This window comes from Adiantum capillus-veneris, chromosome 7 (genome assembly GCF_014529385.1).
Source record: "Adiantum capillus-veneris isolate H3 chromosome 7, ASM1452938v2, whole genome shotgun sequence".
In the NCBI taxonomy this organism is placed as follows: Eukaryota; Viridiplantae; Streptophyta; class Polypodiopsida; order Polypodiales; family Pteridaceae; genus Adiantum; species Adiantum capillus-veneris.
This window is the reverse complement of record NC_140937.1, coordinates 159,867,395-159,939,483: the sequence shown is the minus strand read 5'-3', so window position 1 is coordinate 159,939,483 and position 72,089 is coordinate 159,867,395. Positions and strand designations below refer to the sequence as shown.

The following is a 72,089-nucleotide window of genomic DNA, read 5'->3' as shown; positions in this document are numbered from 1 at the left end:
GCACTTGCCCAAATTTCCTGCCGGCAAAAGCCTTGGAGCATTAATTTTAAAATTAGTAAAATGCAAGTAATATTGCACATGTAACCTTGGGTGTTGCCGTTGCAATCCAAACCCGTCGATTAAAAGCGACATTGTCGAACCCCTTGGGTAAACTGCTCAACGAGCAGCTGGCCCTTTGGCCTATGTTCGCAACCCCCTTGAATTTGCCTTTGGCATTACATTACTGTGGAAGTTAAAATTGTTCACTACCCCTTGGTAGCTTGTGGACTTCTTTTCGTGAAAGTGCAAGTGAGACATGATCTAGGTCTTACCCCAAAATTGTACTCATATAGACACTCTTAGTGCTATAGATAAATTAGGACATCCACTGAAGTTGGGATCGTATTCACAAATAGATCTTTTTCGGACCCAAAAATCCATAATGTTGGGTTTTTGTGAAAAGCCGTGATGTCTGAAATGCTGGCTTCATTTATACACCTTGGTAGAGATAAGCCTTTACGAGTTTAAGACGTCCAAAAACTCAACTTGATGTTCACACTTACAGTGTGGAGTGTTAAAATAATGCCCAAAAAAATGCTAATGGCAAGACTCTTGCTTGTCCATTAGAATCGATGGGTACTCAACTTAATAAAATTGTTCGATCACAGATGGATTACAAATAGATGCCTCTTAGCCATTTCAAAATAGGTGGCAATAGATTATGTGTATCCCTTATTGTTGGCTCTTAGCCCTTCCTATTACCGTATTGACAAACAAAGATGTCAATAATACCATGCCTAGTTTCACCTTTCCCGCATAGAAGTGGAAAAGAGAGAGAGAGAAAGAATGATGGGCCGAGGAAAACTCCTTATTTGAACATGTTGTATGCCCCGTACATGATCCAGTGCAGACCATGTATGTGTCTTAGCTTATCCTATAAGCGTACAACAATGTACTCGTACCACGCCCTCATAGAGAGAGGTACCATAAGTCACATATGAACCCACCTAGAGTATATGTGGTCATGACTATACCAGAGTGACTTAGGTATGGCATTTTGCCTGTGAATATACATAAATAAAAATTGTTTTAAGATGTCAATAACTTACCTCGTCCTTGATAGAGTAGCTAGTGTGATAGTGGAAGCATATACAATGATGGATTATCATACGTCCATTGTACTAGTACGCCATGCATACATATCAAAAAATAAAATAATAAGCCCTTGGCTTCAATGACAGTCTCAACCATGTGAGCCTTGGTATACGTGCCTTGCACGATTACACTAGCATGGATACATAACAGTGTAGCGTTGTAGAATATGTGAGCTTATATCCACGTAGTGCTAAAGATGTGTGCCATTATTTTTTATTGAAAGTCAATCAAGAATAACTTTCAACATAAGAGAAGCCTTGCTTCGCATTAAATCTGGAAAAGCACTTTGCTTTGTACAACGACTTTGTATGGAGTCTCCCCAAGCACTTTCTTTACAGGAGAGCGGAGAGATCTTTTGCAAAGTGAAAATAGATAGAACAAACATAACTTAACATTTACTAACCTTGTCGCCCACTTGTGGTGAGGAGTTTGGTAATTTTCTCGAATCTGACTCGTAGCCATATGTACTGCTCAAGTGAGTTAGCGCATTTATCATATACACCCTCGTGGGATGTGAAAATTTGCAAACATCTAGGAAAGTTTTCCCAAGGTCGTATACTAAGAGCATATTCCAAACTGTGGAAAGCGCGATGCCAAATACCAAAAGGGAAGCCTTGCTTCACATAAGTACTCATGGAGTTCTCGTGCGCATAGCTAACAGATACTCTTGCCGATTTACAATGCCATAGCAAAATAAAGTCAATCGTGTCGAGCATTCACAGATAATTGACCTTGTCAAATTGTACATGTATTGAAAAGCAACAAAATTAAAAATTCTTGCAAAGTATGTACCTTGTACCTATTTGGCTTGATTATTGTTATCCTAAGGATTTGTAGATGGAGCCTTGCTCCCGTGATGTTTTAGAAAACTTGTCCGATCATGATGGGTGGACCATATCCTTGTTGAGTGCATTATGGGTAGACAAGTTTCATAGAAGTCAGGCCATAGCCAATTGCTTGACAGCTTCTTGGAATTGTAGTTGATGGTCAGCCCTACCGAATATCTATGCCGCCTTCATCAAGGCTAGCAGTAGGCCGTGCCGATCTGCATGAGATTCGCAAGCAATACCATGCCCTGACCTTTTCCAGGCATGAGAAGAAGCCTAGATTTTGAACGAGATCATTTTGGATTGATCACGCATTTAAGGTGGTTTGATAAAGAATGTCAAGATACTCGAAAGTCCTTGATAAAGCTTGATGAAACTATGGACAAAGACAACTATCAAAGTCATTTGCATACACACAAGGCATTGATTCAAAAGAAGAGAAGAAGATGAGAAGTAAAGCATCAATCTTTTCAAATCCAAGAAAAGGCACATGCATGTGGAAGATTTTGGAGAAGCTTGAGGGAGAAGTGGGTTGAGAGTTTTGGTAGCTTGAGCCTTGTGGATATGTACACACATTGTAGGAAACTCTATGAGCAACCAAATGCTGGAAAAATGCCATTTTATGGCTCACTCTCATGTATGCACTCTTTTTTTACTATTGAGGATGTATGCGATGGGCTCGAAAAATTGGCCACTTGCAATGCAAGAGATCATCAAGGTATCAAGCCGGAATGATTGAATGGATGGGAGATTTTACACATGAGTTGAGGTGTGATATGTTCAACCTTGCCCTTCAACATGGTATGCCTTATGATTGGAGTACTAATAGGGTCAAGCCTTTGCATAAAGGAGGGGATGTGAAGAATGTAAATAACTACCTGTCTATGATGATTGGGTCTCTTATGGAAAAGTTGTTTAAGTGCATAATGGAGATAAAATTGAGTCATTGGGCTAAAAATAATGACAAGCATGCAAAAGGACAAGTGGGTTTTCATCAATGCCATACCACCATTGATCATCTTGGTCACTCTTCGTGTTCTCATAGAGGAAATTCAGTTGAAAGGCAAGTGATTGTATTGTTGCTTTGTGGACATTAAGAAAGCCTTTGATATGATTCTAGGTAGCAATTTGTGAAGAAGGATGGAAGAAATCCAAGTGCCAAGTGAGTTTATGCTTGCGGTCTCTCAAATTTATGAGAAGGTGATGTGTCAATTGTGCAAGGGAAGAGGAATTTCAAAAAATATGCAAGTGCTATTCAGGTTAAACAAGCGTGTACATTGTTACCAACTCTCTTTGGTCTATGCATCGATCAATTGGAACAAATGGTACTTGACTTATGCAAGAAGAAGGCATTAAAGAGGTCACTCTGAATGAATCCAAAACAAAGGTTATGCTTGTGAAAATCAACCATAAAGCCTGAAGCCATGCATTGTGTACAACAATGAGATACTTGAAGTTGTTGAGAGATTTAAGTACCTTGGCCAATCACAAGTGGAATGAATGTGCTATGCGTCATTTGGAAGCGGGAAAGAGAGAATGCTATGCATTGGGAGAATGTGCAATGCGGGAAACATCAAATTTTGGGTTCTCAAGATGTACCTTTTTGACACATTGGTGACACCGGTTCCTCTTTTTGGAGTTGAATTGTGGGGTGGGAGCATCTCAAAGTCTACTTGGAAATAGTTTGAAAATGTTCAAAAGCGTTTTATTACAAACTTTCTCCATATATGCTCCTACTTCTTGAGTCGGGATCTCTTCTAATTGAGGTTATGGGCATGGAAAGGGTTGTGGAGTACATGATAAAGATGCGTCAAAATCCCTCACATGGACTTCCTACAATTGCATGGGAAGTAAGTAAAAAAGTTGAAAAGATGCATAAAAGAAAGATCTTGAGCACGGGATGGATGCAAGACATAAAGAAGTGACTCGGGAGATGGGATGCATTACACTTGCTACATGATGCCTCAATTGACTCCCAAGTGAATGAAGCTTTTCTACAATGCCAATGTATTATGGTTTGGGAGGAATCTTGTGGGTCATGCTAAGTACATTACACCACCCATATTGCCCCCAACTACAAAACCATGTTCTTAATTGAAAGAGGATACCGTACTCTCTCTTACATGCTTGAGCCTATCCCCTTGTCAGCTTTATGCACTATTGCAACCATTTGGCTTAATATCCACTCCCTTCGATGCATGACAGGGTGTTGGGGGAATTGAAAAGAGTCAAATTAATTGTGCACATTATGCTCACTCCAAGTTCAAGAGTCTAAGTACCACACACTACTAGAGTGCTCAACTTTTGGTCACATCTAAACTTGCTTCCCTCACATTTTTAGCCACTATGACCTAGACCTGTACACTTTCCTCTCACATCCACAGTGTGGGTGAGTCCCCGTTGTGACTCTCATCACCACAAGTTTGGAGCGTCTAGAATCACTCATCAGCCACACACATACTACATCACATGTAGCTTTGGTCTCAAAGGTTATATTTGACCTCCGAGGATGATAATAAAATCTCTCTCTCTCTCTCTCTCTCTCTCTCTCTCTCTCTCTCTCTCTCTCTCTCTCTCTCTCGCAGTAAGTACTACACGTGCATTGTCTTGCCAATTTCATAGAAGCTCAACCATCTTTTGTAGTTGTCTCCTTTGACTCCATTCCACTTCAAACACTCACTCTGGCTGGGCAAGCATTTTTTTTTTTTGCTTAGATCTAGCTAGTCTCTACATTACAAGAAGATAGATTAGAATGAGTTGGTACTATCTTAAACAATTAAAATAATTCATCCGTACATACGTCCAAAGTATGTTTAATCGGGGCATGTAGAGCTCCAATAGCTATGCAATGTACTAAGGAAAGGTCTATCCATCTTCAATGGATATGATCTTCCCATCCACATGATGTTGTAGGGGGGACCTTTTCGTGTAGTTCTATTTCAGTTTTTTGCACATTTTTTGTGATGGATCATGATTTATGTACCTTCCCAGATGGCTGCAGAACTTGGTAGGATTGTACCCTTAGGTGTTGTAACACCTCTCTTTAAGTTTCATTGCATTTCGAATTCGTTTGGATGCCAAAAAGGCGTGGTAACCTAGAGCAGTGAGATCGGACATAGACTGATTTTTTGACTAGGAAGTGGTTGATTTGCTTTTATCGTAGTATGAGTAGCCCTCTTAGTTCACTTTGGTGAGATTGACACTTTAAGTCCGTGCCCCATCCCAAGTCGCTTCCTTGCATATTGACATTATATTAGTACCAAAAAGCTATGCTACAAGATGTCTGTCGTAGCGACCCGCTAACATTGGCGCCACTAATGGGGAGGTCAATCCTTAGGTGGTGAGTGACTCAGTTGTACAAAAAATCCCTTTAAAAGCTTTTGACACCCATTCTATTTACACATAGATAGTAAAGCATCTAGACGTAGGTTTAGTGCTTAGTAGATACTAGAGTCCGAGACTAGCCAGTGCTACTCCTTATGAGCAAAGAAAGCTGTGAGAGAAGTACAAAAGAGTATTTTGTTCTTTGATTTTTTCCATGCTTGGAAAGGATTGTTTCACCACACACTTCGTTGTAGTTTCTATACTGTTAAATTCATTCATGTTTGTGCATCTACTTTAGTTTATAGGAGTAGGTTAAGTAATAATTTCCACCATCAATTTGGGCCAAAAGGATCAGGAAAAAACTGTCCAAAACCTTATTTTGGTGCCGAAGACCATAACTCTGAAAAGTTGTAAAATTGATGGTGAGAGCTTCAAAGCTGAACCAAACCCAACAAAACTTGCAAAAAGGGGATATACAAGCTTGCTAGAGACAGACTGTGCACAATTTTTCCAGTTTTCCTGTCTAACATGGACCGCGATCCATGTATCTATCTGGTAAAATGAGCAGAAACTGTTTCCTTTTCTTAGAACAGACTCTTGGGCATCTGAACCTTGAGTTTGGTCAGAAGTAGGGTGCTAAAATATCATTTAAAGCAAGAGATTGGGTTAAGCAGAGCAAAACCTTGGCAATTGAGAAAATTTGGGGAAACTGAACTTTTATTTGTCCAAATTCAAAAAGGGGTGAGAATTGGGTTCAACTAGAAGCAGGGAACCAGTAGAATAAAAAAATCATGACCAGATACTGCCCAACCGATCCATGTTCCTGGTAGACATTTGTAAGTGAAATTTGACCAGTGCACTCATGATTACTAAGGGAATAACTTTTCCAAAAGGAGCTACAGCAAAAAAGTGCAAAAACCTGGTCAAAATACCAAAAAAAGAACTAGTTCTTTGCAAAAAAAACGCAAAGAAGACACAAAATCTTGCTTTTGACTTTGAAAAAGTTGGTCAAATCCAAAAAGATTTGGGAAAGAGGATCACCTTATCCTCTATCACAAACTCACCAGTGGTCATGCCAAAATCTTGCCAGAATCTTGCCAAACATGAATCACGATCCATGTACCTTTTTGGAATTTTGAGCTGATATTTGATAGGTAGAAAAGTGAACATTTGAAGTACTTTCTCCCAAAGAACTCTTATAAAAAAAGGTCAAAAAGTGAGCCAAAAGGGCGAAAAACAGATAAAGGGAGAAACCATTGGAACAGACCCTAAAACCGACTTTTGGTTGACCTACAAAACTAAAAAATACTCAAAAACCATATAGCCAGCATTAGTAGACCAAGTACTAGCTGTGTCTCAAGTTTTAGTACATTCTGGGACTGAGGTACATGGATCACAATCATGTTCCTCTGACACAATTTAATACAAATTTGCACCATAGCTAGAGGACATTAGAGCGAATCTAGTGGCCTTTTCAAAACTGAATTTGGATACAAAAAACCAGACCAAAAGCCCAAAACTACCAAGAACTCTGGCAAAGTATCAAAATTGACCTAATTTTCAATCCAGAGATCCATTTCCAAAAAAATTGATGCCATAGTACCTACTAATTATGCTGAATTTGATGGCACCAAGAAACTTTCCAACATGGATCGCGATCCATGTTCCTCTGAGTCAGAACAAAAGTAGAATTTGAACACACAGAGAGGTAGTCCACAGGAACCTGAGGGACTTTTCAAAATTATAATTGGACCTGAATTGTTGATGTTGTGAGTAAAGTTGTGTGCTATTGAAAAATCTCGTTAAATTTTGTCGATTGAAAGCTAGAACTAACAAAAACGCTGTAAACTCACAACTATCAAGCGTTTTTTGACAGATTGCAGGTACTAGAGAATACTACTCAACAAGTAAGATCAAAACGGGGAATTCATGCTAGCTAATGAGGTAACCAGGTTTGGAATTTGCAATACCAATTCGTCATGAATTTGCGATCATGAAGATTGTACCAGAATAGGAATCCCAGCATCATAGACCAAGTGAGCAATCACTCAACTGAAGGTAGCATGAATCAAAGACCACTGCAACCTTTAGAACCCATTGTAGAGGAAAGCTTTTCTGACACCTCGTCAGAAAGATCATATAGCCTAATGACTGAGGACTCAAACAAGTTGAACCCTAAGGAAACAGCTTCCATGGGGGCGGGTCCTTCTCAACCTGCATCTGACGTGAAACTGTTATACTTGAAGTTTCAATTTGAAAATGAGCTTAAGGCCAAAATCTATAAGGATGGAATGGACCACTACTAAGTTAAGTTGGAAATTAAGCCAAGCAAGTTCAACAGACCTTGTCGATGTGGATTATGACAGAGATAGACATTTTGAAAGAGAGGGAATGATGTACTTAGTGGTTCACAACCCCTTTATTATGGACAAATGGGGGATGACTGGCACCAAGGACAAGGTAGATGAAGAGCTAGCAGATGAACCACCCAAAATGGACAAGCAAAACGTGATGCTCAGATGCACCAATGAGACAGAGTGGCTTAATACAGACAGCACTTACGTGGGGCTATATAAATTCAATAATGGAGAACAAACACTCTATTATAGATGTGATGAACCCCACATCAAGGAACTGACTGACCGTAAAAAACTATACGTTTTTACTTACACAGAGGGGAGAAGTATTCAGGTGGTCATAATGGACAAGTATGGCCAAAAATACTCTCCTATGGATTGTAAGGAGTAAGAACAATATACATATTTTGGGGGATCACTCCACCAATACTATGTAAATCCAGAAAAGTGAAAACCGCGACTACTCACATGCGAACAAAAACTGGGCATATAAGTCCAGTGAGAACCAGAGTGGAAGATTATTTTGGACATGAACAATTTCAGAACACAAGGCCTATGGGATCAACGGGATCTAGGGCTTCTATGAACACACACAAGGGCACTGCGGCACCTGACGATGTAACTTACACAACTAGAATCCCTCCGACTATTAAACGAGATTGACTTGATGAATGTATAGCGGATAGGATACCAATTATAGTGCCAAGGGGAGATTATTTGGGAGGGATAACCAAAAGATTCTACAAATTTTCCAATGGGAAACTTAAATGCCAAGAGAAGTACAAAGAAAAGTGAACCAAGTGCAAGGAAAGAACTAACTACATACCAATGTTGATAGCAAAAGGGAAAATTGATTACTTGATACTTGTAGAGGCAATGGATCCTGAGAAGAACAATTTAAGCACAAAGAGATATGGAAGCTCCTTACCCAAAGGGAAGAAACATCGAGAAAAAGGAAACTAAACCCAAACCAAGCCCACCAAAAGCAAACGAGTGAAAAATGTCAAAGGTCAAATGCAAAACAAAGTATCAAGTGCTGAAACAAATGTTAAATGAAGTTTGGCCAACAGAAATGAAGAGTGATGAGGACACTTAGACTATCCATACCAATGTTACATCCCAATACAAAAAGTAAAAATTCAAGATAGACGGACAACAACCCATGTGAGAGGTGAAAAAACCAAGGAAATCATACGAGGGGCCATAATAAGCCAAGAGAATTGACCTAGAAAAAGCGAGGAAGGAGCTTAGACCAACATACATCACACCCTAAAACCATCGACGAAGCTATTAAAAGTGCACAAGTTTTGAATTTCATGAGAGAGCAAAAGAGCAGTAACAAATCCTCCTAAGGTTCCCAATCTCAGGATAAGGATTTGAAATGTTTTATGTTGCGCTAGAGGCAAAGGGAAGCTCATAGCTCAAAATTACTCTTTTTTAAGGGCGTGTTTGGTTAAAGAAACCAAAAAGTTCTACAAAGTAGGCTGTTATGTATCACAATCCGCCATATCACTCTCGTTCATAATTGGAGCTTCCTTTTGTTGGTGTCAAAAATATTATGAATCGTGGTATAGATCCATTACACTTCTCCACCAAGAAGGCTTATTTATGGATCCACGTAAACTCATAATTTTCTCTTTCACTCGTTCAAATTGATCAAGCTGTCATTCGTCAAATGTCATGTAGCTGAAAGTATCAACACAATATACTTATTGTGTAGGAGTGATTTCAATGTATAATAGTGCGTGCAAAACCGCATATGAGTAGACACTTTCAATATAAATGACATGTGCATCCTGTACAAATCAAGCACTCTTTGTTGTTTCAAGATGAATTTCACAACTTGTTGTGCTACGTCAATTATTTTGAAAAACCATGTACTTTCTTCACTAGTATACCAATCTTTTAGCACCAAGTTTAAACCGTGCATATTGTAACCATTGGTCTAATTGTGTAGAAAACACTTTTTGATTATGTTACCAACATTTTTACAATCCTTTGCATTGTCCATGACTACTTGAACGATATGTTCAACACCGATTTCTTTAATTACATTAATCAATACCTCAAAAATATATTTGTCAATTTTAATAGCATCAAAACTGTCAATAGATTTTATGGACATCTCTCCCCTTAGACAAACTAACATAACAATGATTGATGAGTGCGTGTGTGTGCGAATGCGTGTGTGCGTGGTGCAGTGCGTGCGGGGAAGAGGGAAGAGCACAAGCCGGTATGGGTGGAGCAGCTTCACAAGACTCAAGATAAGGATCTCCTTATTCTCATAAGTAACTCACGATAAGGATCTCCTTATTCTCATATGTAATAAAGAATAAGGGTATGTACACACGTGGATGAGCGGCCGGACACTGGATGTCCGAGCAGACAAAAGAGGGAGCGCCTTTACCCCAACAATCTCCCACTTAAAGACGATGTGCCGATAAGTGAGGCCTAGTAGCTAAACTAATAGTATGTACAAGAAACTAGGTGAGAGACTCTCTTAACCTACGCCCACTGGCTCACTCTGTTAATCTACACGCAACCGTATCGGCTCTGGTGGTAGGCGAGTGTGTGTACCCACACGCTAGAGCCTGCATGTAGATCCCGCAGACAACTCTGTATGGTTTGCAAAGCTCCACAAAGCGTCATGCTAGTGTCAGCTATCGTATGGCTGACAATCCCTGCTACAAATGCTCCCACTGCAGCAGCAGCTGCTAGGTCGACGGGCCTCGATAGTAACAAGTCAAACATGAGATGCCCGAACGCTGATGAAATCTGCACAAGACTGACTGTACTCACCTCCCCTACGCTATCTGCAATCATTGCATCCTCAGGACTATCCATCGCGTATGGATGTGTCAACACCGACACTGGGGAAGCTACGTCCTCTCACCCATAGGCAAAGCTGTGCATCCTGGCACCAACTCATTAGCCTCTAATATGAGCATGTCAAAAAACTCCATATCTGTCAACTCTATCTGTGTCTCTAGGGAGCAGACCTGCTCTACCTCTGCCTGCACAAAGTTTGACAACACCTACTGTGTCTCACTAGAGCACTGTCGCTCTATCTTTGTCTCTACAGAGTCTACTAGCACGTCCTGCACAGCTAAATGCTCTGTCTCCTGAGCATGATGGAGATCACTAGCGAAAAAGATACGTCTCGTCTCTCGCTCAAAGCATGCTAGCAACAAAATCGAGACTACGCCGTCTCGAACTTCAGACACGTGCATAAGATATACAAGGCCGCTGCGGGCTCCTCTGGCAATCACTAGTAAACCGCAATGCATTTGGAAAGACTGCTCTCTAAGCAGTATTTGAAAACCAAAAGCTGCCAACTGTCTCACTGAAATCAAGCTCTGTCTCAGTTGAGGAACATAGCGTACATGTCGTAGAGTGTATGACGCACCACTGGGCAATGACAAACAAACATCTCCTGCACCCTCTATGTCAAACGCCGAACCATCAGCCAAGTGCACAAAACCAAGTCTCCTACTAGAAAATGTGTAAACCACTCACGACATGGTGTGACGTGAAAAATTGCATCGCTATCTAGTAACCACTGTGGAGAAAGTGTGCTAACCATAGACAAATTTGCAAGAGGTATACTGGAGGCAAGCGTGACATCACCGTCACTGGCATAGATTGCCACTGGAACTGCCTCTCTAACATCTATCAAAGCCGTATCTGCATCTTGCATACATCTCCGCTGCTGTCTCATACGTCTGAAACAACGGCGTCTAATGTACCCTGTGTGATCGCAATGCCAACAACGTATGTATCGGCAAGAACGAGACCGCCGTCTCTCAATGTCACAGATGTCTGCTACCATAAGTGAACGCCAAAATGGCAACAAAGTGGGAGATCACTCGACCACTACACTAATCAAGCATAAACCATCCAGTAGCTCAATAGTGAAAACCTATAACCTGTATGCTATAGTCTCACGCTCGGAATATGTGAGAACATGAAGCAAAATCAAAGGAAACCTGTAACCACTATGAGCATACCATAAATGTACGGCTAAGAACCAAAGTATGGTGAGAAATCTGGGAAAAATATGATAGAATCTTCCCTGTAAACTGAGCAAAACCGCAAATACAATCTTAACCATAAACCATGCCAAACTGGCAACAAAGTGGGAGGTAACTTGACCACTACACAATGCTCAAAAGCATCATCAATCGCATCAAAACTGATGCTAACATATGCCTAAAAGCAACTTCATAATTTGCGAACTCTACAAGCATAAACTGGGACAAACTGCTCAACTGAGCGTAAAGCGCATAACCATATATGCAAGTAGAGAACAAGCTAGCTCAAAACGATGAGAGAAACTGCCTGCAAAATATCTGCAAAAATCTGTGAAACCTGTGACTATCTATCTGTAGCCACACAAGCATACACAATCACAATCCTCACTCCTGCGAGAGTGGATACAAGAACATTAAATAGTGTCCAAACTATCTGTAGCCACACAAGCATACACAATCACAATCCTCACTCCTGCGAGAGTGGATATAAGAACATCAAACAGTGTCCAAAATGACAAAACCTGTCAAAATCTGTCAAAGTGAGAGTAAGCACTTGATCACTGTCAAAGTGGAAATATATCGACCACTATAGAAGATGGCATAACACTGCGAAATTTTATAGCGACAAGACGAGAGAAACAAACAGAATTTTCTTTGCAAAATGAGTCAAAACTCAACGCAAACCGCAAGCCAAAAAATTACAGATAATTGCCAGAGTGGGAGTCAACTCGACCACTAAACCATCAGAGAGCAAACTGTGAATACGTGTAAACCATGGCGAGAAACTGGGACAAATCCGGCAGAGTTTCCCTTGGAAATTGAGTAAAAACTCAAACAATCTTGGCGAATCACATGAAAACTAGACACACAGTGTCTCGGTAAACAGATACACAAATAGTCTACATACGCTGCCAAAAGCCTTGCATACCTGTCCAAAAACACCTGTAAACCTATAAATCTGCTACCTGCGAGCTATATCTAGCTCAAGTTGTAGCATACATAGCTGAAACTGCACCAAACTGTGCAAAAAATGCTCTCTAGTGCTCCACACAAGAAGCTCATAACTTGTAAGCAAAACCACTGAAGAATTTAGCAACTACTACCTCATTGATTGGTAAACACGTTGATCAAAAAAACCTGTCAAGAGCTATGTGCGCTCAAGGGAGAAATCCGCTCTAGAATGGTCCGCCAGAGCCGAATCTGTCGGTATGTGCCGTCGAAGCCGAAACTAGAGATGACCGTCGAAGTCGGAAAGCCAAGGATGGTCGTCGGAGCTGTCTTCCACCCGCCGGACGGAAGTGCCAATGCTATGGCCGCTTGTGCTTGAAGTCGAGAAAACGCTCGATGTCGATTTTCGCCGCCGGGCAAAAGTGCGCTAGTCGAATAGCCGCAAATCGGTGTCGAAATCGATGTGCCAAGCCGAGCAGTCAATGCTCGAGGCCGTAGACAATGCTAGAAGACTGAACTCGGGCCAATTCCGGATAATACCAGGCTTACTCATGCACAGGTAGCCAGTGTGCTCTCACACAGTTCGCTTTCTCTCAATCTCCTTTCACCCTCCAAGCAGTTGTACACCAAATTGTCTTGAAAAACACAGTCTTTGTGTTTTAGATTTTCGACCCACTTGCACTCTGAATCAGAAAACGATTTCTTCTACAAAGTTGTAGATCTTGGAGAGATATACGTTTTGATAAAAAAAAAGTTTTGAAATCGGAGCTTCCTAGCTCAAGTTATGACCAAAATACTGAACAATTATCAAACTGCCAAACCTGAGCGAACTGCTTCTCAGTGTCCCTAGCTCACAGAAAACTTGATCTCTCTCTTTCCTTTTGCCTGGTTTCTGTTACCTTGATCTCTGAGATCTACTTTCCGAATCCGTGTCGAATCGCCTTCAATCTGATGCCGCCAAGCACAAAACTCCATCGCCACCGAGAGATCGCCGCCGCCGCCTAGTCGTAGCTCTGATACCAATTGATGAGTGCGCGTGTGCACAAATACGTGTGTGCGCGGTGCGGCGCATGCGGGGAAGAGGGAAGAGCACAAGCCGGTGTGGGTGGAGCAGCCTCACAAGACTAAAGATGAGGAGCTCCTTATTCTCATATGTAATGAAGAATAAGGGTATGTACACACGTGGACGGGCGGCCGGACACTAGATGTCCAGGCGGGCAAAAGACGGAGCACCTTTACCTCAACATAGATCAATGGTCTTCTCTGAACATTTGACCAACCATTACTAGCAATTGTGCATCCTAGAAGCAATATATTCTCAAAATTATTTTTAAAACACGCTCTTCTAATTCGGCATAACATTTGTCCAAGAGATCATTTTGTATCGTATGATACGAAGGGGTTGAAAATCCTAGAACATACTCACTAATTTTCTTCCATGCATGTTTCCAATGATGGCTATCAACCATAACGAATGCACTCTCAGTGGAAAAAAATTGCTTTGGCAAGTGCATTTTATGCTTCTTTCTTGCGTCTATGTTCGAAAGCTTTGGTGCAATGATCTTTGTTGCATTTGCCCAAGCCCAACCTCATTGTGCTTATATGTAACACTGCTTGGTACTGTATCTCCTTGCACATGTTGTTGTGTAGTGTTTGTTGGTGTCACCACAAGATCATTATGATTGGTAGTTGGCTCTGGCTGCTCTTGGCATGCATCCATAACAGATTCCTTTACCCACTGTTTCTTGCCATCTTTCTTTGTGATCTTTTCTCTCAAATGCTTTGCAACAACAGGTGCCTAAGGATGTTTGCATTTGCAACAACTCTTTTTAAAACTACCCAAAAAATGGTCCCTAATACATGGAGCTCCGCCCTGATTTTGTGGTAAAGAAAATTTACATTGCCACTCCTGATATCGACTCCATACATTATGAGAAAAATCCCACTCTTTGATGGCGCCTTCTTTTCTTTCCCAACTTTCATACCACTTGTGCCGGCATTTTGGTCCTTGCTTGCATTAATAGCTGAAGACTTATATAAGGACTTCATATTCAATTATAAAAACAATTCTCTACTTTTTAATATATATTAAAACTAAAAACTTCATTAGGAAAGCAATAAAATTTACACATGTGCGATTTCCACTTGTGCCGGCATTTTGATCCTTGCTTGCATTAATAGCTGAAGGCATTAGAACTTCATATTAGCTTATAAAAATAATTCTCTAATTTAAAATATATTTAAACTAAAAACTTCATTAAAAAAGCAATAAAATTTACACATTGTGTGATTTGCAATGCACTCTCTGTCTTACATTATGCATAAAACAAAACTATGAATTTCTCAATGAAATTACATACTTGTGGATTACTTTTATGCACTCCGTGATTTGCAGACAATAATACACATTTGAAAACATCACATTGTCTATATGTAGTGGTTAGGCCCATTTTTTTTTCTCACTTATTTTCACATGCAACATAGAATAATCAACTTAAACATTGGAACAATGATAATCATTTTGCAAAACACAAACAAAAGTAACAATATGTATGATTTCAACCTCATGCACCGATAATCTTTCTCAACACCTAATGCACTCTATATCTAACATTGTGCATCAAACAAAAATATGAAATCTTCAATACAATTACACACTTGAGGACTACTATCACCCAATTGAGGATTGTAACCCCCTTACACATTCAATTGAATATATGCAAGCTATTTTCACCCAATCAAGGATTGTAGCTCTTATATTGTGGAGTGACAAACAATATACATCAATTAAAACCTATGATGGTGTGAAACATCTTTTTTCTATTTTCAATGCTAGTTGTTTTCTATGACAAGGTAGCTCTCAATGACAAATGCTCCATTTAAAAAATGTCAATGAAGGGACTAGGGTGGTGCCAAATTGTCATGCAATGTTTAAAATTTGCACAAGATGGTTCCAAATAGTCATGCAATATTTAAAATTTGTACTCAAGATGTGTATAATGTTCATCTCACTTAGGAACCCATATATACATGTTCAAATTTTCAAGGTTGAGAGAAATTAGAAAAGGCATACGTAACGTGCAAGCAAGTATACTTTGTCTACACACAAATACTTGGGCAGCAACACATGATTATACACTAATCTACAATGAGTGATAGAGACCTCACTTTCATTTTGAGCCAATCTCAACATCTCATTGCTATTAGGAAGTGGACATTGAGGAGCCTTATCATAGCACACTCAAGATATATGTCCTTTTTTGAAGTTTGTATCAGCTTTAATGCACTTGTTTTGTGACTTGCAAACAATTTAAGATGGTTGGTCTTTGTTGTCAATCCTTTAAACATGTTCTCGTAGTTTTGTTGAGATGCATTCTTTTTCGTATTGATTATAACAATTCCATTTTTGAATTGGGTGTGTCCATATGTGCCGCTATTAAAGGGCCTCTAATGGTGATCATTTGATAGCTAAACATATGTGGTGTGAGAAAAGAAATTGGCATTGTTTTGCTGATTTGTTTGCTTATCAATTATTATATTTTATTATAGTGTTGACATTGTCAAATTGGGTGTGTCCATTAGTGTTGATATTGGAAGCCTATTATGACTGTTTGATAGGTTACATTGTGTGTAAGGATAGGATTCATTAGCCCACAAGGCCAACAGACCTAATATATTTGCAAAAAACTCTAATTGAAAAGCTCCCTAAAAAAATTCACTCATCAACTACATGCTTTTGGGCCCGTCTTTACTCCTTTGCTCTTGCATGGACATATTTTGTCAGCTTTCTTCTTGGGAAGCTTGGAATCTAGCCCCAAGATTTTGCAACTTTCGTGCATGATATACATTAAATGGTGGTTTTTGTTTTGTGAACATTGACTCTAATATTGGTTTGATACCCAAACTGACTTTCATTTCTTTTTTCATTGAAAAAGAGGAGATCACCCACAACACTGAAACTATAAGTATTAAAGTTGCAAACATGCAAAGATATAACATAGGCATCAAAGCTATCTTTTTATGTCATCCGTACAGTTTGCAACATTACAAAACTCTAGAGATGAGGAAAGATTCATCTACAAACTTTGCAATATAGCTACTCATATTTCTAGATTCCATGTTTTAGTAGAATATGGTGATTTGTGATAGTTTGCCCCTTGTGATGATTAAACTTGCAATCATAATGTTTTCACTGCCTTGAATGGGAACCCTGCTTTTAATTCCTATAACCAGAGTAGAGTAACTATAGACCTTGCCCCTTCAAATTACTACAAAGAATGGCATCGTGTTCACGAGAGCATAGTCAATTACATGCTTTTGAGCCCGTCTTTACTCCTTTGCTCTTGCATGGACATATTTTGCCAGCTTGGAATATAGCCCTCAGATTTTGCAATTTTAGCACGTGATATACATTAAAGGGTGGTTTTTTTTGTAAACATTGACTCTAATGTTAGTTGGATACCCAAATTGACTTTCACTTTCTTTTTCCAATGAAAAAGAGGAGATCAACCACAACATTGAAACAAAAAAAGTATTGATCTTGCAAACTATGCAAAAATCTAACATAGGCATCAAAATTATCTTTTTTTGTCATTTGTACACTTTGCAAGGAGTATCTATATTGCAAAAATTTGGAGACCAGGCACAACTCATATGCAAACTTTTCAATATAGATACTCTCTCATAGATTGCATGTTTTAATAGGCTCTGGTGATTTGTGATATTTTGCCCCTTGTGCGGATTAAACTTGTAATCATAGTCCTTTCACTGCCTTGAATGGGGAACCTTGCTTTTAATTCCTTTTACCTTAGTAGAGTAGCAATTTTGTTTGCTAGTTTAGGGGTCTGAATGTGAAAGAAACAAGAGAGAGATGGTACGTATAAGTGCTTCAAATGTGGAAACTATAGACCTTGCCCCTTCACATTGGATGAACTAAAAGAATGGCATTGTGTTCATATATTTTCCATGAGCACATGGTCAACTACATGCTTTTGAGCCCATCTTTACTCTTTTGCTCTTGTAGGTTAGCCTAGTGTAGCATCAATTGCTCGTGGGGTCTCTAATGCCGGAGAGTTGACATATGCAATGGCAATATGAGAAAGACACATGGGCTATTGAACAACGTGCTATGTTGATGGCTAGGCTAATGAGGGATATTTTTTGGTATAAAAAGGACTTTCCTTCTTATATGTTATTGGTTCACCAATATCACATCTCATAGATATTGTGAAACAAACGCTTGTAGAATCAAGTCGATTGTGCTTTGGAATCAAAGCTCAAAATAACCTATTTTCAAAACCTTGGAAAACCTAAGCATGGAAAAATTTGGAAGTAAATTGACTTTCACAGCTCAATATATCAATTCAATGTAAAAACATTCGAACTTCAGTCAATTTATATAAACTGTGTACTTGTGCATCTTCATATATAGAGTTCAATGGTAAATCATACCTTTTGTAGGTGGGATTATACTAAACCAAGGTTTTTTCTCAAGCATTGTTAGTAGTGTACATCATAAAAGGTGTTGTGCCTTTTAGCAATTGTTACTTTTGGTTACACCATTTTGTGTTCTGAATGAATTGACATTGGAAGGCATTTTCAATGCTAAAAATGTCTTCAAATTTCTTTAAGGATCCCATCATGTACCAATCATATATCTAGCATTGTGCATTTAAATTGAGTAGTTCGTTAATGTCTTCATAAATTTACTACTTTTGTTTCCTTGTAAGGTGTGTCATTGTTGCTTTATCCTAATCAGGTCTCCTTGGTTAGTTATTCCTTGTTTCCTTGCTCTCTCTCACAAATGCTTTCTACTGTCAAACTTTATCGTTTTCTCTGCTGCCGGCAGAAAGGCCCCATGGCAATAGGGGGAAGACATGAACAACATCCAGGACTAACAAACCCATGTTTTAACCAAAGACAAAAAACTGCAAACTGGCCTGTTTCTGTACCGTAAATTTACTCTTGCAAAATGTGAGCCAATAAAAAGTCCAATGTACAGCAGGTACAGGTCTACAATTATGGCAAAGAATGATAATGAGGAAGAGCCACGCGATCACGGGACTTATTGTCATCATTGCCCTAAACAATGGTTAGGTATATATAGCACCACAATGTTGTGGCCGAGATAGTCAGTGGTTCAAGTCTGTTATAGGAAAAATGGAACAATTTTGTGGTATATATAGCCCCTCCCAAATCGTTGCATTAATTCTCAACATCAAGACCTGGCTCTAAATGTTCATATCCAAGCCTTATGCCAGAAGAAAGGGAATGATTACGTAGAACAGGGTTCCTCCATGTCATGCGTGACGAAGCTATCATAGGCATTGCAAAAACTGAGGTGACATGAGCTTTGTTCTCCAGCAATCTGTGGCAAGCACTCTACATGGCCAACCAGGTAATAGAAGAATCAGATGAATAGATTAGTACACATTCAAGCTGGGTAGAACCTAGAGAACAAATTGAAACACTACCCAGATCCTAGTCTAGAAACAGGAAAACTGGAAGCATACCAGAAGCTGCCAAGGACGGATACACAGAAAGATAGAGACATAGCTGGTAAGCTAGATAGTCCATTTCACATACCTTTGTCTTATTGAAAACAGTTGCAGCTATCTCATGCACATGAAAATTCTTCTTCGAGATGCTTGATACTTGAGTCTGTGACTGGGCTCTGCTGGCATGCATGAAAATTTTAATACAATGTCATAAATTTGTCATTGCGGCCTCTGAAACTGCCACAGCAACAATACCGTTCTATCAAATCTGAAGCCTCCTCAGAATCTACCCATAAGCCTCCCTTTGCACCTGAGTTATAAAACAAAAACGAAACTCAATGAATGAAGCTTCAATTCCCGTATCCACACTGCACAGATAACACACTTCACCGATTACCTCACGCAAATCCATCCTGTAAGTGACAAAACAATCTGTTACTTTTTCCAGGCACGTTAAGTTGATCCTTTTCCAAATGGAAGGTTTATCAAGTTTGGAAACGTTTGCTAGTACAAGAAAATCCATACCAGCCATATAATATGCATGTTTCCATAACAACAACTACTAATCATGTAAGTGGTCATAAACTTTCATGTCCACTGTCCCATTGAGTTGAGGGTCTTCACAAACTTGTCAGCTGGACACTAACAAACTGCTCTACGCCAATGCATGACACATTCAGGCGAGCAATCTTCGCTCCAGACTAGCATGACATTCAGCATGGATGTCCAATTAAGTTACAAAAATGTCCACAATAATTTCACCAAGAAAGAAAGACTGTTAGAGTATCTTAAAGCACAATGTGGCCTCACAGACCCACCAATGCATGAATGCCATGCAACTCTCATCCAAGAAAACACAAGGATGAGCCTAAAGCTCAAAGCTGAGCCTATCAGGAAGCATATAGTTCAAAATACAAAATACCACCGGGCTAATAATTTACACAACACAAATTAGGGAGCACTCCCACGTAGAGACTGTAATTTTACATTCAAGATGCAGTTTACCTTCAGAGGCGTCAGGCGAAAGCATCAGAATGCCCAGAAAAAGGGTCAATATACCAAGTGCAAATATCGAGGTCCTAAAGCTATCGAAAACCTAATCAGCAAACAGAAACCACTATTTATTGATGATTTCAAAACCAAGAAACAGAAAAAAAAGCTTCAGCAAAAAAAACTTACTTGGTATTCAGCAAAGTAGACAAACCCAGTGAATATAGAGAAAAAGGTCCAGACTATTTGAAACATGGGAACTATAAGGATAGCATCGAATAAGGCCAATCCATCATTTAATCTCGTCATCTGCAAATGCAAGCTGACTGTATAAGCATGGCGCCTTCACTTAGATCTGATTGAATAGAGCAATTGCAGCAAGCTTACCCAAAAGGAGGCAGTAAAAATAAACATAAGGAGGACTGCATATGTGAACCATCCATCTAGTTCATTATCACCATTCAGAGTCTGCCGCAGTAAGACTGACCTGACAAACATAAAGTGTGAATAAAGGTCACATTACACCAGTTCCCCAGCGAAAACACCGCTCAGCAGGAATTCAAATAGCAATGTGTAGGTGATAATTTCAATGTGCCGTCAAGACCAACTTACAATGATTTTGCAAAGAGCACAGAATGGGAACCAATTATTCCTGACACCATTGCATAGGAGAAAGGCAACAAAGTGTGCCAATGCCTACTCATATTCTCATCTGTACAACTTGCTATTAAAGCACGTCCTTTCCTTCTCAAAGAAGATCATACCATTATTATTATCATGAGGGAAAAAAAAAGTCTTGTCGGACATACTGAAACTGTGAAAATTGGAAAAGTCACTTGAACTCACTTGTAAGCCATATGGTTCACTGATACAAGGATGATAAGACAAACACAATAAACGAGGTAGACATGATTGCCATAATTTGTAAGTAGTTCTTCCTGTGTATAGACTAAGTGAAAATAAGTGATCAGCACCAGGTTTACTTTAGCAAGAGAAGCAAAGGATTATCAAGAGTTCAAGCCAAGATACCCTTCGACTGATGATTCCCAAAGGCAACCAAGAAAATATTTCCCGTTACAATGAAGAGAGTTGCGACAAGGGTTCTGCAGTGATCAAGAAAGGGTTGGAATTATTACTGGAAAGGTTTGCTCAATCATTTTTCACCAGATAAGAAGAATTAAATGCATAGCTACCTGCTGGTCACTTTTTCATGTAAGACAAAATAGGCAAATCCAACATTTGAGATAAATTGTATAGAGCCTAGTGAAGCAAGAAGTGACTGCAGACAAAAGCAATTTATTTAACAAGAATTTCACACCTCAAAATAAATCTCCGAAAATTGTCTACAATTTCCAATACCTGGGCAGCATATCCAAAGGACAGGAAATTAAGAACATTTCCAAGAATGAAAATGAGCATCCCTGCCATCATGCAAAAGGTCTGTAAGAAGTTTTTTAGGTAATTCGCAAAGAAGATTGCAACCTGCCATAAAGGGTTAGGATAAGGTTGAACCTATCCACCATGCTTGAAAGTAAATTATTGGTCTCTGAGAAGCATGTTTGACACCAGAAGCTGCCTCCAGCAGTGTCAACCGCTCTTTCTGCCACCACATGTGAATAAAGTTTAAACAATAGGTAAACAATTTGACAGAATTATGAAAATCTCAGATAGGGCTGAGAGATGGCGTCGCATATTCATGAGTCTGTGGAAGTTGGGACCTTTATTCATGATTGAGCTCGGTCTTCTTTGGCACTACAGGCTACTTAACCTGTTTGGCCCCTCCCGATTCTCTTTGTGTGCCTGTGTGAGAGAGTGTTGGAGCATACATTGATACCTAGTTCTACACCCACTATTGGGCATTAACAACATAAGCAAGGATACCATAGTTTCTTGTCAATACTAGATATGATGGAGCTGATATTTTCTATCTTGTGGATGACCAACCTTTAAAAAAAAAGGGTCACACATCCCCAAGCATACATACAAGCAGCAAACAAGGCAACAAAAGAAAAAACCTGCGTAAGGAACAAAGTTCAAACAGAAAGAAAAAAAACGCAGCAGGTGGCAAGTTCCGCATGCACACACACACCATTTTGTGTTAAATCATTTCTTGTAATTTCTATTTTTCTTTTGCTAGTGCTACATGACATTGTCTTGCACAATGCCATCTTATATTTATGCTACCATTCTGTGCAAACTACAGCCATCACAAAGTGTATGTTATCAATGTTTTGGTTTTTGTGGACTTCATCTCTATTCCTCTGTGGTTCTCTCCAGACAAGGATGTTGTCATACTGCTCTCTGAGAGTGAGGATCATCTTGAGCCAAAACACTCAAACCGTCACTGCAAGCGGCTCAGGCTGCCCCTCACAGACATTAAAAAAAAACCGAGCCCAGCTGGATGCCCAAGGCTGCTGATTGTTAAGAGTTTGACATCACCTGGACTCGTCCACATGGTCTTACACATAAGTGACGTAGATATTTCTCTCATTGGTCATGTGTGGCCGGGAGTGGCTCTTTGCGTCTATGTAGCCTCCTGCATGCTTGGAATATTTTATCCCTAGCCCTCATAGGGTGCCTCCTATGACCAAGTAGCCCTATTCCCTCTTCTCTAAATTTTCTCCCTGCATCTTTCATGCCATGTGTCACGAGGACGCAACTGTTAACTATGTCACGAGGACGTGGCAACAACTAACCTTAGTTGTTGGTTTCTTTCCTAAGATTTTTGTTATATTTTTGAGACCCTCTTTTTGAAGTTGCAAATGGTCGGACATTGTATTGCCAATGTGAACGGTCGTTTCACACGCAGACGGGAAGTTGTTCGGCACTAGAATTCGTATAGTAAGAGGATGTCCAAGCTCAGTCCAAGATCATGTAGGTCTCCCCCGTCGCACTTAGCAAGTTGGTGGATACTAGAAAGTGAACTCAATAAAGGCATAGTGCCAAGGTGGGGTCACCAAGGGAAAGTACCCAACAGTTGGGCCACATTGCATTTTTGGATGCGGTTCCAATGGGGATAGATGGTCAGATGACCAGTGGGAGTCCAATACAAGCATCCCCTAAAATTTAGGGAACTGCTATTTTGGTCCACAAAATCTGTTCGCGTCATTACCTCTGGAATGACAAGGGGAACATTTTAGAACTCTACTGCAAAGTCAACTGGGCAACCAGTCGGGAGATTTTTAACCGGGAAGCCCAAAACGGGAAAATGCTTGTAAATGTGCCAAGTGGCACTGCCTGGTGCACTTTCCTCTTGCAGAAAGCTGGGCGCTCGATTTTTAACTGGGAGAGAGCTCATTTGCAGCCTGCCATAGGTTAAGAGCTATTGACTGCAAGCTTTCCCTCTCATGTACAGTGTGGTGCAAGAAGTCATGTCCTGCACACCTCACACTGGTCTCTCTCTTCCCTACGTGCAGTAATGTGATGCCCCACAATAGGGCTCTTCATTTGACTCATGTACAGCTGTGTGGTTATATCCGTTTTTGCTGAGGCAAGAGCCTCTCTGAGCAAAAACGGGAGTAGCTAACTACTGCTCCAAAGCAGGCACCAGTGAGGGTGATAACCTTACCATACAAGTGCGTTTTCAGTGCTGGTTATGCGCTGAAATTGGACTGTTTTTCAGCCATACGGATGCCAGAACCATTGGGAACAGTGCCCCACTGTTAAGAGGACAGTTCGGGGACTGTTTAGGGCTGAAAACAGAAAAAACACCAGTAAATACAGTGTGCTGTTTTTGGGCAGAAATCAGAGGGTTTATGTCAATGGAAGTGAGTTTCAGCAGGGGAATTGGTTTCGGGCAAGTTTTGGGGCTGTTATGCTACCGAAATTTTGCCAGAATAGGTGGTGATATCTAGCTGGATACAGGCAAAGAATTTCCAAGACTCTTCTTTGTAATTACTCTCTTAAAGAATAAAGAAATACTGAAAGGGGCGCCAATTTCGGGGCCTACAGGTTGTCGATGTCTGCTCGGAGCACTCTAGCTTCCGAGCCGTGTGTGTGCTTAAGTGCTAATTCCCGTCGCACGTTACCATTGCAAGTTCTCTCTGTGTGTGTCTAAAGTAAAGAATTTCGGGTGAAAGCCAAAGTCTACCGCCCCACGGGCCGGTTTCATGGTTCCGTTGCCGGGATAGAATCACTTTTTCCTCAAGAAATGAGCCTCGGTTGTTTTGGGTAAAGACACAGAGTACAAAAATGCGGGATTATACCATGGCTGACAAAGGGAAGGGCATTATGGAAGAGGGTTCCTCTTCGAAGGGACAGATAGGACATTCCTATGGTGTTCGAGATTGGTAAGAGTTCATGACCACGTCTGTCTGTATCTCCTGTTGATGTGAATGTCCCTCCAATACAGGGCTTTATGACTGGGCAACTCGAGGATGATGCGTTCAGGACTTAGTTAGTTGCCGTGGTGAATATGTTTTCGCAACTGGAGCAAAACCCAAGGTTTATGGAGTTCTTACAAGTGCCACCAGTGCCACAACAAAATAGGCAACCTACACCGCGAACAGAGCTTGTTGAGGCTCAACCCAAGTACTTCATGCGTCTCAGCAGGATAGGGAACACTCGCATATTGCGGAGTCGGGGGCTCCAAAATAAGTTCCTCCCGTCCTTGAACAGGTGGTTAGGACGCCTATTCCACAGGCTATGCCAGTTCAGCCCGCCACCTTTCAGAGCCCGCATGTTGTCTTGAATGGACAGAGAACTGGATACCAGGCAATGCGTCCAATTTTTCCACCACCCACAGTACATCCTTGGTATTTCGGGGGTGGATCTGTGTTCCAGAGTATGGCTGGTTATGCGCCTGGAAGTCAGTCGTACATGCCAGGAACAATGTTTGGGGGTATGCAAGGCATGATGCCAAACCCCATGTATGGTAGCATCTGCATGCAGCAGGGTTTTCAGAGCAACCAGGGCCAGTTTGGGGTGCCACAGGGTCATTTTGGCATGGCTGGTTTTTATGGACAGCAGCCATATATGGCACCTTTGGTGCAAAATGTTAATGGCCAAGACACGCCGATGATTTCTACTACAGTGCCCATGTTGCAGACAATTCCTTGTGACAATTTGTGGGCACTGGAAAAGCCGAAAGCTTACAAAGAAGGTGGTGCAGCTGTAAAGTTTAGCACTTTCAGCAGCTTCGAGGATAAGGCAAAGGCTCTTACTTTCCTCTAGCAGTTTGATACAACTTATGCAGGAGGGAATTTTACAGAGGCCTCTAAGGTCAGGAAAGCTGCCATTTTCTTGAAAGACAATGCGCTTATATGGTGCACGACAATGTAAATGCAAGGATAGACACCCGCCAACTTGGGTCTACTTCAAGAAAATGTTTGCATCTGCTTGGCTATCAATGAATTTGAAGCCGACGTCATGACAGATTGGCACCACCTTACTTCGGCTACATGCAAGAGCTTGCTGGAGTACAATTGGAGGTTTTGTAAAGCGTTATTCTCAGTGACCTCCTACAGATTTGTGCCATTGACAGAGCAGATAGAGAAGTACTGTTGTGGGCTGCCTAAAGGGCTTCGAGACTACTGTACCAAGAACAGAGTAGCTACCCTCACCCAGCTCATGGAAGTTGCTAGCACTGGTCTTACCTTGTTGATAGGAGATGTTACCATGTGTCACAAGACGGGCACCACGTGCCAATAGAAAAGAAAAAACTAAACTGAGAGAGAGAGAGAGACGACACGCGACACGAAGTGGCGGAATTCTACCCCAAAGAGTATTGGCCCCAAACCTTGGCGCCCCTTTCGGTATTTCTTTATATTGCATCAACGTAGTACAAGCCGGTACTCCAGACGCTGCACCTTCTCTAGGAAGCATGCCAGAGAATGAGCCCTTAGCACATATTTAAAGGCCCTAGGCCCCAAAAGCAGTTTACAGTGAAAAGCCTTCAAACTCAAAAGCATCTGGTCCAAAAGCAATGCCAAAAAGCTGCCAGCATGATTTACGGAAATCCGTACAGCGCCACGTCATCAGCCAGTGCAAAACGCGAAAATCTGTACAGCTTGCCACGTCATCATGTCAACGCAATTTTTGGGTTTTGACCGTACAACTGCCACATCATCAATATTGGCACAGGTCTTTCTCTGTGTGAATGGTTCTGCTTTATTTTAATCCTTTATGTCTCTTGGGGCCCCATCGGACGGGCTCCCCATAAGTTGGTAGGACTTCTTCTTCTGTTACTTGTTCTTCTTAGGGTTTAGGCCCCTCGGCCGGCATCTGCAAGTTGACTCTCTTCTTCAAGGCTTTGACACGTCATTAGTTTGTGACATCTCCCCTTCTTGAAAGAGAGTAATCGTCCGCGATTACAGATCTACAAAACAACTCAAGTTAGCTCAAAAATTTCCGACGGTCATTCCGAGGGATAATAAGTTTGCTCTTTTTGTTAAGGAGTTAGCTTCTCCTTTCGGCTCTTTTGATCAAGGAGTTAGCTTCTCCTTTCGTCTAGATCCGAACTCTTGATATTCCAGCGTAAAAAAATTAGCCATCACACCTAGATCGTATTGATCCTCCACGGGTGTCATGATGCACTAAGATTACATACCCAGGCAATCTCATCCAATTAGGAATATTCAGTGGTTGGCACATCACAATGCAACACAAATGCTCACATATGCATGTTACAAGACATAGAAACATAAAGTTGCCGATGAACACTCCTCCCGCATAAGCTAACAAGGTCCGGGCCGGGAGATATTCAACGACTCCCTCATCACTCTCCCGCATGCCCTAAAAAGGTCCGGGCTGGGAGATATAGAGGCCCTTTATAACCAAACGCCCCCCAGACCGCAGCCTGCGTCGTTTGGAGGTGCTAAGAGTAACCACTGCTCCCGCATAACCATCCACGTCCGGGCCGGGAGTCACAACAACAATTATTTTACAAGCATACAACCAAATGCTTCCCAGACATCGGCCTACGTCATTCGGAGATTCTCTAGCATACAACAGAACGCTCCCCAAGCATCGGCCTGCGTCATTCCAAGGTTCAAACAATACCAAAACAGTATTTCTCGCGTCTCCACCTGGGAGTAAAATCACCAATCATTGCAACAAGGATAGAAGCCAGAGTCAAACAATTCAAATCGGTACCAAGACAGGTTTAAATCAGATAGCATCCATTTCAAACAAATTCCAAACAGGATCACCAAACAAGTTCTGAAACAGATTCTCAAACAAAATTCAAACTTAAAAAGCGATCTTGACATCAACCAAGCTCGAAAAGTCGACTGACTTTCCATCCTAAGACCTGCACCAAAAATTAGGGTTAGGTTCCTTCCATGAGGTTGTAGCCGAGCAAAGCATGGTCCATCAGCTCTTGGACAGAGAGTGTTTTCTTTGATAGCAATCGCACTGGATCTCCAAGGTCATCTGCTCGTGAAAAGACATCTGCTGAGAGATGTCAAGAAATTTCAAGTTATAATCTGCTAGGGTTTCCATGGCAAGCATTTCAGGATTCCCCACTCTGCCAGAAGTTGCACTCCGAAGGAAGATGTCAGAAACCATACAACTTCGAGCAAAAATTTCCTTGAAAGCTTGCCAAGTACTTGGAGTATGCTGCTTGGTAGCTATCAACATCTGCATGGCACTGCCTCTGAGAAAAACAACAGCTCGAAACAAATCTTGTCTTGTAAGTGATCTTTATGGCTTATGCCCTGTAAGACATGAGCAGTGAAGACGGATCGTACGCTGCCACGTCATCGGTATTGGCGCAAGTCTTTCTCTCTGTGTGTGTGGGCCCTGCTTTATTTTAATCCTTTGTCTCTTGGGGCCCCATCGGACGGGGTCCCCATAAGTTGGTAGGACTTCTTCTTCTGTTACTTGTTCTTCTTAGGGTTTAGGCCCCTCGGCCGGCATCTGCAAGTTGGCTCTCTTCTTCAGGGCTTTGACACATCAGCAGTTTGTGACACCATATACATGTGGTAGTGATGTGTGTGAACACACTTAGGACCGCCGGGGCATTTCTTCCCTCTGTAGGAGGTTTTTCCCTCGTGCATTGTATATACGCCCATTCATTCTAGGGCTATCTATCTTTCCATTGCCCACTAAGTAATACACTCTATTGTGTGCCTTAAGCTTCCTTCGTCTTCTTCAAGCTGTGTGTGTTTTCCTGCAACCCTAATCCAACGATTGGTATCAAAGCAGGTTGCGTCCTCCCGGGCTTAGTCGCTAGCAGCTCCAACACACGCCTGCTCACTTTCCCCGATTTTAGTGAGCTTTGGCGAGCGTTCGTAGGTCGACAAAAACTTCGGGAAAGCTCGAAAAGCTTAGTCTGCTTAGATTTCTGTTTCGGGCTCATTTCGGCCTCCGTTTCCACTACAAACAGTACTGCACAGGCTATTTTGTCATTTTATGCAGAATTTCTATCAGTGCCATTTTTTGCATAACAAGTCCCTTACAGTCTTCTACAGTTTGTGCTATATAGCACGTATTGTTCCCGCTTTGTTTCTCCTCTTTTCGGGCAGTTTTCACATCAGGTGCAGCATTTACTATGGCTGACAACAATACAGATGTGTTCAAGATGTTTGTTGCTGAGGACAGATTAGATGGGGACAATTACCCCATGTGGGCTTACATGATGCAACATGTTCTTGTGTCAAAGGGCATCTATCACTACACACTCGTTTGGATCAGATGCAGACGCAAAACAATTCCCGAAATCTTCCTACAACTTCTAGGACTATGCATACTGATTCAACACCTTCTTCCGAAGCTTCAATGGATGAACCAAACGAACCAGATCCAACTCATGCGGTAGACAATCGTGAACTTCAATTACTTCATAAAATTTTTAATGCTGCACAAAAGAAGAAGCTTGATGTTAAATTGTCGGAACCGTACACTGGTCGCCGCGACAAGCGTGTTCTGGACCAATGGCTATTCAAAATGGAGGTCTACTTGTCCAATACAGATTTAGTCGAGAGTAAAAAAGTTGCACTTGCTAGTTCTCTGCTCAAGGGGACAACATTTCTTTGGTGGCAACGACGGGTTGCTGATGGTAAACACACACACCTTGGGATAAATTCCGGCGTGCTATTCGCAAGGTGTTCGAACTTGCCAATGCAGATTTTCATGCCCTGTCCGCTCTTCGCCGCCTGAGCCAGACAGGTTCCTTGGTGGCGTACATCACAGAGTTCCAAAGGCTAACTCTGGATATAGAGACCCTTAGTCCCTCTGATAAACTTTCACAGCTTTATTGACGGACTCGAACCCAACCTGAAGGACGATGTGCACAAATACAACCCTACCACCTTGGATGTTGCAATTGCCTATGTGGAGCGTCTTGGCGATAATCAGCACCCTACACGGAATTTTCTCCCTAGTGACAGATCTTCAAATAGCGCTCGCTTTTCCCAGCGCGATTGCAGAGAAAGCTATAGCCAAAGTCAGCAACATCAGTCTCAGTTCAGACAGCAAGCCACAACACCTTATTCAACTTCAAGGTTCTATTCTCAAGATCGACAATCTCAAAGCAGATCTTCTTCAAATGTTCCTCCACTTGATCGTGGTAAAGGACGTGATTTTTCTCAAGATTGGCATTCCAATAGTCAGCAAGGCTCTTCGTCAAATGCATCTTCGACTCCAAAGATTCAAAGAAGGAAGGATTATGTACAATTTGCGGTGATGACCATAGATGGTATCAATGTCCAAAGAGACCAAATCCATCTAGTTTGAAAAATAATTCCAACGCGGAAACATCATCGAATGCTGAACAACTAGATTCTGCTAAGGATAAAGGAAAATTTGTGGTCAATACAATTCGTGTCTTAGAGGATACGACTATTCTTATGAAGCATGCTCACTGCAATTCTTCAGTTTTAGAGCCTCTTTCAAAGCAAGTTTTGAGCCTTCTTGGAACTATCAATGGTCGCTCCATCAATATTTTGGTAGACAGTGGATGCTCGAATGATCTTGTCAGCACTCAGATAGTTCGACAGCTTGGCTTACCAACTCAGAAGACATCTCACTTATATGATGTGGAATTAGCATATGGATCAATTTTGACTTGTGATCAGATAGTTCGACAGTTGCAGTTCGATATTCAAAATTATGCAGATCAACTGGATTTCGAGGTCATGCCTTTATCTTATTACGACACGATTCTTGGTCAACATTGGTTATTCCAATATGATCGAGCAATTAGCTTTCGAGGACATACTATCTACTTGTTCAAAGATGGACGAGAACTGATGTTACACGGGTTTTATCATGCGGAACGAGTGATGCAAGCCTCACGTGTACTAGTCAAACGACATGATACAGTGGATTATGAAGAGAATATTACTTTCAATGCAGATGCAGATATTATTATTGATGAATTTTTGAATTCAGTAACTTCTCCTGAATCAATTGCTGAAGACAAAGATGATTTCAAGCAAGAAGTTTTTCCAAGTGATACTTCGTTACCAGACAAAGATAAGGACATAGTTGCAGCTTCTAAGTCTGAAGACGACTATGCTTTCTTTGATTCTTTGTTGGATGATGATATGCCAATTGCACGTCATGAAGTGACAGTTTCTGAAGATGATTCTAAAGAATTTTGGGATTCATTATTGGACGATGATTACACTCTCAATTCAAAATCCTCTCCAATGATTACTAAAGTTGAAGTTACCCCATCTCAAGAGTACATTAAGAAGATTTCCTCTTCCCCAAATATTTCGTACTTACTAGAAGATTTTGATCCAGAAATCTTACATCGCATGAAGAATTTTGAAGATCAACCTCTTGTTGTAGTTAACCTGATTATGCCAGATTCCTCTAAAAAGTCTTTGAATAATGCAATGACATGGGATTTAGCAGTCAAAGCAAAAAGGTTTAGCAAGAAGCAAAGGTTAAAGACAAAGGTTTTGCTCTCATTTTAAATGGGAGGGTATGTCACGATTGTGACTATGTTAACAGCATTACATCTACTCCTAGTTGCAAATACGTGAAGTGCCATGCCAAGGAGGACCCCTACGCTTGGATGGTCACACCCCTTCGCCCAAGAGATGTGCCTCTTTGCCAAAAGCCACACTCCTTCGACGATTGGTCACACCCCTTCGCTCTACGGGTGCAACTCTTCGCCCAATGGTTACAGCTCTTCGCCGAAAGGATGTGTCTTTACGTCTAAAGTCATGTCTTTTCACTAGGAGACATGTCTTTCATTTGTCTCTTCGTCTCCTATATAAGGAGCCCTTGTATCACACATTCAATCAATCAACAGAGTCTTTTAAGTCTTGTTTCTGAGTACAGTTCAAGTTTCTTAACTCTTAATCATGAGTTTAAGTACTTAATTAAGGATTAGTTGTCACTAGCATGTGACTACTATCTATCCTTTTTGTTGATTTCTTCTTATTATTTATTTATTTTCACTTTTTGGAAAAACCCCTCTAGAAATCTAATTGCCCTGCATTGCATAGCTAGTGTGGAACTGTTCAGAGGGAGTCCAGGCCCTAGGGCAAGAGAGCACTAAGGTTGGACAAAGACTATGGTTAGCCAAAGTGGGGTCATTGACTAGCCAAAGTGGAATCCTTTGCTACAGAGGCTACATTTCAGTTCTTGGTGTGGCTGCAGTGTACAAAGAGGGTCAGATGACCTAGAAAGATACAATGGCAACATCTCCTAAAATTTAGGGAACTGCTATTTTGGGACCTGAAAATGTGTTCGCGTCATTATCTCCGGAATGACAAGGGGAACATTTTATTACTCTGCCTGAAGTCAACTAGGCAACCGGTCGGGACATTTTTAGGCGGCAACCCTGAAACAGAAAATAGTCTGTAAATGTACCAAGTGGCACATTTCTGTGCACTTTCCTCATGCAGGAAGAAGTGGCGCTGATTTTAGGAGAAGGGAGGCTCATTTTCAGTTTTTGTCACAGGTTGAGAGCCATGGAGTGCTTCCTTTCCCTCTTATGTATAGTGCGGTGCCAGGAGCGATGCCCTACACGCCACGCACTGCTCTCTCTCTCTCTCCCCTATGGCAGTATGTTATGCCCCTCTAGTGGGTTTTTCAATTGACCACTGTACAGTTGTGTGGGTTCATGCGCGATTGCCGAGGCAAGAGCCTCTTGCACAGGTACTGGATTAGCTAGCGGCTAATCCCCCGCAGGTACAGGTGATTCGGAGAGGTTTCACGTGCGAAATCTCATCGGATTCGAAGGGCAAGTAGCCCTACAGGTGCGGGAGCTCGAGGACTTGCTACAGATGCGATTGGCACGCAAAACGGAGCCCGAAACAGTGAATTACAGCCTCCTGTGTATCTTTGCAGGTTTAGGGTTTTGGCCCTAAACGGACCCTAATACCCCCAGGAGATTCGGGGACGCGAGGGGACCGCTGTATAGGTGATCTGGCGCATTTTCGGGGCAGAAACCAGAGAATTCAGCGTGCTGCAGATTCTCGCCAGGTTTTGCAAAGTGTCCGTATGCATCGGGAAAGTCATCCAATGCGTGGGGATACTGATTGTGAAGGGTCCTAGTGCAGTTATGCTGCCGAAATCGGGCCAGAACAGTTGAAATTCAGCCAACATTGTGCGGGGCAGCTTGTAGGGAACCACAGCTTTTATTCCCTCTTTTAAAGAAAAAAGAAATACCGAAAGGGGCACCTATTTAGGGGCCAATCTAGTGTCGGTCTTCTCATACAGGTGCAGTCTAGCAACCTGTATCCCTTTCCCCTTTGTTGTGTCTTGAAAGTACACGTAAAGTGGGCGACAAATTAAATGGGTGAAAGCAAATAAGGTTTAAGTCTAAGGTCTACCGCCCTTTTTGGATTAAACAGGCCGGTTTCATTAGTACCTAGAATCCTTACATTTGACCACTTCAAACCATGCATAGGCTATCAGTGATTTTGGCCATTGCAAGGCTGATTTGCAGTTTTGGCCCATATCCATGGACACGACTGAATATCTGCATGTGTTGAATGCCTTGATATGCATGCTGATTTTGTAGAAATCACTTGAGAAGCTGTAGGAGATTCTATTGCTTGTGAAGTTACACGCGCTTGACCTGTGCAAAAGCCCAAGATAAGGGAAGCTAGCAAATCATGCAGGGTAGCGACCCACAGCCTAGCAAAGGATACAGAGTAAGGAGCAACACTACTCACGCCTAGCAATTGGCAGAGCATGCATGGCAGGTGGAAAGGCCCATTGTCATGTGCACATCTAACCCTATGTGCATGTGGACAAGCTGTCCTACTTCTAGGGTTTAGGTAGCCTAGGAAGTGTTTTGGCACCTTTGTGAGCCTGTACGCAGGACGTGCATGTCCAGGCACTTAATGTAGCTGCATACCCTCTGATTGCACAACCCATGGTCATTAGCATCAGTATCCAGTACCCAGCATGAGCATTTTCCACCGCATAAACCTAGTTTTGCAACTGCATGCGAAACACCTCTTATGGGTCATTTTATTATTATTTCTAGAATCGCGGGGCTGAATATGAGGCTGCTCGACCCAGTTGTATGCACCTATAAAAGGAGACCCAGGGCGCCCAGTATTAGCAGAAGACGCAGTAGACAATCCTCTCCTCAGCAGACCAGCAAGGCCAGCGTTTTTGCACCAGCAAGGACCAGCGTTTTGCAAACCCAAAAGACCAGCGTTTTCAGCCAAGAAGACCTGCGTTTTCAGACCAGCCCTTAGCCTCGCCACACCTCACCCATCCGGTAGCAAATCCTTGCCGTTTTCCACCTATTGCAGCAGATCAGCCAGCGCTTAGTTTTAAGCCTCAAGAACAGCCAGCGTTTTGCAATTCTCAGCCCTTGCATGCATCACCATTGTAGATCAGCCCCGTGGTGTCAACGCAATGCAGATCCACAACAGTAGACCCTAGCGTTTTTAGATTTCATGAAGCCCATTAACAGCCTCGTTGTCATTGTCATCGTCGTTGTCGTCGACACAGACCTCATCAAGCATCATGGCATCTAGACCCATTGTACCAGACTTGTACGATCTAAAGCAAATACCTCTCTAGCAATAGAGAGGGGGGGCCCTTGGAGGGGGTTTTGGGACCCCATTTGATGTCGTCTCTTCTCTCTCTCTCTCTCTCTCTCTCTCTCTCTCTCTCTCTCTCTCTCTCTCTAGCACTCTCATGCACTCTCACCCACAATTTCTATTCCCTTTTGTTTTGGTCATTGCACGTTCTCTCGTTAAGTCGAGGAAGGTTCACCCTTTCTCTAAGTAAAAGGAACCTTGAGCACTCACTGTTCACTCATCCTGAGCCAAACACCATCATTCACTTCCGCTGCACATTACATCGGTATCAAAGCTCTCTGGCAGTGTTCGGTATCATCATTACATTGGTATCAAAGCTCTCTGGTAGTGTTTGGTATCATCACTCAAAAAAGAAGCACAAAGAAGCACAATAATTTTTTTTGCTTTTTGTGGTCGCACGTAACCCAAGACCACTTGGGCGTGTCGATCCCTAATTTGTGTTTTTGAAGAGTGGCAAGTAACCCAACAAAGAAGGGCTTGTCCAGCCTCCCCTCGTTCCTCTTTTCCACTCATTGAGAGCAGACGTGAAGTGGGAAAAAGCAACCTTGGTGTGAGCGCAAGCCCACCAAGGGGTGCACCCGCAGGAAGGAGTTGAGCTTGGGTAAGAGAAAAGCCTTCTTATACGCGAATTGCAAGCCCAAAACCCCGAGTACTCAAGAACCCCGAGTACCCAAGTACTCAAGAACCCACGAACCCAAGTACCCAAGAACTCAGTGCATGGTTATCACCCGAAGTGAAATGGATACTTTGCGTGAAGGTAATGAGAGTCGAGTTGGAGAAGACGAAGTATCTTCACCATGAGGATTGTTCCCCGATCCTTCCCCATCCCCATGTACACCACGGATTGCACCAAACCCTATGGAGGCTTTGGTCAAGTCAATGATGGAGATGATGCTACAACAAGAGGCGCAACACGCCACTATGGACCGCAACTGTGAAGAAAGAAGGGCAGCTATGAGCGAGCACATGAGGCTCAACGCATAGCGTCCGAAGAGAAGAGAGCAGCTATGGAGTTAGAGCGGCGCAGAGAGACCAACGCATGCAAGAGTTGATCCTACAGGTACTCTCCTTGAAGACCGAGCCACTCAAGGAGGTTGGCGGATCATCACGTAGCACCATCCAGTCACTGAGAAGTTGACGTTTAGTAAGTATGATGGTAAGATGGATGCTTTTGTGATTCATTCGTGGTTGCATCAATTTCATGCTTACTTTGCGACAAACAAGAAAACAAGTAACAATAAAGTTTTGACAGCTTCCATGTATCTAACAGGTGATACCATTATTCGATATCAAGCTTGGCAGGAGTCACAGTTGGCTGAGCATCTTGAGCATGCCAAGGAAGCGTTCCCCTCTCTTTCAGTTGGGGCAACTTTCAAGACAAGCTCAAGGCTCGCTTCATGCCACCGCAGTACCTAGATTGGTTAAAAAAACATTGGCGTGGTCTAAAGAAAAATGGCACTCCTGTTATGTCTTTTTCTAACCGTGCTTTGCAGATTGGCGTCCACTTACGCAAATCCCGGATGCCGAACGAAAAGAGGCTTTCCTTTTCATGTTAGATGAGGCATCAAGTTTGATGTGCAAGTCTTCAACCCTACGGAGTACAATGATGCCGTTAGAATTGCTCTGGCACAAGAAATGAAGCACACAAAGGTAAACCGAAGAAAAGCAAGTCGAGTACCTCTCAGAATCAACCGAAGGGTAAGACCACTGGTAAGCATGACGATAATTCTTCTTCTCAACCTTCTTCTACACCTAGAGCACAGAATTCTCACAATGATCGTAAAGAAAAGGCTAAAACTCAAGAAACCCCTAAGTTGACACTTTATGAAAAATCTACTCAAGGAATCTTAGAAGGTAGGTTAACTTTTGAAGAACGAGCCGTGTATGCACGAGAAAGAAGATGTTTTGAATGTCACACTAAAGTTCACATAAAACGAGTTTTTCCTAAGAAAGCACCTAAAGAACCCATAAAAGAACCCACAAAATCCACGTCATCTGTTAATGCACTCAGTGAGAACACTAATGTGTCCCAAGTTTCTCATGATCATGTAGATGAGTCTCTTATGCAGTGTTATGGTCATGTGAATAGTAAACGCATTGTGATCTTGTTTAATTCGGGCAGTATGCATGATGTGATTAGTGACTCTCTCATGAAGAGTGCACGTTTAGAAGCTCTCCCCATAGATCCCATTATGATCTTTGGATTTGCTCCTAGCATGCACTCTTCTTTCACGCATGAATGTCCTGATGTGATAGTGTTAGTTCAAAATGTCGGTTTTCGTCGTAGATTTGTGGTTTCTCCTCTCAAAGGATGTGATAGGCATCAAGCAATTTAAAGGTTATAATTCACGTATTGATTGGAAAGAAAACACTCTCTCTCTGTCACAGTTGAAGGAGCACCTCCCGTGGTTCTTCGCTGTGACAAGAACATTCCGTCTTTGCCACTAGTCTCTCACTCTCAGGTTTCGATAGAGGATAAAACACGCATTATCATAGTCTCTCTCAGTACACAGTCCCACAGTCTAGAAAAGCATAGTCATTGCATGAAAAGGAATTTCTTTCTATCATTCCTTCTTCGAAGCACGACAAGCATTTTTTGCATGATAGAGATGTGATTGTTCATCAGGATCATCAAGCCTTCATGTTGCTCCGGTCTGTACCGAGTACACCTTGGGGTGACCGTCAAGCTAGATGGTTCCAGTCTTGTGAGCAATTTGGTGGTTTAGATGATTATGTTTCTAGTACAGCTAACCTCATTGCAGATACGATCAGCCACACACGAAGGATCTTGGCTCTCGAGTCAAAATCCAACGAACCCATTCAGGAACTATTTTTTCTTCGCATGATTAGTCAGTACACATTGTTCGAGTCTCTCGTTCATGACAGTCTCTTGTATTTTCGTCACTTTTTTTATGTGTTACCTTCTCATAGGAACTCCATATTGCACGATGCACTTTCACTCACGGATGAGCACGTATGTATGCAGATCACTCTAGAAAAGATAAAAGAGTTTGCATTCAAGGATTTCACAATGTTTCGCGATTGTTCGTTTTGTCAGTCGGTTTTGCATGTTCATTCCTTGGCAAGACACAGTCACAGAAAAAGCACAGCACGATTGTCCATCAAGCGTTGGCATTTCCGTTGTGATTTGCCACAATTGATAGCTTTAGGTCGAAAAGTAACGATTAGATCACACTTTTGGCTCGTAGTTGGTGAACGGTTTGGCACTCCGTCACTTTGTTCATTTGCATTTCATGCACAATCATTTAGGAAGAATAGTCTTTTTTCAGTCACTTGACAAGGAGCGGATAAGTTTATGGTTTTGTGTTTGAAGTGGTTTTAGGGATATTCCTCAACAGAGATTTCTGAAGAAGATGAACCCGAGATCGTAGACGAATTATTGGAGCTGCAGCAGATTATTCAGTGTCGCTTTCGACATAGCCCAAAGAAGCAAGCATTGCAGACTTTCCTGAAGTTCAAGTATCGCGGGACCCACGCAGCAGAGTGGGCAGCGATGAGTTCTTCGCAGGATCCCAAAGGTTGTTGGCGGACTCTATGGAAGCCATACAGCTTGGTACCAGTACCTCACCTTGAAATGGGGGGATGTCACGTGCACATCTAACCCTATGTGCATGTGGACAAGTTGTCCTACTTCTAGGGTTTAGGTAGCCTAGCAAGTGTTCTCGCACCTTTGTGAGCATGTACGCAGGACGTGCATGTCCAGGCACTTAAGAGTAGCTGCATACCCTTTGATTGCACAACTCATGATCATCAGCCTCAGTATCCAGTACCGAGCATGAGTATTTTCCACCTCATGAACCCACTTTTGCAACTGCATGTGAAACACCTCTTATTGGTCATTTTATTATTAGATGACTTATTATTATTTCCAGAATCATGGGGCTGAATATGAGGCTGCTCGACCCAGTTGTATGCTGTCATGTGCACATCTAACCGTATGTGTACGTGGACAAGCTACTTCATGACATGGGTTCAGTTCAGCTAGATTAGAAAGTGTTCTGGCACTTTTGTGGATCTGTTCGCAGACCGTGCATGTCCAGACACTTAGAGTAGATGCATATCATCTGGTTGCACACAGCATGATCATCAGATTTCAATCAGAACCCATCAGGAGCATTTTTACAGTGCATAGACCTATTTCCCTATTTTTGACATTTTTCACTTATTATTATTAAGTGACTTTTGTTAGGAACTAGGTAGGGCAATTTTGATAGCCAAGTATATAAGTAAAGCTAGCGCTAGCACTTTCTGGCAGAAGAGACAGCAGGGAATTCACATCCAACAATGCACCTTCTCAGCAAGACCCCCCCGGGCAGGAGACTTAGCGTTTTCAGCCAAGAACAGCCAGCGTTTTCTTCAGTTTGCAGATCAGCCTAGCGTTTTGCAACTTGCAGCAGCCTAGCGACAGTAGAACAGCAGATCAGCCCTAGCGTTAGCAGGACAGCCTAGATCAGCCCTAGTGTTTTTGGTTTGCACATCAGCCTCGGCAATTTGTAGATTCATCGCGACAAGGTCACCAATAGTATCAACGTTTCCAGTTTTCAGCAATCAGGTTCCGCAGTAGAACCCCCGAACCTCGCAGATCTCCCCTCCCCGCAGCAGATCCTCGCCGCACGGTCAGATCCACCGAAGTTTGCAGTTTCAGCCCGGAAAATGCAGATTTCAGCATCTGCGTTTTCAGCGCATCGTCGTAGCGTCGTCGCCATCGACATCGTCGCCAACATAGAGTCAGAATTCAGCAGATACAAGATTTGCAAATTTCAGCCCTTAGCGTTTTTAGATTCAGAACGTCTCATCGTCGTCGACATCGTCGGCAAGTCCAAGCATTGTAGAGATTTGTGCAATCAATACCGCTCTCGAAAGAGAGAGTGGGGCCTTCGGAGGAGGGTTTTGACAACATTCTGGTGTCGTATTCTTCTCTCTCTATCTCTCAGTCTCAGTACCTTCATTCACAGTGTTCACACTTTATTTATGTCCATTGCACTCTCTCACTAAAGGAACAGAAGGCTCTCCCTTCCGTAAGTAAAAGGAACCCTTGAGCACAGTTTGGAGCACTCATCTTGAGCAAAGTTCAACATTCACTTCCGTTGCACCTTACATTGGTATCAGAGCTTTGGCAATGTTCTGTATCACTCAAGGAAGAACCACAATAATTTTTTTTGCTTGTTGCGGTCGCACGTAAACCAAGTCCTCTTGGGCGTGTCGATTCCTAATCGTGTTTTTGAAGAGTGACAGGAAACCCAAGAAAGAAGGGCTTGTCCAACCTCCCCTTGTTCTCTTTGCACTCATTGAGAGCGGACCGTGCACTTAGTGGCCAGCCAATCGACGTGAGGTGGGAAAAAGCAACCTTGGTGTGAGCGCAAGGCCGCCAAGGGGTGCGCCCGCGGAAAAGAGAAGAGCTCGAGCGAAGAGAAGATCCTTCTTTAACACAGATTGCAAGCTAAAGAAGAACCTCAAGAACTGAAGACCCTCAAGAACCTCAAGAACCAAGACCCACAAGAATCCAAGTTCCTCTCGTGAACTTAAGAACCCACGACTTCAGTGGATGGTCATCACCCGAAGCGGAATGGATACTTCGCATGGAGGTGGTGAGCCTGGGAGTGACGAAGAAGAGTTTTCCCCACGAGGAGGTTTTTTTGACCCTCCCCCTTCCCCATCTACGACAAGGATTGCACTAACTCCTATGGAGGCTTTCGACAAAATGATGATGGACAGGAAGTTAGAACGCGAAGCAAGAAAGGCAGCAATTGATCATAAGTACCACGAAAGAATGGCAGCCATAGCACGTGAACGCGAAGAGTTGTTGAGACTCTTTTCTAATGTGCAGGGGCAGATTGAACAGAATCCAGAGAAGGAGACTCTCTCAGTCTTGTCTTCTCCAAAGCACGACACACAGGAATTACATGATTTGCATGATAATGATAAGCATGATGATTTGCAGGATAAAGATGTGATTGTTCACCAAAATGATGGTTTAGTTGATACTTGGTCTAGTGAAGCTAACCTCATTGCAGATTCGATCAATCACGAAGAACCGATCTTGGCTCTCAAGTCGAGGTCCAAAGAACCCCACATGAAGTAGTATGTGTTCGACTGATTAGTCACCACGCATTGTTCGAGTGTTTCATTCGTGATGCTTTCTTGTATTTTAGTCACCGTCCTTATGTGATCCCTTTTCATAGGCATGCCATATTGTACGATGAACATGATTCACTCATGAATGAGCACAGATGTATGGGGATTACTCATGAAAAGTAGAAATGTTTGCATTCAAGGAATTCACATTCCATGTCTCTTCCTTGGCATGACACAGTATCCGAAAGAGCACAAGAAGGATTGAACATCAAGCATCGGTATTTCCATTGTGATTTGCCACAGTTGATTGATTTAGATCAGAAAGACAAGTTTCAACCTCATTGTTTGCGTGTGTTTGATGAACGGTTTGGCACTCCGTCTATACGTTCATCTACATTGCATGCACAGTTTTATAGGAAGACTAGGATTTTTCCAGTCACTTTACATGGAATGGGTATGTTCATGTGTTTGTGTTGAAAGTGGTTTCAAGAATTTTCATCCTCAGAGATTCTTGAAGAAGGTAGACGCATGATATAGACGAAGTTGAAGCATTGAAGGAGCCACAAATGACTTTGTGTCGCTTTCGGCGCGACCCAAAGAAGCAAGCGTTGCAGACCTTTATGAAGTTCAAGTATCACACGACCCACACATCAGAGTGGGCCGGTGAAGCGTCCTTCCCAAGATTCATCCAGACGCTGTTGGCGATCTCCCTCGACGCCATACAGTTCGGTACTAGTACCTCACTTTGAAAAGGAGGGAATGTCACGTGTACATCTAACCCTATGTGTACGTGGACAAGCTACTTCACGACATGGGTTTAGTTCAGCTAGATTAGGAAGTGTTCTGACACTTTTGTGAGTCTGTTCGAAAACCGTGCATGTTCAGACACTTAGAGTAGATGCATATCCTCTAGTTGCACACAACATGATCATCAGATTTCCATCAGAACCCATCAGGAGAGTGCATAGACCTATTTTCCCTATTTTTGACATTTTTTACTTATTAGTTGGAAACTAGGTAGGGCAATTTTGATAGGCCAAGTATATAAATAAAGCTAGCGCTAGCACTTTCTGGCAGAAGAGGCAGCAGGGACCTGACATCCAACAGTGCACCTTCTCAGCAAGACCCCCCCTGGCAAGAGACTTAGCGTTTTCAGCCAAGAAACAACCAACATTTTCTTCAGTTTGCAAATCAGCCTAGCGTTTTGCAACTTGCAGCAGCCTGGCGACAATAGAACAACACATGAGCCCTAGCGTTAGCAGAACAACCCAAATCAGCCCTAGCGTTTTTGGTTTGCAGATCAACAATTTGCAAATTCATCGCTTTGAAAGAAGAGTAATCGTTCGCAATTATATATGCAAAACAACTCAAGTTAGATAAAAAAACATCTGAGGGTCAATCCTGAGGGTCTTTCAATTTTTTTATTCCATATTAGAGCTCTTAATATTTTGGCGTAGCAAAATTAGCCATCACACCCTGATCCCGCTAATCTCTAGAGGGGTGTCTCGATGCACTAAAGTTACATACCTCGGCCAATTAGGAATATTCAGTGGTTGACACATCACAATGCAACACAGATGCTTACATATGCATGTTACAAGACAAAGAAACAAACAGCATCGTTGAGTACTCCTCCCAGACAAATGGTCCCTCCTTGAAAGAAGAGTAATCGTCCGTAATTATATCTGCAAAACAACTCAAGTTAGATAAAAAACATCCAAGGGTCAATCCCGAGGGTCTTTTCTTATTCCATATCAGAGCTCTTGATATTCTGGCGTAGCAAAATTAGCCATCACACCTAGATCGCACTAATCTTTAGAGGGGTGCCTCGATGCACTAAAGTTACATACCTAGGCAACCTCACCCAATTAGGAATATTCAGTGGTTGACACATCACAATGCAACACAAATGCTTACATATGCATGTTACAAGACATAAAAACAAACAGCATCGTTGAGCACTCCTCCCAGACAAATGGTCTTAGGCATGAAGGTACTCAACGACTAACTCCCCTCGCAAATAACCTAAAATCCGGGACATGAGCTTAGAGGACTGATATAACCAGATGCTCCCTAAACCACCGGTCTGCCTCGTTCATAGGTTCCACATAAAACATGAACACTCCTCTCAGGAAAGCCCGAGCCGAAGATACTCAGAAGACAACATAAAAAACCAAGCATTCTCAAATCGGCACCAAAACAAGTTCAAAACAATTCATTTCTATTTTAAACAATTTTTCAAACAGTATTGTCAAACAAAGTTCAAAGAGTATCTTAATACAATTCAATCTTAAAATCATTGGGGGTTGGTTTTTGTCAGTCGAATTTTAAGGACGATTGGCTTGTCGTTCTGCTACAAAGTGATGGTGCGGTTCCGAATCTAGATGGTGGCATCGTTCTTGTCGTTCCAAGGCATACCCAAAAAGAGCAACACAATTGCTGCCCAACTTCATGATATGAAAATCTGCTTTGCCATGGTACCCTTGGATGGTGACCGGAAGAGCACCAATGAGAGGTACAACTTTTTGAGTTTGCTCGGTGGCTAGCTTGGCTTCAAGTTCTCCAGCAAGTTGATCATACTCAAAATCCATCTATTTCAGGAACTCGGGATTGATGAAATTCTTAATGGTCCTAGGTCTAAGAAGATAAGTGCCCTGAAGCCATTTATCTTTCCATAGGCTTTGCATACTTCGTTAGAACCTTCCAGAGCGATACTGTAAATGTCAGGGACAAGTCCCACCGCAGTTCTGGCTCTCTTTGCAAGCGATTGTTCTAGAGTCGTATCCGCTCTAGTAGGACAATTGTTGTGTCCCGTCTGGAAGCATTCAAAGCATCGGTCTTCTTGTAGTAGGGAGTCTCATTGACATTGAGTCAGACGAGGTCTGGCTACTTGAGTCGAGTTGTCACGACTCACGAAAATCCCGCGGGCGCACGGCACGAAGCTACGAAAATCATCAGCCACGGGCTCGAAAGACGATGTATTTCCAACGAGGAGTGGTGCGTTGTGGTCGAGGATTCTGAGTGTTGGTCGGTTGAAGATTCCAATTTTCCTTTCATAAGTTTGCAACCAACCGCAACATCCATGAGTTCTTGTATAGTAGATACTTGTTTAGATAGATAATATTCTTGTAATGGTAAGGTGGATCTAGAGAGCCCAAGTAATTGTACAGGGATTCTAAATCAATTCGATCATTTGTCGGGTTCTTCTTTTGTTGGTCCGCCAAGTACACCAATTGTCGAACAACATACTGTGCATGTGTCTCATCTGGTTGCTTTTGTGTGGAGGGATTGGGAGGGTTCCCTTCTTGAGCCGTGTGGTCAACTTGTTCTCCGTCCATGTTGATTGGATTGTGCTTTTGATTGCACAGGGCAATGAAGCAAAGCTCGCTCTGATACCAATGTAAGCACTTACAGTGAGTGATCGAATGGAAACATAGAGATAACTGCAATCTACACACTCCGAAACACTTTTAGTACTTCTAAAAGAGTAAGAGGAGAGTGGTGGAGTTCCACTCCTAGACGCACCGGCCCAAAGACTCACGCCACTTTCGATATTTCTTTATTATTATTACTTGCAAAGTACAACTCCCAAGGGTCCGACTCGCTTCCAGACTCTGAGTCCAGATGCTCCCGAGGAGTGGCCCTTGGGTCACTTATAAAGAATACAAGGGATGCCAAAAGTAGAGCCCCAAAAATTGTAGTTCTAAAAGCACTTGATCTTTGAAAGCATTTGCACCAAAAATTGGCACCCAAAATGTGGAATTCCGTACAATAGTGCCACGTGTCAGTTCAGCCAAATTAGCGAAAATTCCGTACTGCAATCAACATAAATTGTGGGGGTCCGTACAGTTATGCCACGTGGCAGCCTTTGTGCAATTTTAATCTTTAGGTCCTTAAAATTTTCTTAGGCCCCCTCAGCGGAGCTTTATAAGTTGGTAAACTGCAGTTTCCTCTTCTTTTGCTGTCTTTTTAAATAACTTAAGCCCCCAACAGGAACCATAAGTTGGTACTTCTCCTTTCTCTAGGTTTTAGGCCCCTCAGCCGAAATATCGAGCCCCAAAAGCTGTAGTTCTAAAAGCACTTGATCTTGAAAGCATTTGCACCAAAAATTGGCACCCAAAACGTGGAATTCCGTACAACAGTGTCATGTGTCAGTTCAGCCCAATTAGCAAAAAATCAGTACTGCAATCAGCATAAAATCGTGGGGGTCCGTACAGTTATGCCACGTGGTAGCCTTTGTGCAATTTCAATCTTTAGGTCCTTAAAATTTGCTTAGGGGGCGCCCCCTCAACGGAACTTTATAAGTTGGTAAATTGTAGTTTCCTCATCTTTTGCTGCCTTTTTAAATAACTTGGGCCCTCGGCAAGAACCGTAAGTTGGTACTTCTCCTTTTTCTAGGTTTCAGGTCCCTCAGGCGGAATTTGCAAAATATAGTCAAGTTAGTTCCATACCCAAAGGTCATTCAAATATCCTTAGTGTCACAAGACGGGCACCACGTGCCAATAGAAAAGAACAGACTGAACAGACTTTTAGCACTTCAATAAATACAGAACTGAGAGAGAGACGACACGCGACACGGAGTGGCAGAATTCCACCCCAGAGAGTATTGGCCCCAAACCTTGGCGCCCCTTTCGGTATTTCTTTATATTGCATCAACACAGTACAAGCCGGTACTTCAGACTTTGCACCTTCTCCAGGAAGCATGCCAGAGAATGAGCCCTAACCTCATATTTAAAGGCCCTAGGCCCCAAAAGCAGTTTACAGTAAAAAGCCTTCAAACTCAAAAGCATCTCGTGCAAAAGCAATGCCAAAAATCTGCCAGCGTAAATCACGGAATTTTCGGACAACAGTCAGCGCAAAACACGGAAATCCGTACAGCCTGCCATGTCATCATGCCATCGCAATTTTCAAAAATCTGCCACGTCATCAGTTTTTCTTGTGTGTGTGGGTCCTGCTTTATTTTAATCCTTTATGTCACTTGGGGCCCCATCGGACGCAGTCCCCATAAGTTGGAAGGACTTCTTTTTCTTCTGTTACTTGCTCTTCTTAGGGTTTAGGCCCCCTCGGCCAGCATCTACAAGTTGGCTCCATTCTTTAGGCTTTGACACGTCAGCAGTTTGTGACATCTCCCCTTCTTGAAAGAGAGTAATCGTCCGCGATTACAGCATATCTGCAAAACAACTCAAGTTAGCTCAAAAATTTCCGAGGGACAATCAGTTTGCTCTTTTTTTTTGTTAAGGAGTTAGCTTCTCCTCTCGTCCAGATCGGAACTCTTGATATTCCGGCGTAGTAAAATTAGCCATCACACCCAGACCGTACTGATCTTCCACGGGTGTCTTGACGCACTAAAATTACATACCCAGGCAATCTCATCCAATTAGGAATATTCAGTAATTGGCACATCACAATGCAACACAAATGCTTACATATGCATGTTACAAGACATAGAAACATAAAGCCGCCGATGAACACTCCCCCCGCAAATAACTATACAGGTCCGGGCCATGAGCTGTTCAACGACTCCCTCATCACTCCTCCCGCAAATAGCCTAAAAAGGTCCGGGCCATGAGATATAGAGGCCTTCTACAACCAAACACCCCCCAGACCGCAGCCTGCATTGTTTGGAGGTGCTGAGAGTAACCACTGCTCAGACTTCTTAATACTCCTCCCGCAAATAACCATGCAGGTCCGGGCCATGAGTAACAACAACAATACTTCCCCCGCAAATAACCACAAGGGTCCGGGCCATGAGTATGAACAAGCATTCTCAAACATCTTTTCTCATTCTCCACCCGGGAGTATAATCACCAATCGTTGAAATCAGTATTAAAAACAGAGTCAAACATTTCAAATCGGCACCAAGACAGGTTCAAAACAGATTCCATTTATTTAAAACAAAGCTTCAAACAATACTTTCTCAAACAAAGTTCAAAAGTATCTAACTATAGAACAACTAGAGAGTTCATTCAGGGTTTTGTTCGAACAACCTAACTTTGAGGATGACTGGCTTGCCCTTCTGCATCACGGTGATGGTTCGGTTCCGAACTTGAAGAGTCGCATCATTCTTGTCATGCCAAGGCATGCCTAATAGAACGTCACAATTGCCCAACTTCATAATGTGGAAATCGGCTTTTCCATGATAATCTTGGATAGTCATTGGAAGAGCATCAATGAGTGGTACCACTTTCTGAGTTTGCCCTGTGGCTAGCTCAGCTTCAATTTCTCCACCCTCTGCATCATAATCAAAGTCCATCTGCTTGAAGAATTGTGGATGGATGAAGTTCTCTCTAGCTCCTGGTCAGAGAAAATTAGGGCTTTCAAACCGTTAACTTTGCCATATGCTCGACACAATTCATTTGTACTTTCAAGGCGTATGCCATAGATGTTAGGTACTAATCCAATGGCCGGTTTAGCTCGTTTGGTTGGAGATGGTCCTTGGTTTCTGTCGATCATCGACGCGGGAGTCGGTTCCGCAGGTCTGTCAGTGCGTTGGGGACAACCAAAATAGTTATGTCCTCTTTGAAAGCATCCAAAACATCGGCCTTCTTGTAGTAAGGTGTCTCGTTGTTGAGGTGTCAAACGAGGCCTTTGTGGTGACTTACACGAGACTCTTGAGAATTTGTTCGTTGTTGCCGAGAGTTGTGGTTAGTGGCCGGAAATTCTTCTGTGGTAAACTCTAGCTTTCCCTTCATCAGTTTGTAGCCGACTGTGGCATGGTCCATAAGTTCTTGCATGGTGGAGACTTGCTTGGATAGACAATATTCCTGCAATGGTGATGGTAGTCCAATGGTGTATCGCTCGCATTGGGCCTCCAAGGGAACAAATCTAAAGAAAGACAGCGGAAGGTACACGTCGAGAAACCTTTGGTTATATACGTCCATGGTTTCGGTGGCAAGCATTTTCAAGTTGCCTCACTTTGCCAAAATCCGTACTTCAAACATAGAAGTCATGTAACTCCGTGCAAAAACTGTCTTGAAAGCTTGCCAGGTCCTTGGAGCATGCGGTTGTGTCGCGATCGAACTCCACCATTGCATAGCATTATCTTTAAGAAATCCCGCTGCTCGAGAAATCTTCGATTCTTCTGTATAGTTTCCCAAAGCTTAGATGTTGTCGAATTGCTGTAGAAACTGCAATGCTTTCTTGCGATCTTTCACCCCGGAAAAAGTGAAAAATTTGACTGTCGTGCCGCCATCTTTGAAATCTTTGGGTTGGTTAGGCGTATATCCCAGGTATGGAAAATAAGGGTATCCATATGGGCTCCAACCATTGTAGCCTGGTGGCGGTGGCAGTGGCGGTGGTGGAGGTGGAGGTGGGGGCAATGGCAGTGTCAAAGGCGGTTGCACTGGATCGGGTTTAGATGGCTGCACCATATTCTTGAAAACTCCCTCGATCGGAAAAGACGGCTGAGAAGGTTGCCCATTGGAAGCTCTCGTACTTTCTGATGCCGGAGGAGGAGGTACCACCTGGGGCATCAGAGGGGGTAACATGCAGTTCAAAAATTGTTGAAAACTTTGCAGCATCGGAAGATTCTGCTGAGGATGCCGCGAAAGAATGTCGTGGAGTTCCTTGAGCAGAAACTGCAAATATTCTGCTGAATCCATGAATTCCAAGTCTTGGGTTCTTTATGGCTTATGCCTTGTAAGACACAGCGATGAAGACGGGAGCGCGCCCGATGCGCGATGAAGTAAGGGTGGGAGTGGCTACTAAGTCCGGGTTGGAGGGCGAAGATACCTCGAATCAAATTCCAATAGCTCTATCTACTCTTTTGTAGGACCGGTATGCTTTCAGAAAAGCACACGCCTAATGCTCTGATACCACTATCACAAGACGGGCACCACGTGCCAATAGAAAAGAACAGACTGAACAGACTTTTAGCACTTCAATAAATACAGAACTGAGAGAGAGAGACGACATGCGACACGGAGTGGCAGAATTCCACCCTAGAGAGCATTGGCCCCAAACCTTGGCGCCCCTTTCGGTATTTCTTTATATTGCATCAACACAATACAAGCCGGTACTTCAGACTCTGCACCTTCTCCAGGAAGCATGCCAGAAACTGAGCCCTAACCTCATATTTAAAGGCCCTAGGCCCCAAAAGCAGTTGACGGTGAAAAGCCTTCAAACTCAAAAGCATCTGGTGCAAAAGCAATGCCAAAAAGCTGCTAGTGTAAATCGTGGAATTTTCGGACAGCAATCAGCGCAAAACGCGGAAATCCGTAGAGCCTGCCACGTCATCATGCGAGCGCAATTTTCGGAAATCTGTCACGTCATCAATTTTTCTTGTGTGTGTGTGGGTCCTGCTTTATTTTAATCCTTTATGTCACTTGGGGCCCCATCGGACGGGGTCCCGATAAGTTGGTAGGACTTCTTTTTCTTCTGCTACTTGTTCTTCTTAGGGTTTAGGCCCCCTCGACCAACATCTGCAAGTTGGCTCCATTCTTTAGGCTTTGACACGCCAGCAGTTTGTGACACTTAGTGCCACACAGAGGGTCATAGATACATATGCCACCTAAAGTGAACTGTTTACGATATAGAGGATTCTGGCTTTGATCATGGACCATCTTTCTAGGGAGAGTGAGTCTGTGACTGACCAAACAAACGAATGGATCAGATGTGTCTACGACGTTGACGCAAAAACCCTAACCCTAAAACCAGTCACATCCTCCTCCTCTAATCACTTTGCATCAAGAGCCTTTTATGCATGTTAAACTACGGTTTTATGCATGTTAAACTTGACCTTTTGACACACCAAACAAGTGCGTACAAAACTCGTCCACGTCCTTCTCGAGCCAAGGCCAGTAGAAATACTTTTCCACCCTTTTCAAGGTATTCTCGATGCCTCAATGCCCATTAAAAGGAGGATTATGATACTCCCTCAACACCTTTTTCCTCAAATCCCATGTCACACACATGGTTTTTCGCATTCCTTGATAGTATAACCTCCAATTGTCTCCCCACTCTGTATTCGGTCAAAAGTATATGCAAAAATGCGATCTCTAGCATACTAATCAAGCATATCTTCAAAGTTCTCGTGATGTATCTTCTAAGACAACGCATTTTCCATCAAATTATTCTTTCTCATAACATGAACAATCTGTAAATGGAAATGAGACAAAATGTTCGCCCATCCCATTTGCTTATCAAAAAGCTGCTTCTAGAACAAGAAGTATCTCACACTCTGATGATTTGTAAAGACTATGAAATATGCTCCAAGCAAGTAATGTCTCCACTAAGTCAGAGCACGTATCACTGCTAACAGACCCTCTCAGGTCTAGGGAACATTCTACTTGCGTAAGCTATGACATGGTCCTCCTACATTAAGATCGCACCTCCCACTGCCACCTGGATATAACGATTGGAGCCCATATGCCTACCCCTTTTATCCACATCCCAAATTTGCACCACATCAACCATAAGATTTCATGGTGCATCTACAGTCAAACTTTTCAAGCATGAAAGATAGAAAAAAACGCTATACAATTTCTACAATAGTTTGACAACATCTATGCACTGAAGAATCAAAGATCTCTCGAACTGCCGCTTTTCTCAAAGATACTACTATGCAGCACTGGTGGAGTTCTATAGCTACCAAGCCGCTTGGTCCAAGGACTTGGCACGCTTTCAAGAATATTTTGCCTAGAGCCACATGGCATGACTCTCTAAAGTGCAGCTTCTTATTAAACCCTTCATGAAACTTATATTTGAAAAAAGACATGATTAGTATAGGATTTGCTAATGACAAAGGCTATAAATTTTAAAAGCAGAATAAATGGCCTTGAAATTTTAAAATTGACAAGATAGAATTTGTGTAAGCTATAAGTTCAATCAGAAACTATAAAATTTTGTCATCTAATGGAAAATTCTTACGTTACAGTACATTCCCAATACTTAAGCCAAAATCACTTAGCTATTGTCCAATCTGGTTTTCTTAAAGCCAATGTGAGCCTTCACCTTGTTGACAAGATAGAATTTGTGTAAGCTATAAGTTCAATCATAAACTATAAAATTTTGTCATCTAATGGAAAATTCTTACGTTACAGTACATTCCCAATACTTAAGCAAAAATCACTTAGCTACTGTCCAATCTGGTTTTCTTAAAGCCAATGTGAGCCTTCACCTCGTTTACGTAAGCAAAGCATCCTCCTCTCTCTCCCCTCTCTCTCTCTCTCTCTCTCTCTCTCTCAATAGTGCATGCTCCAGGCACAGTTTTCAAACTTCATGTAAGTCTACGGATCTACATTGTGCAACGATGCGGATCTACAACGAGCTTCCAGATGGAAAGAAAGATACAATGCAGGTGCTTCGCCATTAAGAAACGCTCACTCACGAGTAGATGGGCAGGGGCTTACTTGGTTGTGCGCGAGCTTGAGAAGATTGGTCCCAAAATTGATGCCAATGCTGCCAACCATGTTGATGGCCGCCCCCCTCACCCATTCCTTCATGCTGTGTATGTCTAGCTGTCAGCAGGGAGAGAGGGAGGGAGAGAACGTGTCTCCTTAGAATGCAAATCGGCGAAAAGCTGCTTTCAAGAAAGTGTCCTCCATCACATGTTCAATCTCATGGCGACAACTGTCGGTGACAGCGTCACAGCAGAGGAAAGAGGACTTGGCCGGCCAAGATTTGTTCTGGTTGTGAAAATTCCTTACGCGGCCATAGTTTGGAATTACGAGAGATTCTCTCTCTATCTCTCTTCTTCAAAGTGAAGGATTCAAATTTCAACTTGAGAACTCGAGTACGTCATTCAAACGTTTTTTCCATTAGCAGAGACGGAGCGGCCTCTCTCTCTCCCCCTCTCTCCCTCTTTATCGCGTGCAACTGGGCTTTTATTCGTTTTGGACTTTAGAATCAGGTCGCAGTTTGCGACACGTGTAAAGGGGAGCCCTTCCGCCATATTATGTTAGTAGATATTTCCTCCGATACTCGAGTTGGGCTTGAGGTAGAAAAGGCCCCGGTAATGGCACCATAGAAGGCGGGAACTGCCCTTAGCTGGACTAGCAGACAAAAGAAACTTCCAGAAGCGATAACCAACAAGTTACCACAGTAACTCGCAATGTATAGTCCGTCAGACACCAGTCTGACAGCCTATAATAGGACCTATTATTTATTTTGTATAACTTCTGACTGTCTAGAATCCTTAGTTGTCTACATCTTGAACCATCTGTGCTCTTGTAATCATTTGTTGCGCTCTCTCTTCTTCTATAATTCCAAAGTCAGCTACTGGTATATTGGATGCTCTCCACTTGTACTTTGAATATCTGAAATACAACTCTAGTTCCAGTCTCAGTTACATTGTCTTGTCTTTCTAGTTTCAGTTTTATCATTCAGCGATCTCTGAATGTTCTGAATCTGACATCTTTAGTTCGAAGTACCAACCTAGAATAGCTATTTGAACGCATCCAACTCATTCTATTTTGGAGATCACGATGGTTTGAGCTAAGTTGCTCTAAGACATGCGAACTGTCTCCCAGCTGGTATTAGAGCTATTGTATGTCCACAATGCCACCCAGAACGAGCACTAGAGGTCATCGACCAGAAACTTGCTTTATGGAAAACCAAACAGGGTTGGCGAACTATCTCCCAGCTGGTATTAGAGCTATTGTATGTCCACAATGCCACCCGTAATGAGCACTAAAGGTCGTCGACCAGCAACTCGCTTTGTGAAAAACCAAGAGAGGGTCAGTCCAATTCCAGAAGAGGCTGAAGTAGGCTCTGAAACTGCTCTGCAACCTGGGAATGAAACTGAGGTCACTCTAGGAGGGGGTATCGCTGACAAATCAAGGGATTCGTAGCATTCCAGGTGTCGGAGAGCTAAAAGGGCTGCAAGAAGGAATAGGTCTCAAGGATCCAAAAGTTAAAAGCAAAATGATGAGAGTGATAAGAGTCGAAAAACTCATCACTCATCACACAAGGAAACTAAGAAAACAATAGAAGAGACAGAGACCGAAAACTGTGAGGCTAACATTGATCACTACGACAAGAACAAGTCACGTGATAAGTAGCTAGTACATAGAACCAGAATCAGCCACACTAAGAAACATTCCACTGATCTTCCATTCCAATATTCAAAGGGGGGAAGAAGGATGACCCCGATGTTCACATACAAGCATTTGAGTAGTATGCTGGGTTGAAGGATATTGATGAGGATGAATGGGGGGAGTATTTTCCTCAAACATTGAAGGATGCAGCTAGAAAATGGTACTACCATTACCCAGCCTGCCAACTCAGATCGTATCACAAGCTCATTAAAGCCTTCAAGCTGGAATACTGAGACAATAGTGGGGATGAAGATATTCTCTGTGAGCTTGATAAGATCAAGGAAGGCAAGTTGTCGGTTAGAAGTTATGTGGAAAAGATCAAAGAACTAACCAGACAACTGCAAGAACCTCCCTCAGAGAAAAGGATGAGAGCTTGGTTCTTGAATGGCTTTAAGAGTAAACAACCGAGGGAGCAAGAGAAACGAGCACCGACAAAGAAATTCAATGATATGGTACAGAGAGCACTGAAGTTGGAGCAGCAAGCAAAAAAGAAGAAGGGGCACAAGAGAAGACAGTCCAGTGAGGATGAATCCTCTACTAAAGGAAGTTCTGAATCCAGTTCCAGTTCCATTTCTAGTTCTTCTGAAAGTGAACCAGAGGACAAAAGCAAAGCTAAAAAAGGGTCTTGGAACAGAAAAATTGAAGAAATGTCTAAGCCGCAATCCCTGAGATAGCCAAGACCAGAACCTTAGTACAGAAAGCAAAAATATGGTGCTCCAAATGCAGATCAAAGAACCACATGTAGAATGAGTTTTCCCAATGCACATATTGCAAGGCCTTTGGTCATGTATATAACAATTGTGGGATTAGGATTCATCACTTTAATAAGGGAAATTACATGTCAATGATTGTCCTTACCAATCCAAAACCGCCCAAAGTTAATGGAGCCAGTGGGGCTAGAGAGAATGAAGCCAATACAAGCACTAGAGGGGACAAGGGACACTACTAGAATGGAGTTGGTGAATAGAGGCAGAGGATATTTCTCTGAAAGGAACATGAACTACTATGGTTGTGGCAAGTATGGCCACTTTGCATCTCAGTGTCCAGATACACTGAAGCCAGAGGTAGCCGATCAAAAACCGCCAGAGCCAGTACCAGTAAGAGTGGTCACAAGAAGTAAGGGAGTAGTGATTGAAAAAATCCCTACTAAAGAAGATAGTCAAACTGTTCAGGCCAAGAAGTGGGGACAATAGAGGAAGGTGTGGAAGGCTAAGGGTAAAGAAAATATTGTAGATGAATGGCAAGAACAAAGGGAGCTTGCAACAAAAAATACTAAAAATTTATCACGGAATCTGCCAGCAACCAGAACGTTCAGAAGCTCGGACCATTCACAAAATAACCACCTCAGTGTTCAGAACCAAAACCGGAGAAGACAGTAAATGGACTAGATGAGTCTATGATTGCTACAGTGCAGAGCCAAATAGAAGAAACAAGGCAAGTTAGAGCAGACTTGGTCGAGGCTGGAAATAATGGCCTAGGAAAGAATCAGGTGGATTCATCACGGAGCAAGCCAACGACTGTAGACAAAGCAATGGAATGGAACCGTGAAGATTCTCAGGAGGAGAATCTTCTGGTTTGGACAACGAGAGCAATGAGTAAGACGAGATATATGTTAACGTCTGTGATTGAATTCAAAAATTAACAGTGGAATTAGACGACATTCGATGCACATTTCTTGAGGCGGCTAAATTTATTAGACAAAAGAGAAAAGCTAAAGCAGAGGCGAAAACATTAGACTTGGTAGCCATTAGAGATGATGAGGTTCTAGCAATCCAAATAGACTACAAGCTCAGAAAACAATGGGAAGCATTATCTGGTGTTATTTTGGATGGAGGAGCGGGAGTGAATATTCTTGTTGAGCATCTTCGACAAAAGCTAGGAATAATTGAGATGAAGCTAGATCCGTTCAGAATAAGGATGCCATATCATAGAGTGGTTCAAGCCACTGATCTCATTAAAAAAATGCAGATAAGGGTGGGGAAAGAGAAATTCAAAACCAGTTTCTTGGTGTTAGATGTTCAAGGGACCTATTGAATGTTGTTGGGAAGACCATGGCTCATGACTGTTGGGCTATACACAACTATGCAAACCAGACATTGACTATTCAAGGATTCAGTAGGAGAATCCACATTAAGACAGATAACACCAGATCATGGAGGAAGGTGCTGAGACCATAAGATCTGTGCAAGAAGTATGGTATGAGGAAGATTGAGAGAATGCTAGCCTTCATGAATATCTTTCCCTTAACAGAGATTGACTTCAGCGTAGTGTTGATGGATAAACAACAAGCTAAACGACGGAAACAACAATATCGAGATCAATTTACTGAATTAAAGACTGGGGAGAGATCACTCCAGATCGATGGCCGGGTACCAGATCAATCGGCACCAAGAAAGCTTAACTCTAGGGCAGAACCTAGGTCAAAGAATGATTTAGATGCTAATGAAGAAATTCTAGTAGCACTGCAACCAGATCCTCAGAATGATCTGCTGAAAGTGAGTAACCCATTTCATGATTATGCTACTGGTATTCAGACAGATAAGGAAGCAGAATCATTGGCCAAGAGAAAGAGAGGTGGGCCAAATTGGTTGCTTCCACACGACCAGGAATTAGAAGAATGGAATCTCGTCTTAGAGAAGAATCCCAGAACGATCAAAATCAACAAACATCTGAAGCCGAAGATCAAGGAAAAAGCCAAGGCACTGTTCCAGAAATACAAAAGATGTATTAGCTTGGGAACATACACATCTAAAGGGAGTAGATCCAAAAGTGTGTTAGCACCGCATACCATTGAAACCTAACACCAGACTAGTAAGACTGCAGAGATACATAATGAATCCTAATTATGCAAAGAAAGTCAAGGAGGAAATTGATAATTTTCTCAAGGCTAGATTCATTACCAAGGTGGAAAGCAATCGATTATTTCCTATAGTGTTTGTCCCAAAGAAGAACGGCAAGCTCAGAGTATGTGTCGATTATAGGAACCTAGACACCCAGACCATTAAAGATCCCTTCCCATTGCCATTCATAGATATGATGTCAGATGAGATTGTAGGCCACGAGATGTATAGCTTCATGGATGGCTACAGTGGCTACAATCAACTAAAGATTGCACCAAAATACAGAGAAAAAACAACATTCATCACTGAGTGGAGAGCATTTATGTATTTGTTAATGCCATTTGGACTTTGCAATGCTCCAACAACCTTTCAGTGATGTATGATGAAAATCTTCAGTGAGTTTTTGCACAAAATTTTGGCCATTTTTGTGGATGAATTTACGGTCTTTTCCACTGAAGAAATGCACATATTGTTTCTAGAAATGGTCTTCAAGAGGTGCAGGGAGAAGAGAATCTGCTTAAATCCATTTAAATTTATTTTTATGGTTTGGAAAGGTCAGCTACTGGGACACATTGTTTCAAGGAATGGCATTGACATGGCTGAAGATAAGATTAAGAGTATTCAACAAGCCAGAGCAGCATCCATGGTTTTAGAATTGAGTTCATTCTTGGGGTATATTAATTTGCATTGAAGATTTGTTCATATGTGTGCAGTTAAAACCTTACCCCTATATGAGCTCACAAAGAAAGGGAATAAATACATATGGACCGAAGAATGTGAGAAAAGTTTTCAATGCTTGAAAGATGTGATTAGCAGGAAGCCAGTCCTTCGCCAGCCCAACTGCGATATTATATTCCATGTACATGTTGACGCTTCAGGAATGGCGTGGGGGCCATACTGACTCAGCCTGATGGGAAGACAGACTACCTAGTCTACTTCGTCAATTGCAGATTCAGTTCATCAAAACAAGGATATTCAACAACAGAGAGGGAGGCACTGGGGATGGTGTTTAGTGCAACCAAGTTCAGACATTATCTACATGGAAAGTTATTCCACTTTTATGTTGATCACTAGGCTTTTTTGTTTCTGATCAATAAAGTGATCATATAAGGAAGATTAATTAGGTGGATGATGTTCCTAATGGAGTTCAAATTTAAAATCTTCCACAAGCTAGGCAAGACACATTGCAGGGCTGATTTTCTTTCCAGAAGCACTGAAGGCTATTGACAAACATCCCTGCGGGATGAATCAGTAGATGTTGAATTGTTTCAAAGCACAATTGAGGAAGAGCCAGACCCGGAATGGAAAGAATTGTATGATTTTCTTCAGCTAGGCAAATTCCCAGAAGATTGTCCTCAGAACAAGACAAAGTCTGAAGTTCACCATTATTGCTGGAGCGCTTTATAGATTGAGAATTGATGGTGTACTTCGGTGCTGTGTGCCATTAAAAGGACATATGCAGGTTATCACTGAAGCACATAATGGTGATGCTGGTTGTCATTTTTCACTCGATATTACGTACAAGGAAATCCTTCAAGCTGGATTTTGGTGACAGTCAATGATAGCCGATGTCAGGGCATTTTGTAAGACCTGTGATATATGTCAAAAGATGGGTAGACCTACAACAGTTGACATGACACCACTAACTCTAGTTCTACCAATGGGAGTTTTTATGAAATGGGGACTTGACTTCATGGGGCCATTCAAGAAGGTCACTCCTAGGAAGAACAAGTACATAATTATGTCTACATGCTATTTCAACAAATGGGTGGAGGCTAAAGCTCTACCAGATAATATTGCTAGGTCAACTGCTTCATTTATCTATGAATAATCATGTGTAGATATGGCTGTCCTATTGAAATAGTGTTAAACCAAGGCACTCATTTCATTAATGATACAATGGAAATTCTTATCAAAATGTTTTTAGTCAAACAGAGAAAGTCAACACCATATTATCCTAGATGCAATGGACATGCTAAAAGCAATGATAAAACCATCAAAACCATTCTTACAAAGATTGTTTAGAAGGAGCCACACCACTGGGATACTAGAATTTAGACAACATTATGGGCCTACCGAATTGCTTATAAAGTCACAACGAGAATGACTCCATTTAAATTGGTTTATGGAACAGAAGCAATAGTGCCCATGGAATCTTTCATTCCAAGTTTAAGACTGGCAGTTGAATATGGGATGGATTTTAATAAGAACCTGAAGCAACGATTGGATGATATACTACATCTGGATGAGATACGATAGAGGGCTATATTAGAACAAGAAGTGGTGCAATAGAGGAGGAATAATTGGCATGGCAGTAGGATTAAGGTCAAAGGGTTCCAGAGAGGTGACCTAGTTATGCTCTACCAGTCCAAACTAGGACCAAAGAAACCAAACCTAAAAATAGTGTGGTCAAGGCCCTATGAGGTTGATTGGGTATTCTTGAATGGAACAATGAGACTCGGAGATTTGTCAAGTCTATTTTTGCTTGGAGTATACAATGGGGCTAAGATTAAGCTATATTATTCCAGAACAGAAGGGGTTCCGTTGAGCTAGAACCATAACCAAAAGGGAAACTAGAAGGGGAACTACTGGACTCGTTCTATGTCATTATTGATTCACAAAGGAAGGAAAGTCCAGCAAAACCCTCTGATGACAAAGGCAATGGCAAATAGTTAGTTGGGGAGAAACACCTTGCTCCTAACACAGATACTAATTCTGCTGCTAAGAAGCCCAAAACACTGGACTTGATCAAAGGATTTAAAGCCAAAATTCAAAAACCAGCAAGTACGAAGATTACCATAGTAGAGTACGCAAGAAACGCAGACATCGACATATCAAACTAACAACACAACTGAGCAACGAACTGAAGCCATCAAAACTACAGAAGCTACCTAGGTTTTGGGCAGTAACTCTGTCCTAGAAGCCAGTAATCTTACAATGGTCAAATTGGATCAACTGTAGAGGTTGCAGAGAACACCTCTTAAGGGAAGGTTGGTAATAAAGAAACCAGATAGAGCTACCTTACCATAGCCATTCCCGATAACAGCTTATGAAACACATAACATTGATCCATACATAATCACCCAAGGATGTGCAGTAGTCATTCAGTCTGGCTGGAACACAATAGTCAATGCCATTGGTCAAATTATGGAGGCTCAAACCTCCACCTCCAATGCCAGTACAACACTTCAGTAAGAACTTCAACAGGCCCAAGAGGAGCTAAAGAAGCTAAGGGAGGAAAAGACCAATTGGGAAACCAGATGCAGATACAAGAACATTAGCACAAGAGGGAGAAGGAGAGACTAGAAAAGAAAATTCATAAACTTCTCTAGGAAAATTGGATCATACAAGAATCAAAAGAAGACGCTCTGAGGGATGCTGATCGCTATGAGACACTGCTGGAGGCTAAGATATCAGATTACAGGGATTTATTGAAAGCACATCAAGCGACAAAGGATGATATATCCTAGAAATACATATACCACAACTTAGTACATATTGTGGATAAGAATGAGGACCTTACCCTTAATGTATTTGATCTTGGAAACCTTCATTAAGATAGTATAGGTTGAACTCAGAGAAAAAGCAGGACAATACAACACAACGTTGGTCAATGAAGCTATCATTGAGTATATTGATAGCCATAAATATAAGGATGATGATTATGAGGAAGAGGAGGAGGAGGATAAAGATCAGGACCAGGATCAACAACACCAGAGAAAACCTGATAATGATGATGATGATGATGAGGATGGAGCAAGTGTTCATACCACTAGGTCAGCAACTGGGGGGACAACAACTGGGAGTACGCCTCCAGATCAAACTTCAAGTAACCCAACAGAGCATCATGAACACTAGCAGGAGAAAACTCAGATCCACCTCAACAGACTAGAGGACCAGGTGGGTTCAAGTCGGAATAAAGGGAAAGTTGTGTTACTCATCACTGGCTCTGAATCTGACCACGCTCATTCTACTGAGTTGTTAGCAATGAACAAGAGTCTGCCGGAGAGCCAAAAGTCATCAGATCGAGCAGTTTTTGGATGACGATTCAGTCTACTCAAATCTAGAGCGATTTCAGATGCTCTATGTGGAAGCAAGACAGATGGTTTTGCAGACTGGAAGTCTGCCAGTTACCACGACTCGACAGTTTGTCAGTTACTTGCATATCTTGCATGTGTTCAAGTACTGGAAAGAATTCCAGAATGGGACCTTACCACCAATAATGACAGAACAGTGCATCCAAAGGCTACAAACTTAACCACAGCAGACCTCAGGTCACTTGTGCTTCAAGTGGAAATGCTGCTAGGCAACAAGTCTACATATCAGTGTATGATGCAGATCAAGTGACAATTGAAGGAGGTGCTTATAAAGATGCAAAGTGCTAGAGGAGTTCTGAGATCTCAGGGTCAAGGACTTGATACAATAAAATGCAGCCAATAATAGAGGACCCAAGACCAGAATAACTCTCACAGAACAGGAGGCACATCGGAAGAGTTTGTTTCACTTGGTCAAACTTACAAGGAAAATGATGCAGCAGGAGAATCAGACGATGTTGAACTTTCTAGAATTTTTTCCAGGCTCTATGCCATCCCACTCAAAGAAGCTGAGTTACCTCGCTTCTTTCTAGCTCTTTATCCACCTCACACAAAGCCAACAGACCAAAACAAATATGTGGAGATAGCAAATTGGCTCCGAACATTGTATGAGGAGGCGACTATGGAATGATGGCATGGAATCAAGTAGTGTAAGATGCACTACAGAAGATTGTGGCCAATGAGCTACTGGATGACCTTTGCAAATTTCAGTTGTTAATGGACCATTGGAAAATTCAGATCAAACAACTCATTCATATCACAAATCAGATGTTAAAACTGACAATTGAGGCCTGGAAAATTCCAGAGAAGGAACTGGCTAGTAAGACAAGCTCTGAACCTCAATTCAGAGAAATGGCTGAGATCTTGTTTGAGGCCCGCATCAAGTGCAACCAGCCATTGCCTCAAGGATGGATGCATACTGCCTCCTATTGTCACAAACTGACCAGAACTCGACTAACGAGAGGTAAACGCACCCTGTTTGATGCTGACACTAAGACTTGGGATGCACTGACAACCTTTGAAGTTGAAACGACAACAATCAAGAAGCACCAGCTGGAGCAAGGGGCATTGTTCAAACTGATTCATAAGGGGAATGTTGGACCCACTACTTCTGAAGCATCCTAGGCACCATCTAAGAGGAAGAAGACACCTGACAAGAAGAAGGTTCGCTACACTGGGTGAGTTAATTGGCATCATGGTGTTGGCCTTTTGCAAGATGAAGTCAATCCAAGGACTTCGATAACAAGCACCTTTAGAGTCGTATGCTTACAAAGAAGAGCTGGTTGTCCAAATACAAAAAGAAGCAACAAGAAACTGGGAAACCTTATTGGCACTGTTAATGATGATGCAAGTATGGAGGGTACGAGGGATGCAATCCAATTGAAGAAGGGACAATTTATGCAGGGTGTGAAGAGGCTTACTTGAAAAGTTGATAAAAGGGCGTGGTTGAGAGCATGGACTCCCAGTAAAGTTGTCCATGCTTGAGGAATGAAACCTTTTTGTTGTGGTGTTTTTAATTCTTGTTGAGCGAGTCTCGCCTCTTGTCAAGTTTTTGGCTGGATGAGCACAGGGGAAGGTTTAATTTTATACTTCTATAGCAGGTAATCTCATATAAGTATCTTAAATTGTACTTTGAATATTTCACATATATGAATGAGCCCATAGGAGATGGTATTTGAGAGAGAGAGAGAGAGAGAGAGAGAGAGAGAGAGAGAGAGAGAGAGAGAGAGAGAGAGAGAGAGAGAGAGAGAGAGAGAGAGAGAGAGAGAGAGAGAGAGGAACACACACACACACACACACACACACACACACACACACACACATATATATATATATATATATATATATATATATATATATATATATATATATATATATATATATATATATATATATGTGTGTGTGTGTGTGTGTGTGTGTGTGTGTATAAATAAATAAATAAATAAATTAAAAATATATATCTATCTATATATATATATGTCTTTATATATAAATAAATAAATAAATAAATAAATATATATATATAGAGAGAGAGATAGAGAAAAAAAGCTTGCTCTACAAAGCTCACTTCAAAAGCTGATTTTGGAGCGAAGCGTGCTTTTTTTTTTTGAATTTCTCAGTTGAGCAAAAATATAGAAAAACCTCCCTCGAAACCTCAACTCATATAGGGACAAAGTTTCCTCCCTCCTAGCATTTGGCTTTGCAGTAAAGCAGACGACCAACAAAACCCGAGCACGAGCAACAAAAAATATATATTTGTTGTTCGCAAAAGGGAAGAGCTTTCTCCATATGCAAAGAGAAGGCCTTTCTCTAGATTACTTCACCTTGAAGCATGTGTCCTAACCAAAGACTTTGACATGGTTGAGAGAAATCACAAAGCACTGCTATTCAAGAAGGGTGTAGTGCTTGGTTGATAGATATGCAAGAAGTGGGGGGGGGGGGGGCTTACAACGAGGGTAGAGGTAAGTAAGCGAGCAGGGCCGAAGGAAGAGAGGACGAGGCAACGATGAAAAGGAAAAGTAATCAAAGAGGCAAGGCATCCAATAGATTCCAACTACTACAAAATTAATGCGAAGAATCTTATAATGATCTTTCAACTAACGCATTTTTCAAAAAGCTTGCTAGTAAATAGTAGTAGTACTCATTATAGAAAATGAAAGAGAAGGAAATAAAAAGCCTCATGACCATGGAACGTCGAATGAATTTTTGTTTTGCAAAGAGTGAGATTCTTGCCTCCTTGGGCAACAATAAAAGAAAATTTATTTGAAGATAAATAGGAATGTCATTAGCACTTTCTTATGCTATCGTAGATACACCTTTCTTATGAGATAGGCATTAAGATAGACATAGAGATAGAGACAAGAAGAAGAGGAAGAAAATTTCTACTATTCTCCTACTAAACTTCAAGTCACTATTGGTCTATTCAAAGATATTTGATGCACATACACTCATGCTTTCCACACCCTACCCTTGAATGGAAGAGGTGTCCTAGATAGCCATTGCCATCTCACATCGCATCTACTTGCAATGCACTTGAATGTTGATGCTGCAAGCCCTATAGCGCCTACAACCAACTGACCATTTTCTTGCTTCAAATACATTGCCATGCCACTCTTAGGGTCACCAAGCAATGCACCTAGTCCTCTTTGTTTGCATTCAGCTAGGTCTCATTTCCATGGCTTGACAAACATGCAAATGAGGCCCCAATCTTGAACCATCTTAAGTTGACGCATGAAAGGTCTTCCTAAAATGATATCAAAATTGTTCCCTTTTCCAAAATCTACTATTGCAAATGTATGTTCATATTCAATTCCACAAGAAGTAACAATAATTTGCTCTAGGATACCCAGAGGTTTTTCTATGTATCCATCTGCAAGTTGCAGCTTCATTCTAGTTTTCCTAAGCGCTGGTCTACCCCATTTTTCCCAAATGTCTTTTGTGGCTATGGCTACTTCAGCCCCACTGTCAAGTATAACCAATGTTTTAACTCCTTTGTATTCCACAGGTAAGGTGGTGTTTCCTTCTTCTCCTTCACAATATTCCCCCACCTTGTTTATTGGCACGGGTTTAGCGTTTGCACTTTCTTGTTGAGTTCTGTTTGATTGTTCATTTGAGGGTAGATCTTGAAGAGGTATCTTTAATCCCATCTTCCCCAAATTGTTGCCTACTTCATCCCATACATGTGGTCTAATCTTAAGCAGTTCGGATAGAGTAATGGTGCATTGTATTGGAGCTGACATCAACTCTTTCATACTCTTTGTATCCATCATCTTGGATATGGTTTTCCTCCGAGATGGCACCACTCTAGTCTCTGAGTCTACCTCATGTTCTCCTATGTATGAGGGTAAGGTCTTCAAGGACTCTGGTTTGCTTTCAATTAAAACTTCCGTCCCTGCATCTCCATTTAGAGATTGAATGTCTCCCTGATAGACTTCATGCCCTGTATTGACCTCAGTTATGGGTGCAAATTGGAAAGTTGCACTTCCATCTTTTGCACTTCTAATTGCTTTCCACGATTCATTTGGCCATGGTTCATCTATCTCTGGGATAGGTGCCATAAATTGTGATCTTGACCTTGCATCATTAGTGGTGTTGGCCACTACTTGATCATCTAGTTGAATTTCTAGGTTGTTGGTTTCTTGTGTTGCAGTCTTTGCTTGCACATCCTTTTGTGATTCCAGCTCAATGTTTCTTTGAGTTAATGTTTCAACAACCTTTGCCTTAGGCATTTCAAATCCAACACTTTTTGGTTTTGTTTCTGGAGGTGGAATTGGTGCTTCAGGCTCCATCACTGCCTATGCACTTTTTACCAATTCCTTACACATTCTCAACCTCTCAGTCTCTACCTCAGCATGAGGATATTTCATCCCTCGTTGCTCTAGAGTTTGGTTGGGTTTCAATCTAGCCTCATATGCTTCCAGTGCAACATATAATGGATCTAGGACTTTGTCTACCAACACAGATCCTCCGGAAGACGCCTTCCTTGGTTTCTTATCGCTCACCATCGTTTTGTTTTCTCGTTATTGTTTTAACTGCTCCTTTGTCTCTTGTAATTCTGTTTGTAGTGCAGTTTGATTTGTAATTGTTTTTGCTTTAATTCTGTCTCTTTTGGATTTCCAGGATTTTCTCCCAGTCCTCACTGACACACTAGTTGTTTCCCCTTGTTTGGGTTGTTGATCTTTCTCCTCATTAGCTTGGTCCTCAGCATTTTCTTTTGCTCGGGCTCTAGTCACTACCTTCACAGAAATTTTGGGTTCTGCCTCAGATCCACTTGGACAAGGTAACACTCCCACAACATTCATTGTTGTTTTCCCTTGCTTGTTTGGGTGTTTTGGACAATTTGGAACAACATGTGTAATGGCACACTCCAAACAATATCCAATTATCTCTACACGAGAACACTTCTTGGCCCAATGATTACCTCGATACTTGTAGCATGGTCCATCTTGTTGGGTCACTGGTGGCACAATTGATGGTTGTTCTTGCTTAGCCAGAATGGTCTCTGGTCTACGCTCTTGATTGGCTATGAACATCAGAGTGTCCTCATTCAATGAATAGAGTTTTCTCATAGGTTCTTGCCCTAGCCTAGGTTGTGATACCTCAGCTCTTTGTAAAGCCCTTGATACAACCCTATTTTGAAATAATGGATGATTTGGTAATGGCATTTGTTTTTCTATTTGATGTCCAAATAGTATCCCCCTCGTGTAGGTTTGATTATAGTAGCACTCACTCATCTCATGATTGGTCCATTTTTGCTCAATGGCACACCATTTTATTCATTGTGCTCTACTTGCGCTGCTAGCTCATCTAGGTTGTTCATTAATTGAGACATAACCACTTGCCGTGTGTTGGTTTCACCAGATGCTAAAGGAGCATTATCCATAGTGATCTTTGTATCACCAATTTCCTCGCCATAGGCTTTGCAATTGTCAACTAGGTATAACGCTTCTCTCGTGACTTGTTCAAAGGAAGTACATCCGTTTAAGTGCAAATCTTTCTTGAGAGTTTCATTTTTCAAACCCTCTATGAAGAGAATTGATAATATTTCATCCTGTGGTAACTCGCGTTCCGGACATCTCTCTATATATTGTTTGAAGCGTAGCGATGCTTCCTTCACTCTCTCATCTTCTTTTTGCTTGAATGCATAGATTTGGGACACTATGTTATGCTTGATTCCCCTTTTGGAGAACTCCACAACAAATTCTTGCAACATTGTTCAACGTTTGAGAAGGCATTTTTGTCCAACGGTTGGAACCAATTCAATGCTATCCTTTCCAAGGTTAAGCCAAATCCCTCATACTGTGTATGAAAATAAAATACTTATTCGGCTCTTAACACTTGTTTGAACAAGGATGCATGTACGTATGGATCCCTTAATCCATCGTACTTCTTCTTAACACATTTGGCCAATTGATATGGTCTCATTGGTTCTGGTTCAACCATGTATCTTAGCGTGTTGGGGTCTCTCACAAAGACATCCCTCGTTCCTTCTTCTCGTCTTGGAGCAAATCCTGGTGGAATCCCCTTTAAGACATGTTTTGGAAATGTTGGTGGATTTGTAAGTTTAACTGGTGGTCTCTTGGTTCCACTCAATGAGGTATGATCTACATTCCCGTGAAGAGTTATTTTGGATGTTTGAGGTCCATTTGATTCCATAGTTTCAATGTTAGCTTCTTGCAAATCAGTCTCAAAAAACCCTGGTACGCTTACACTCGGTTGAAAGTAGTAAGCAGAGATTGGAGTACCCATGTATGTATATATTTCTAGCTCAACTGGGCTGATAAGTTTGTACTCTCGTCCATACTTATCTACCATTAGAACTTGCACTTCCTGGTCATCTGTGTATGTGGAGGCATAGAGGTTCTTGTAGTCTGTCAACTCTTCAATGGTGTAATTTAAATATCTATAGAAGTTGTTTTGATCCCCAATAGGTAACCTATAAAGGCCATCATAAGTGTAATCCGTTAGAACTCTCGTGGCTTCATTGGTTTTGATGAACCTCACGTTGGGTTTGTTGAATAGAGGATGCTTCTCCTCTAAGTCTCCAGCAATTTCCACTTTTGCTCTTTCAAACTCCCGCATTTTAGTTGATTGGTTTGGCTTCCAGTGAGCTACATGATCACTTGACAAATATCCATGAGCCATGCCTTGGGGTTTGGCTTGATATGATTGATAAGCCTCATGGTCTTGTCTCAACCCTCTTGTTATAGGTGTTGCAGTATTTCTGGCTGTTTGTGTAGGTGGCATAGCTCTGAGTTGAGTGGGAAACCCTAATGATGGATGAGTTGTCATGTTTAAGCCTCACTCAATACTCTCAAGATGGTCCTTGATAAGAACACCTTGGCTTAGTGCACACAATCCCTTTTTGCCCTTGGTCAAGTCTCTCAAAAGTCAGGAATTTATGACTTTTTGGTCTTTGGAAACTGGTCTTGGGGTATCCTAAAAGTTTGGATTTAGGAAACCTAGAAAAATTCAGCTCTAAAACCAAAAATTCAGCTCCAATTTTGGTCTAGGTGTGTGCTATTGCCCGCAAGCTTTCTTCCTAGCTATACCTGACTCAATTTGGAGTTGTCTATCAAAAGTTAGAGCACTTTTGGTGAATTGCTCCTGAAACAGCACTCAAAATAGTTTCAGGACCAGAACACAAAGAGATTTTGTGCTTGTATCTTGGATTCCAGAGGGTATTTTTCACTCAAACTTGAGATTTGGGATGTACTCAAGTATGTCTACAAACTTATGAAGTCAAATACCCTCACTATGTAGAGGTACACCGATCGCGATCGTTGACCCCATGTCACAGATTTGGAAGATTTTTGCACAGTAGCTAGCCCTTGATGTCTTGATACCAAGTGTCTTTGTATTTTTGAATTTGGAGATGTTTTGACCAATGAAAACCCAAATCCCAGGTGGTTTTGCTATTATTGGCCTGATTGTGTAACTGGGACTTTTGACCACTTTCTTTTGCTTTTTTGACCTTGCTCCTTTTGGAAAATATGTTGCACTAGATGTTAGCTACCTACTCATAAATTTTCAATCCAAAATGTCACTGGGGTACACCGATCGCGATCGTAGTTCCAGCTCCTTTTTGCATGAAATTTTAGGACTTGATAGACATGGGTATGATTAGTCTATTCCCAAACCCACTTTGCATTTGGATCACAAAAACTTGAATTTTCTCAAAATTTTGGTCTGAAGGATCAGTGATCAGTGTTTGCCCTATTTGACAACTGTCTTTTGGTTTTTTGACCCTGGTTCTTTTGAGAAAGTTGTTTGTCTAGTTATCAGCTACCTACTCACCAAGTCTCAACTCAAAATGTCACTATGGTACACCGATCGCGATCGTAGTACCAGCTCCTTTTCAGATGAAACTTGTGGATATGGTAGACAATGATGTGTACAGTGTACTCCCCAAATCTTTTTGAATTTGGACAAGAAAAAGTCAAGTTTTCACTAGATCTTGGTCTACTGCAGTGGTTTTCCGACTCTCTGTTGTTTTTTGCTATTTTGGTCACTTTTTTGAATTTTGAAAACTCTTGGTGTCTTATATAACCTAGGTGTATGTGTGGGTAAAGCCTGGTCAAAATCTGGGACTGAGGTACATCGATCGCGATCGTAGTTTGGAGCCCAAATTGGATGAAACTTCACCAGCTTGTTCACTAGGCTATTTTAAGACTACCTGCCAGACACTTTTGTATTTGGACTCAAAAAAGTCAAGAATTTATAGTTTCTTAGTCTGAAGTGTCTGATTTCTCTGAATCTGTCAATTTGACTTGATTTTGGTGTTTGTTTTGGGATTTGAAAGCTATCTGGGTTGTCCTGTCTACAGGCTATCCCTCTGTATGGTTTCTTCCCAGTTTTGATGTGTTTTGGTCTACTGAAAGTCAATTTCTATTCCAACTTAGCAGTTTTTGACTTGGATATGTATTCAGATGGTTTGACAGGTATTTTGAGGTTTCTGGATCTAGGTCCTTTAGACTTTTATGTTTGTATACACCCGAGGATCCCACAGATGAAATCTGGTCAAAATTTGGCACTTAGGTACACCGATCGCGATCGTAGTTCTGAGCCCAAATCAGACCAAATTTGGTATGCTTGTAGACACTGATGTTTTAAGGCTATCCCCCAAGTCTTTTTGCATTTGGATCACCAAAAGTCAAGATTTTACAGTTTCTGGGTCTCTCAGGCTAGTTTTACCCAAGTGTCCTGATTTCCTTGATTTTTGATGTTTTTGGGTGTGGTTGCTTTAGACAAACTTGTTTAGAATCCTATTAGGAAGGCACACAACAAATCTTGTCCAATTCTGGCACAGAGGTACACCGATCGCGATCGTAGTACCAGAGCCAAATCTGATGAAATTTTACAGGCTCTCTCTGACAAGTATTTCCCAGTGTTTGGTGCTACCATTTTGTGATTTGAATCAATTTCAGCTCTGTTTGGTCAGATTTTCTATTTCAGAGTCTTATGGCCCTTTTGCCAAACTTATGGTTTTTTTGGTTTTTTGGCTCTGACTTTTGCCCCAAATCTGGCTGAAATGTGATTTACTTATCCTACTCCTAAGTACATAAATGAAAGAACATAAGAAAATGAATCAAACAAAACAAACAGGATAAAAAACGAATGATGGATCAGTACTCAATCAATACAAAGAAATTTGAAGAGAAAAACACTTAAAGCACCCTCACTCACAACTCCCTATATCTCTCAAGAGTAGATCTAGCCAATCCACCGACCCTAGACTCCACTAAGCACTAAACCACTGTCTAGATGCTTCATTGAAATGTAAATGGAATGGAAATTATCTTTTGGAACAATAAGAAAACTCTGAATATGCACTCGGTCACTCATCACCTAAGATTCATTCCCCGGAAACGACGCCAATGTTTGCGGGTCGCCGCGATGGATGTCCATAGCATAGCTCTCAAGCATCAACATAAAATTATCGATACAGGGGAAGCGACTCGGATGAGGCATGGAAACTCACTAGGATGTCAACCCTAATGAAGTGAACTCGAAGAGATGCAACTACTAACTCTACAACCAAATCAATCGCACTAAAGCCAAGTAATCTGCGTATGTCCTTCTACACAGCTCTACAGTCATCACGCCCGTTCACCATGCAAATCATATCAGAATCCGCACGAAACTTGAAGGGAAGCTACAGGGGACTATCAGGAACATATCCTATCACTGTCACAGCATTCTGGGGAGGTACATGGATCGCGATCGTTCGTCCCAAAGTACGCAAAAACAGTAAACGGATGACCCCAAAGGGTCGTTTTTAGGTCCCTAAAGCCTCTCCTAGGGTCAAAACAACATAAAATACGCATATAAACACTCAAAACAGAGATTTAAGGCCTAAATGGATGCGTTTGAAACCTTCACCGAATCTTGAATGCTTACACTTGAATGAAAGAGCAGAGTAAGAGAAACACAATGCAAGAAACAAAACTGAATTTGGATTACCGTAGCCACAGAAGCGATGATTACAAGTTGGAACAATGAGGTAGCTCCCTGTGCGTAATGCAATAGTCCCTTATCTTCAAAAAATAATCTCTTTCCCATTAACCTTAGTGTATTATATACCTAGGGCTTCCTAAAGTGGCTGGCGGCCAACTTCTCATGGACCTTTACATACATCATTGGAAAAATTACATCTTTGACTTAGACTTGACATAGACGATTGACATTAGGCTTTTACAGGGTTTGATGTATTAAACATCGGAAAAATAATGTGACCACATCAAAACTTTGGCCGGCTGACCCAACGGGCGCCTTAGCTAGGTGGGCACTTGTATGTTGTTATCACCTCCAAACATCTACTTATTCTCACTCTTGTGGCAAGGTGAGACTTGGTGATGCTTATGAACTAGACATTGAGGGTTTCGGAAACTTCAAATTTCATCTAAGGAATGGCACGCACTTGACTTTATGTAATGTCAAACATGTGCCCAAGTTGACTAAAAGCTTGATTTTTGTTGGTTAGCTTGATTATTTGGCTACAACACCACATTTGGCAATGGTTCGTGGATAGTACGCGAAGGTAATATTGTTGTACTCAGAGGTCAGAAGCAATGGTACCTTGTATTCCATGCATCTGTCAGATGTTGGTCATGATTACATATCTATAGCCGAGCTGCCGTCTACTGAGTTGTGGCATTGCCGGCTAGGTCATATTAGCCAAAAGGAATGAGAACTCTGACTCTTTTTGGCTACTTACCTGTCTTGTCTTATGTTGACTTTCCTGTACCTATGGCAAACAGACTAGGTCCGTGCACTTACCATTGGGTCAAAAGCGAGTTGAACCTCTAGATTTAGTGCATAGTGATGTTTGTGGTCCTATGTCAACCAAATCTCTAGGGGGGGCTAGCTATTTTGTGACATTCATAAATGACTCTACTCGAAAGGTGTGGGCATATCCTTTGAAACATAAGGATCAAGTTCTTTGTGTGTTCCAGAAATTTTTAGCACTTGTTGAGAACCAGTCTGGCAAGAAACTCAAGAGGTTGTGGACTGACAACGATGGAGAGTATGTCTCCAAGGAGTTTGACAATTTCCGTGCTAAAAGGGGGATTAAAAGGCAGTTTACTGCACCATACACACCATCTCAAAATGGAGTTGCTGAGCGCATGAATCATACGATTCAAGAAAGAGTCACATCCATGCTTTCTAGAGCAATCTCACACAAGGATTTTGGGCAGAAGCCGTCTTGACTGCAGTGCACATTATAAATCGTTTGCCTAGTATGCCATTGAGCTATGAGATTCCAGAAGAGGTATGGTCTAAAAGTAAGTCCCACTATGACCATCTACGTGTTTTTGGTTGTGAAGCTTATGCTCATGTGCCTAAACAACTTTGACAGAAGTTAGAGCCAAAGTCACACAAATGTATTTTCATTGGATATGGTGCAGATGGGATATCGTCTCTGGCACCCGGAATCTCGTTGAGTCATCCATAGTTCAGATGCGATCTTCAATGAGTCGAAGATGCATAAACAACCTATCAAGGAAATAGAAATTTGGAGATTCATTTTTGAGGATGTTGCCTCAGAGACAGTGAAATCAACTCAACGGGCTAGTGATGTACCTTCCACTAGCAATGCTCTAGAGGGAGCGGATAGCAATGGTCAAGGAGTGAGACGGTCTACTAGAGTCTCTTGTCCACCTACGCGTTTCGAACCAGGTCTTGATTACATCATGTTGACCGATTGCGGTGAGCCAAGCTGCTACCAAGAAGCCATGATGACGGATGATGTGGTGAAGTGGGAGCAGGTTATGGAATCTGAGTATAACTCAATTCTGGCTAATGACACTTGGGACTTGGTAGAATTGCCCAATGATGCGAAAGCTTTACCTTGCAAATGGGTTTACAAGAAGAAATTTACCTCAGATGACAACGCTTAGAACCGTACTTGGTCTCGATTGAGGACATGGAACTTGTCCAAATGGATGTGAAGACAACATTTCTTCACAGGGATGTCGATGAGGATGTTTACATGTAGCAGCTTGAAGGGTTTGTTCAAGAGAACGCATCTCGTGAGGAGCTAGTATGTAAGCTCAAAAAGGCACTTTATGGCTTAAAGCAGAGTTCAAGGAAGTGGTATCATAAATTTGATGCATGTATGAGGTCTCAAGGATATAAAAGGAGCGAAGAGGATCACTGCTTGTACACAAGAAAGCTAGATGATGGCTTGATGATCATTCTAGTTTTGTATGTTGATGACATGCTTATAGCTGGGAAATCCATTGTGGAAATTGCCAACTTTAAAGAAAACACTTAGCAATAATTTTGCAATGAAAGATTTGGGGGATGCTACACACCTTCTTGGCATGCAAATCAAAAGAGATCGCAAACGTCGTATTCTTAAGTTATCTCAGGAAACATACATTGAGAAAGTTTTGCAGCGTTTCAATATGGAGGGGGGGAAAGCATTGAGTACCCCAATGCAAAAATTCTTGAAACTCAGCAAGGAAGATGCACCCAAATCTGATGGTGAGCGAGCTGAAATGGCTAAGGTACCATATTCTTCGACAGTGGTCAGTCTCATGTATGCTATGGTGGCCACAAGACCAGACATTGCTTTTGTAGTGGGAGTGGTGAGCCGATATATGGCAAATCCTGGCAGCAAGCATTGGGAAGCAGTGAAGCACATTCTTAGGTACCTCAAAGGTACGGTCGGCAGGTGTTTACGCTTCGGGAATAGTGATGCATCCATCGTGGGTTATGTGGATGCAGACTATGCGAGTTGTGTTGACAATAGGAAATCGACATTTGGCTATGTCTTCATATTTGCTGGAGAAGTAGTATCTTGGAGATCATGTCTTCAAGATTGTACGTCGTCTTCCACTACGGAAGCAGTGTACGTTGCATTGTCGGATGCAAGTAAAGAGGCTGTATGGTTATCTCGCTTGATCAGATATCTTGGCATTGATGAGACTCTAGTGATATATTGTGA

The 72,089-nt window shown here is 41.9% G+C and overlaps 1 protein-coding gene across 3 annotated transcripts; it reads right to left on the bottom strand.

Moving 5' to 3' along the window:
- Positions 1 to 18,528: 18,528 nt before the first annotated feature.
- Positions 18,529 to 50,796, bottom strand: LOC147454935 (magnesium transporter, putative (DUF803)). Of its 3 annotated transcripts, none has more exons than XM_086516769.1 (14): positions 50,518 to 50,796; positions 21,827 to 21,908; positions 21,621 to 21,708; positions 21,468 to 21,548; positions 21,302 to 21,387; positions 21,138 to 21,211; positions 20,955 to 21,057; positions 20,721 to 20,852; positions 20,496 to 20,595; positions 20,298 to 20,417; positions 20,124 to 20,214; positions 19,374 to 19,428; positions 19,207 to 19,294; positions 18,529 to 19,002 (listed from the first exon to the last, which is right to left on the bottom strand). In XM_086516769.1, exons 4-14 carry the CDS (start codon positions 21,537 to 21,539, stop codon positions 18,826 to 18,828), a joined length of 1,098 nt encoding a protein of 365 aa, XP_086372895.1. In that variant the 5' UTR covers positions 21,540 to 21,548; positions 21,621 to 21,708; positions 21,827 to 21,908; positions 50,518 to 50,796; the 3' UTR covers positions 18,529 to 18,825. The 3 variants fall into 3 exon arrangements, with proteins under 3 accessions (XP_086372895.1, XP_086372896.1, XP_086372894.1); XM_086516770.1 differs by having other exon boundaries at positions 21,468 to 21,529; XM_086516768.1 differs by lacking the exon at positions 21,827 to 21,908 and having other exon boundaries at positions 21,468 to 21,529.
- Between the last annotated feature and the right edge of the window lie 21,293 nt (positions 50,797 to 72,089).

Excerpts from the sequence above, each read along its gene's own strand:
- LOC147454935 (XM_086516768.1), bottom strand. The coding sequence starts at position 50,610 with ATGAAGGAATGGGTGAGGGGGGCGGCCATCAACATGGTTGGCAGCATT. Across the intron at positions 21,530-21,620 it reads CTTTCAAGCATGGTGGATAG|GGATGCTCATTTTCATTCTT; the intron begins GTTCAACCTTAT and ends GCATGATGGCAG. Across the intron at positions 19,429-20,123 it reads TTCGCCTGACGCCTCTGAAG|GTGCAAAGGGAGGCTTATGG; the intron begins GTAAACTGCATC and ends TTTATAACTCAG.